At 40.8% G+C, this 72,089-nt stretch overlaps 1 protein-coding gene and 1 long non-coding RNA gene across 4 annotated transcripts in view; one reads left to right on the forward strand and one right to left on the reverse strand.

Annotated features, from left to right (window-relative positions):
* LOC128601322 (uncharacterized) overlaps window positions 1-2,065 on the reverse strand; it is a 5,929-nt gene extending 3,864 nt beyond the window's left edge. The window contains exons 1-4 of one of the 2 annotated variants that reach the window (XR_008384692.1): window positions 1,969-2,058; window positions 1,828-1,884; window positions 871-1,052; window positions 1-477 (exon numbers count right to left, since the gene is read on the reverse strand). The exon at window positions 1-477 is cut by the window's left edge and continues 3,864 nt beyond it. This is a non-coding gene — a long non-coding RNA (uncharacterized LOC128601322). Of the gene's footprint in view, window positions 1,053-1,827; window positions 1,885-1,968 lie in introns of both variants that reach the window. The other variant, XR_008384691.1, reaches the window with a different exon arrangement.
* An 11,947-nt stretch (window positions 2,066-14,012) lies between these two features.
* Window positions 14,013-46,857, forward strand: slc5a6a (solute carrier family 5 member 6a). Of its 2 annotated transcripts, none has more exons than XM_053613992.1 (16): window positions 14,013-14,212; window positions 22,605-23,036; window positions 24,026-24,091; window positions 24,439-24,490; window positions 24,729-24,796; window positions 31,814-31,968; window positions 32,268-32,408; window positions 32,604-32,733; window positions 33,346-33,434; window positions 33,538-33,650; window positions 35,886-35,953; window positions 37,282-37,368; window positions 37,815-37,993; window positions 38,279-38,382; window positions 39,622-39,743; window positions 41,129-46,857. In XM_053613992.1, the coding sequence occupies exons 2-16, from the start codon at window positions 22,689-22,691 to the stop codon at window positions 41,279-41,281; spliced, it is 1,875 nt and encodes a 624-aa protein (XP_053469967.1). In that variant the 5' UTR covers window positions 14,013-14,212; window positions 22,605-22,688; the 3' UTR covers window positions 41,282-46,857. The 2 variants fall into 2 exon arrangements, with proteins under 2 accessions (XP_053469967.1, XP_053469968.1); XM_053613993.1 differs by lacking the exon at window positions 14,013-14,212 and adding an exon at window positions 18,442-18,526.
* The last annotated feature ends 25,232 nt before the right edge of the window (window positions 46,858-72,089 follow it).

Consider the following 72,089-nt stretch of genomic DNA (forward strand, 5'->3'; position numbering starts at 1 on the left):
CATGACTGGTTCAGACATTTGTGAATTGTCAGTCTGACTAATGTTGGATGTGGGTGTGTGCGTATATTTCTGTTCTTTGTGAGCTAACTGAAAGTTTGAGTGTCTGATGTCACCTCTTCTGTTCCCAGGTGCCTCACCCTTCCCTTAACTCCGCCCGTCAGTTCGCTTCTGCTCTGGACAGTCTCTTGCAAAATATCCAACTTTTCCGCAGTTGTAACAGTTTAATCCTGGTCCATAGCCGTGGCGGCCGGGTCTTCCTCGCCCACGGCCCTTTGGCTTTCCTCTGTATGGCGCACCTCTTCCTCTGCCTCCGGGTTGTTGTGTCCGCTGGGGCTGCACGCTAACAGCTTGTAACATGGTTAGTGTGGCTGTGTGTAGGTCTTTTCTCCTCTTCTCTGTCTTTCTGTCCTTTGCGTCTCGTAGGAGCTTCTGCGCATGGTTTGCATACCTCTCCACTTGTGTGAGGTTTAAGGTGTCCTGGGAGATACATTTGTAACCCTTATTACGAAGTAGTAAGAATGTACATAGGTGTAGTAGTCTAAAGAAGTCTTAGAGGTTATCAGTAATATGAGTTTGGACCAGAATCAGAAGATGCTAAATTGTTAAGAGCCTGAGAATTGAAGGTCAATAAAAAGAATACCACACCAGAATGACAGTTTGCATAAAATGTATTACATACACAGGGCTGGTACATACATATACAAAAAGTTATGAAAAAATAACAAACTAAAATAATAAAGTGCGCACGTAAATAAATCCCCTTTTAAATTCCCTTGAGCTCAGTTCGTCCTCAGTTTCACTTGCCTTTGTTGACAAGAGTTCAGTTACCAACGTTGGGCCCTTTTTAGTTCGTATTAGTGTTTGTCCTACCACCATGAAGATGAAGATGATGATCCTGGCAACCCGTCTAAAGTCAGTCACAAACACGTTTGGCTCGCCACCCAGACTGGGAATCTACGAATCTCTGGAAGAACGCCTGGAACGTGGGGATCTGTATCATTCCGTGGAAAGGATCTCCGCGCGATGTTTCCAACTCTTTACCAAAACCTGACCTATAAATAAGGCCAGATCATTTCTCTCAATTACCATTTAGTGAATAAATGGACTGCTACAGGTTACTATAAAATAAAATGAGATAATACTTCAGTACACCTATAATGCAATGTCAAAATCTCTCTCTCGTTGTACAACAACTCTTATGTTTCTTCTCAGGTATCAAAACTATATGGATTTCTCTCCAGTATCCAAAGTACATTTACATCACAAATTACATCCTTCATAAAAACACACATTTCTAACTAAAGTTGTATGAAACCTTAGTAACGTTAGCAGTATGAAGAATAAAACTGCATGAATTTCATGTAAACATCGATCAACTTGTATTACTTTAAATTGGAGGCATTAAGGTGTTAGCGTGCTTATTTATCCCCCTCTGCGCCGGTAACAGTGGAAAGAATGCACTAAAAATTGTACCTCTTTAACCTCCAGTAACACAATTAAATCCACAACTTTTAACATAATTATTTAACTAACTAACCATTTAGCAACAGTAGGGAAAAGGCAGTGTTTTCAAAGGCATTAAACAGTAGTCCGCTAGCCTATTGTGGCTAATTACCATATTAGCATTTGAATACAGCAGGCTCACATTAGCTTTCCACCATTAGCACCTTTGCATTGCTTACCCATAAGCGCCAATTAGCATAAATGCTAGCGAACTCATAGTAAACTCAGCAGGTTAGGTTAAATACCAATGGGCATCAAAAACCTGAGGCCTGTTAGCATGGATGCTAGCGAACTCAGAGGCCTAGCGCCAGGTAAACAACTCACCATTTTAGCAGAATTCTCTGCCTTTAGCTCCGTGACAGTGGATTCACGCACAGCTCTCTATATTACAACAATGTATAGTCAGTATAAGCAATAATGAGAACAGAACTTGCTTAATTCACTCCATGTCGTTTCTCGTCTTACCAAGTGGATAACGCAGCCTCCTATACTCAGGTGCAAGTGTCAAAAGAACGTGCAGAGACACTAACCTAGAGGTGTAACTGTAACAGAGCCTAGCTGGCAGCTGATTGGTCAGCTCACTGCCTCATAGAGTTCACCCATTTGCTCACTTACAAATCCATCAAAGATAACAAGAAAATCAAAGTTAACCCTTTTGTGACTTGGTTAGACAGCTAAATAGTGTTTCTCATTATTAAGCCTGGGCTACACATTGTTGTTTGATTATAGCGGCAATTTCTGCTTTCATGCATAAAGCTGTTTCTGAGATGTGCCTCCAATGCTGTGACGGCCGCCTGCACATCTGCCAGATCGTCGGGTTTCTCCAAGCCTGAGTTTGCATCATGGATCTCAGTGAGCCTGGACATGTACTGTGATACAGTCTCTGAGTCTTGTTGTTTACACATCGCTATTTTTGTCATGTCCATTCCCACAGGAAAGATTTTCGTCAGCCTCTGCTGGAGCGCCGCGATTTGTGCTCTGTACCTTGCGTTGACTTCATCATCCCACTGTGGGTTGATCAGGCGGACATCGTTCTCTGGGAATTCAGGTGAAACCTTAACCCAGTCAGTGCTAAGTTTCGCCATGAGCAGTCGTCTTAGTTCATGAGTGGTGGGTCTGAATTCTCTGCAAAATATCTGAAGTTCATCCCCAAACTTTCATCCGCCTACTTCACGGAGAGCCGGCAGATGCGTCATGCTGCTCCTGATGTCTTCCAATGTCCAAGGTCTGTGAACTAGCATAGGGCCTCCTTCTCCGGCCACTTCTAGCATTGGGGCATCTAACACGGCGTGCACTGTACCTTCTCTGTCCGATTTTCTTGGTCTGAAGCCCTCAGGCAGCAACGTTTTTGGTCCCTTCACATGGAATCTCATGTGTAACGTGAGCATAGTTTGGTGGGGGTTGGTGGCTCAGTTCTGACAGGTTCTGATAGAGTGGCATAGGCTGGGCCGCCTCATTGTGAAGAGGTGCCTCTGAAACTGCAGGTTCCTCCCTCCCTCCTGGCTGTGGGTGTTGAGGTGGGGCAGAGTCCAGTTCGGGATCGGCTTTCTGCAATTTAGCACACTGAGAAACAGGTGAGGGCCCTGCCTGACATTTTTTCTCTCTTTTATGTGCCTTGCTCTGCCATTCAGCAAATGCCTTCCAGTCAGCCAAAAACTGCACTTCGATCTTTGTTTTAGGGGTCTCTCTCTCCTTTGACTCTAAATTAATTAAGTTAACATGCTATGAAAATCAAGTGAATATGCATTCTCGTGCACAGACAGAAAAGGTACAAAATATGTGCCAAATCTCTAGACATTTAATTAATCATATAACTTATAGGTTCAGTAGAGCACACCTTAAGAATGTAACAGCTTACTCCTTTATATATATATATATATATATATATATATATATATATATATATATATATATATATATATATATATATATATACACACACAGTATCTCACAAAAGTGAATACACCCCTCACATTTTTGTAAATATTTGATTATATCTTTTCATGTGACAACACTGAAGAAATGACACATTGCTACAATGTAAAGTAGTGAGTGTACAGCTTGTATAACAGTGTAAATTTGCTGTCCCCTCAAATAATTCAACACACAGTCATTAATGTCTAAAACGCTGGCAACAAAAGTGAATACATCCCTTAGTGAAAATGTCCAAATTGGGCCCAATTAGCCATTTTCCCACCCTGGTGTCATGTGACTTGTTAGTGTTACAAGGTCTCAGGTGTGAATGGGGAGCAGGTGTCTTAAATTTGGTGTCATCGCTCTCACACTCCCTCATACTGGTCACTGGAAGTTCAACATGGCACTTCATGGCAAAGAACTCTCTGAGGATCTGACAAAAAGAATTGTTGCTCTACATAAAGATGGCCTAGACTATAAGAAGATTGCCAAGACCCTGACACTGAGCTGCAGCACGGTGGCCAAGACCATATAGCGGTTTAACAGGACAGGTTCCACTCAGAACAGGCCTCGCCATGGTTGACCAAAGAAGTTGAGTGCACCTGCTCAGTGTCATATCCAGGGGTTGTCTTTGGGAAATAGACATATGAGTGCTGCCAGCATTGCTGCAGAGGTTGAAGGGGTGGGGGAGAGCCTGTCAGTGCTCAGACCATATGCCACACACTGCATCAAATTGGTCTGCATGGCTGTCGTCCCAGAAGGAAGCCTCTTCTAAAGATGATGCACAAGAAAGCCTGTAAACAGTTTGCTGAAGACAAGCAGACTAAGGACATGGATTACTGGAACCATGTCCTGTGGTCTGATGAGACCAAGATAAACTTATTTGGTTCAGATGGTGTCAAGCGTGTGTGGTGGCAACCAGGTGAGGAGTACAAAGACAAGTGTGTCTTGCCTACAGTCATGCATGGTGGTGGGAGTGTCATGGTCTGGGGCTGCATTTCCCAATTGGGACATTTTCAGTTAGTGGTGTACTCACTTTTGTTGCCAGCGGTTAGACACTAATAGTTGTGTGTTGAGTTATTTTTAGGGGACAGCAAATTTACACTGTTATACAAGCTGTACACTCACTACTTTACATTGTAGCAAAGTGTCATTTCTTCACTGTTGTCACATGAAAAGATGTAATCAAATATTTATAAAAATGTAGGTGTGTACTCACTTTTGTGAGATACTGTATAACAGTGTAAGTGACATTATAGAGAGTATAAGTGACAAGTGCACACTCGGAACAGCAGACTGGGGAAAATTTCAGGAAGAAAGTAATAGATATCCAAGTCAAATTAATTTTTAAATGGATGTTGAAACATTAGAGTACAAAATAAAGCAAGGTATAATATTGGCAGCAACAGAGGCCATTCCAAAGAGTAAATGGAAAAATAAAAAGAAAGTAATGCCATGGTGAGATGATAAATGCAAGGAAGGACACATAATTTCAGCACATGGTTCAGTATAAACAAGCTCAGGCCGAAGTAATGAGGACAGTAAGACAAGCAAAAAGGACATTTTGGAGAACATATTGTGATTCAATTGGAAACACAACTCCGACAGAAGGGGGGGGGGGGGTCGGCAGAAGAGAATGGAATTATCCAGTTATGATCATAATCATAACAGTTATTTCAGAAATGAAACTGCAGAAACTAACACAGAATAGGTAGAACTGATGGCAAAAGCTTTTGTTAAAAAATAAATAGTTCCAATAATTTAACAGAGGAGGGAAAAGAGGTAGAAAAAGAATAAAGGAAGAGAACATGAATGCATTATGCAGGAAAAATAGTGGAGATGGAGAACAAGATGCATCTTTTAGCACGGGAGGGCTGCAAAGGACATTGAATAGGACAGAGAACACTGCACCAGGGAAAAACAAAGTATGTTACAATATGCTAAAACATGTCCAGAAAGTCAGGAGAAATTATTGATATTATATAACAGAGTGTGGGAGGAGGGTAGATTACCAAAAAGTTGGAAAGAGGCAGTAATTATCCCAATAAGGAAGCCTGGAAAGATCCAAGTAGACTGGGGAATTATAGGCCAATTGCATTAAAGTTACATATATGTAAATTAATGGATCCCATGATAAATGAAAGAGTTATGTATTTTTTGGAGAATAAATATATAATGGGTAGATGTCAAAGCGGATTCAGAAAAATAAGAAATACAATGGATCCTGTAATAAATTTGGAGGATGAGATAAGAAAAGCCCAAGTAAACGAAGAGATAGCGGGAGCAGTGTTTTTGATGTGGAGAAGTCATATGACATGATGTGGAGGGAGGAACTTTTAATTAAATTGGATCTAATGGGAATTGGAGGGAAAATGTTTAATTGGATCATGGATTTCTTAGATGGAAGGACTATACAGGTAAAGATAGGGCTAGTCTTACCAAATCAATATAATGTAGAAAACGGGACACCGCAAGGGAGTGTAATCAGCCCAAATTTATTTTCCATTATGATTAATGATCTATACTCAGAGCTCCCAGTGGATATGGGGAGGTCCCTATTTGCGGATGATGGCGCTATACAGAAGAGATGAAGAAATGGTGAATTTATAAATAAGAAATTACAAGAGTGAATTGATCAAGTTGAAAAGTGGGGAACAAGTGGGGATTTAAGTTCTCAGTAGAAAAAACAAAAGCAATAACCTTTACAAATAAGAAGAAGGGTACGGAATAGAGATGCACCAATGTATCGGCCAATTCGGTATCTGCCCTTATGAATATAAATTCTGGTGTAACTAGAAGCAATCAGGAATTACTTTATGAGATTTTATTTACAAACTTAAGAATAAGCAGGAAAGGGAGACGCATCACATTTATCTGGGTACCAGCACATGTGGGCATCCAGGGACACGAGAAAGTAGACAGATTGGCAAAAGAAGCAACAAAAAAAAAAGAACATGTTGAGGTCCAAATTAAATGATTAAAAGCAGAAGGGAACAGTCTAGTAAGGAAGAAGATAATGGAAAAATGGCAGCAGCAGAAGGATAATGAAATCAAAGGGAGACATCTGTACATGATACAAAATATAATATATAGATAGGTATGGAAAGTAAGAAGGGAAATAAAAAGAAGGAACACATCATAATAAGTAGACTGAGGATTGGTCATTGCAAGTTAAACAAAACTCTTCATGTTGTAGGAAAACACCAGACAGGACTATGTGATGAATGCCAGGAGGAGGAGACAATTAAGCGCATGTTTATGTCATGTAAGAAATTTATACAAGAAAGGCAAGAGTTGAAGCATCATCTATGGGAAATAGGTATAGTAGAGTATAATGTAAAAACTATAGTAGAAAAGTGAAAATAATGACCAAGGACGGAGATATCTGTTTAATTTCCTAAGGAGGACAGGACTGGAAGGATGACTTTAATTAAGAAATAGTAAGTTACAGTGAGACAGCAGGTGGCAGTAATTATGGATTATGGACATTATTGATGCCAACTGCCGTAAAACACCAAAGAAGAAGTAGAAGAAGAAGATAAAAGAGGGTATGCACATGACCTCACGGTAGCCGGAACTCGCCGCGGTCACACCCACTGAGTGGCAAAAAGACTGAGCGGCAGCATTAGTGTGCAGCTTGAATTACGTAAAAACACATGATCATGTGCTATTCTGGAAAGCACAACCAGGAATGGACTACACTTAAAGCAACTGATAGGCCAATAGCCCCGGACAGCTTGCCTCTGTGGCCAAGAAAGAGGCTGCAGAGTCTGGGCATCTTAGCTGACTTTGGAGCTCAATTTCTGGTTATTTCTCAGGTGCTGCCACAAAGCTCATTATCTTTCAATTGATCAAGTCCATAGTTTGTAAGTAATTGGACAGTGACACAATTTAGGTAATTTTGAATCTGTATACCACCACAGTGGATTTGAAATAAAGCTATCAAGATTTGATTAAAATGTGGACTTTAATTCAAGGGGTTTAACAAAAATATTGCATTAATTGTTTACAAATTATAGCCATTTTTAAAAAATGAAAACAAAGTCCCTCCATTTTCACAGGCTAAAAAGTAATTGGAAAAACTAACGATCATAAATATAAGGATTATTTGGATGTAAATCCTTTGCACTCAATGACTGCCTGAAATCTGGAACCCATGGACATGACGAAATGCTGAGTTTCCTCCCTTGAGATGCTCTGCCAGGCCTTTAATGCAGCTGCCGTCAGTTACTACCTGTTTGTGGGTCTTTCTGCCTTCAGTTTTGTCTTCAGTAAATAAAAAGCAGCTCAGTTGGGTTGAGGTCAGGTGACTCTTCTTTGCCAAGAAGCCCTTGGGTTGTTTTTGCAGTATGTATTGTGTCGTTAACCATCTGTACTGTGAAATGCCATCCTATCAGTTTTGCAGCACTGGACTGAATCTGAGCATTATAGCTCTCTATATAAATTCATATATGAATTCATCATGCTCCTTCTATCAGCAGTCATATCATCAATAAATACCAGTTTGTTTATTATAAACATGTCCATGCCATAATACTTCCTCCACATGTTTGCATGTGCATCAAAATTACCGCAGATGTAGGTCAAGATGCGTCATGTGACATAATCACAGTGTGCATTATGCCAAAGCCCTCTTCAGTGCAGCTGAGTGCAGCAGTACAAAATGAGTGCAACTAAAAAGCCGCAACAATCACAAAACAACTCTGTGAAATCCTGTATGGACTGATTCCTCCACTTTAGTTGTCTTCCGTTGTCTTCTAGGCCTTTTGGTGTTGCTGAGCTCGCCAGTGCATTCCTTCTTTTTAAAAATGTACCAAATTGTTGGTACATGCCTAAGGTTTCTGCCATCGACACCTCTCTGGACTATTAAGAGTTCCCATGAACAGCTACCAAATGCAAACTAGATGCTTGGAATAAACTCCAGACCTTTTATCTCCTTAATTTGTCATGAAGTAATGAGGGAACAGGCCACACCTGGCCAAGAAACTGCTCATCAGTCAGTTGTCTAATTTCTTTTGAGCCTGTGAAAATGAATGTAAAATGGCAATATTTAATGCAATAGTTAATGCAATACTTTTGTTAAACCCCTTGAGTTAAAACTGAAAATCTACACTTCAATTACATCTTGATTGCTTAATTTCAAATCCATTGTGGTGCTGTACAGAGACAAAATTACAAAAATTGTGTCACTGTCCAAATACTTATGGACCGAACTATATATAACCCGACTACCGTGGCTGACCAAGCGTGGTGGTGTGCTTGCCCTCTCACCGTACGCCCTCACTGTAAGCAAATGCTCATGGACCAGTACTCAGCAGTATGTACCATTACACACAGGGCCAAAAAACATGCATACACAATTTTTATATAGTGTGTGCACAGCCATCTGTCTAATTTCTGCATGCTGGCTTATTGTTTCTCAGCATTAATTGTATAATATTTTGTCACATGATGTCAAAAATGTGTCTACTTTGCTATCCATCATTTTGATTCCCTACAAAAATGGCCACACCTCTGATATAAGATGTAGCAATGCACATTGTAGCATTGTATTGTGTGCAAATGCACCTCACAGTGCTTAAAACTGACAAACAGTAGCCTTTTTTTCCTATTGGAGGTACAGTGCTGTGAAAAAGTATTTGCTGATTTATTCTGTTTTTGTGTATATCTCATACTAAGTAGTTTTAGATCTTTAAACGAAAGGCAACCTGAGTAAACACACAATACAGTTTTCATTTTTTCATTGAAGCAAAAAAAAGTTCATCCAACACTCATGTATCACCAATGTGACAAACTAATTTTCCCGTTAAACTTGACATCTGGTTGTGGCACCTTTAGCAGAAATAACTGCAACCAAACACTTCTGATAACTGGAGATCAGTCTTACTTCTATGTAGGCCTGCACGATTAGACCAAAATGATAATCACTATTATGATGACGTTTAATATCCCCAACAACGTCTGTAGTCCCATTTAGCAACTTGTTAGCAACCACCTTTTTCAATACACGTAAAAGCTTTTAAAAAATCATGAGTGGGGTTTTACTGGTGTATTTTATGTTGTAGAATTAAACGTGAAAATATTTTGAGCTTGTGTTCACCACAGACCATATTTCAGGGTTTTAGCCAAAATCCCATTCAAAAAACCCATTGACTTTGGGACGATGAAACCGGAAGGGCTAAAATGCTAACTCTTTTAAGGGTTTTGGCATTACAAAATGACATCATTCCTGCGCCACTCTATGGTGACTGGCTGTAAGTTTGGGAAGCGCTTGATTTGATATGCAGCAGTGTTTTAGATGAGCGGAGGACGAACTTTAAACGTCGATATCCCAGTCGATCATGTTCATGTAATCGTGGGCAGTCAAAATCGTAATCGACATCAATATTCAATTAATTGTGCAGCCCTACTTCTAGGAATTCTAGGAGATCACTTATTTCTAGGACTAGGACTTACTTATGCTTTGGATCATTGTCTCTTGCTGCATAATCTAGTTGCACTTGAGTTCGAATTTACGCATTCTCCTTTAGGATTTTCTGGTAGAAAATCCGTACTTCCCTCACTTATTGCAAGTTGCCCAGTCCCTGAAACAGCAAAGCATCCCCACACCATCACACTTCCACCACCATGCTTGACTGTAGGTATGATGTTCTTTTTGTGGAATTCGGTGTTTGGTTTACGCCAGATGTAATGGGACCCCTGTTTCCAAACAGTTCCACTTTCGACTCATCAGTCCACAGAACATTCTCCCAAAAGTTTTGAGGATCATCAAGGTGTGTTTTGGCAAAATTCAGACGAGCCTTAATGTTCTTCTGAGTTAACAGTGGTTTTCACCTCACCACTCTTCAAGGGATACCATTTTTGCCCAGTGTCTTTCTGATAGTGGAGTCATGAACAGTAACCTTTATTGATGCAAGAGAGGCCTGTAGTTCCGTTGATGTTGTCCTTGGCTCTTTTGTGACTTCCTGGATGAGTATCATTTAATCACGTAAAATCGTTTAAAAACTGTATTTCGTGTTTACTCATGTTGCCTTTGTTTTATCTTAATATTATCTTAATTTCTGAAACAATTTACAACCCCAATTTCTGCAAAAAAAAAAAAAGTTGGGACCCTGTGTAAAATGTAAATAAATGTAAATAAAAACAGAATGCAATGATTTGCAAATCTCATAAACCCATATGTTATTCACAATAGAACATAGAAAACATATCAAATGTTTAAACTGAGGAAGTGTATCATTTTAAGGGTTAGGGGTTATAAGGTCATTTTTGATTTGATGGTCGCAACATGTCTTAAAAAAGTTGGGATGGGGCAACAAAAGGCTGGAAAAGTAAGTGTTACTTAAAAAAAACACTGGAAGAACATTTTACTAATTTAGGAACATTAATTAATTAGGTTAATTGGCAACAGGTCAGCAAACTGCGTTCACAGACAATGAGTTCTGGAGGTGTTTCTGAGCCCATGCAGTACAGTTTCCATTACAGAAACATGCCTGTTTTTAATGCAGTGCCGCCTGAGGGCCCGAAGATCACGGGCACGCAATATTGATTTTCACCCTCGTCCCTTGCGCACAGAGATTTCTCCAGATTCTTTTGATGATATTATGTACTGTAGATGATGAGAGATTCATAGTCTTCACAATTTTACGTTGATGAACATTATTCTGAAACTGTTCCACAAATTGTAGATGCAGCAGGGCTCTATGGTAACAATTTCTTTTAGGAGCACTTGTGCTCCTAATTACAAAAATTTAGGAGCACAGTCAAAAATTTAGGCGCGTGGTTGAAGTTTATTATTTTTTTTTATAGAGTAACGTTAATGTGTCACAATATAACACACAAGTAGGCATGAGAAAACTTGAGCTTGTAAATTATGACAGAATTTAGGAACATAGTGTGAGCCATGACACATTAAATTACCTTCTGATAAACTAAATGTAATATTTTCAGGTAATTTTACAGACTGTATGCAAAAAACAACAACCGTTAACCTGTTCCACCTTGTAAACAAATACAATAAACCTCAGCGTTCAGTCTTTGACATCTGCTCCTCTTAAATATATTTAAAGCTACACTATTAGCCATTTTCCACTGTCATTGTTCTGGGCTGGAGTCAGTTCTTGAACCGCTCTGTGTATATTGTGTATATATCTGAATAATCTCATATAGGATGTGATTGGGTGAGTTCATTTACCCATCATATGCCAAGCACTTTAGTTTAATGGTGTTCATTACTGATTATCTGATCAGGATTTTTACAGCAGATACCGATTTCTTGTCCTCTTGATCGACCGAAACCGATCCAGATATTAATCTTTTTTTGTTTAAGTTTTAATCAGGAGGTCTGTCATAAACAGTTAAATGTAAGCTCTCTGCTCATGGTCATGGTTAATTGAATTAAAATAATATCAATGAGAAATACTGTTGGTTAATTGGTAGATAAACAACCATAAAATATTCATCTTTAAATATCTTAAACAATAGAGTCCTAATTAAAATTAGACTAACACAAAAATTATACATATTAGGAAAAAGAAGGCTAATAGCCTTCTAAAGAAATAGCCTACTAAGCTTAATGTCAAATTGATATTAAATGCAACCCATAGTAATGAAACATTAATTCACTTCTCATTTTATTTATATTTTATGAATTTATTATAATGTCTATTTTTATATTAAATAATTTGTTTATAACTAAGCATATTTTCTGTCCTTACATTTTATTCATTTTTTTGTTTGTTTGTTTATCAGTTGTTCCTTTTAGATAATTTCCCAGTACAGTGTTGCCATGTCTGCTGTAATATTGTGGTTTTTTGGGGGTAAATCAAAACATGGAAACTGGAGTTGACTTCCATCCATCCATGCATCTTCTACCGCTTACTCCTTCTTCAGGGTTGCGGGGGAACCTGGAGCCAATCCCAGGGAGCATCGGGCAAAAGGCGGTGTACCTGCACCCTGTCCAGGTACACCCTGGACAGGGTGCCGGTACTGGAGTTGACTTTTCCAGTGATATCTGGCAACCTTGACCGATTTACTTAAATTGGACTTAAATGAAGTGAATGCACTGTCTATTAGAGTTGATGTAGAGAGTGAAGAGAGAGTGGCAGTGTACTGTATGTTTACGGACTGAACAGTTGCTAATTTTGATTATGATTGCTGAGGAATTATTTAATAAAGACGTTTGAATTAAACCCACCTGTAGCATTAGCATTATTATTAATTTACTCCATCCAACGCCGCTGTGTCTACATGAGCAGGTCACAGTCGCAGGTTCAGGTCATTTTATGTGATCAATAAAAGATGGCGGTTTGTGATATCGGGAAGTTGAGAGAAGCAGATGAAGTACAGTGTTATTTTATATCATAATGGCTTCTCTGCAGTATTTACACACTTGTTCGGTAGACTGAGGAGATGAAAAGCAGTGTGAAAGTAACTGTAGCACGGTGTAGATGCATTTTGGACTTCCTGTATTTTTTATTCCAATTGTATTTTACAACTCCGAACAGGTCACTCGCACCGGTGCAAATAAATATTTTTTCACAGTTGCACAAAGTACTTTTCACTTGATGCGCAGTTTTTCGCAGATTGGTGAACCTCTGCCCATCTTTACTTCTGAAAGACTCCGCCTCTCTAAGATACTCTTTTTATACCTAATCATGTTACTGATCTGTTGCCAATTAACCGCTTAAAATCTATGGGAGACAAGGCTTTTTCTGTTTACGCTCCTTCCCTTTGGAACTCTTTTCTGCTTGAACTTAGGGAAGCTCAGACCTTTGGCATTTTTAAAGCTCAACTCAAGACACACTTTTTTAAACTTGCATTTGACTGTTGATGTCTACTTTTATTATTATTACTATTATTATTATCATTATTGTTGTTGTTGTTATTAACTTTTATTAAAAAATTCTTCTGTACTGTTTATTTTGTGTACAGCGCTTTGAGAAGCTGCTTTTAAAGGCGCTTTATAAAATAAAGTTTATTATTATTATTATTATTATTATTATTATTATTATTATTCACCCTATAGTCCCAGCCTGGTACCCTGCCTCCTGGAAGTCTTATCTTTTGACACTGATTTGCAAGCTTAAAGGGCTTTGGTTGGAAACCCAGTTCTGGTGAGTGTCTAATTGCTATTTTATTGCTATGGAGTAAAGCTGCTTTAGACAAAACAGAAGGTTCTTAATTTACACACTTAGAATGTCACTTGTTAGAAAGTGTTTTATAGTTTTAGATTTTATGCCTGCTGTGCAGAAAGGTACGGGCTGGCACAGAAAAACAATTGGGCCTACTGTTCAGTAAGACACATAATTCATCTAACTCAATACACACTTAGAATATAACTTGATTAACATATAAAATATAAGATATAAGAATATAACAATTAACTTGGATTAACAATATAACTTGATTATCAATATAACTTGATTTAGATAATGCTTTTAACTAATAATTCTAACTGTTCGTTATACATATTAGATTATACTTTATTAACATATCCAAATATTAGTAAACTTTGTAGTTACACATATTGAATACACTTTATATTCTATACAGTATTTACTATCACTTACGTGGTATACAAACTCTGTCTTAGCCAATTGTAACGCAGGAGGCAGTGTACTACTAGCCAATCCCAGCATTGGAGGCGGGACTTGTCGAAATACGAGTGGGAAACAAAATCCGGTTATTAGAAGAACCGGTATTGATGTGGAGAGTAGGCGGTCTCTCAGGATCTCGTTCCTTCATTCAATTACAGCAGTCACGCTGCATGGCGCACGAGTCTTCCTGCATTAAGGTGAGAATATTTCATTATTAGCGAATGTTGTCGATTAAATTCGTTCACGGTGATAGTGTATAGTAGCTACAGCAAAGATAAGTCATCACTTGAATGTTCTTGTCGCTTCACCATGTAAACTCGTAGCGGCATGTTCTGATGCAATTGTTGTTTTTTTTTTCAAGTAATCGATCGGTAATTTAGCTATAATATAAATAGTTTCCCTCTGACGTGTTTAACGTCCGCGACTATAGCGCGAGGCATCGCTGCTCGCTAACTTTCACAAAAAATAACGATTTAAACACCGCTGTTACTTTCCTAGTCTATAAAGGCACCTTTGGCATCTTAGTTCAGTATACAATAGGATTTTGGATGTGCATATATAACATTTTCCGGCCCGGAATAAAATGTGACCTCAGAACGCACCTGGCGCGTGACAATCTGACCCTGCGGCAGTAACACAGCGCGCAAGCTGCTCGCTACTTTTCATAAATACACCTTTTGTGAAGCTCGTTCATACCATCTACTCCAGAATATTTGCGCGTGTGCATTACGGTTTACGGTAGCCTGTTTATGAGCGTGCGTAGAAAATACAGTTCGCTCTTTCAGATTCATGAAGCACATCATACCCCCAAAATCGGTCGAACTATAGGAAAGTCTTAAACATAATCGAAAGGGATAACTGCTTATTGAACAGAAAAGCCCATAATATTCTGGTCAATTGTCCTATATCCTGAATTTATATATTCTGTAAAGCTGCTTTGGGGCAATGCCCATTGTTAAAAGTGCTATACATATAATTGAATTGAAATTAAAAATTTCATATTAAATGTTCATTAAATAAAATTTTAAAGATTTAAATTTATTTATGAAGAGAACTTCAGGTACTTCATGGTTTTACTTCATACAGGCCCTTCTGTAAGTATTTTGTAGGCTTGTATCAGCTTGTTTCAGTTGTTAGATCATCAGTCTGTGAACACACAAAGTGTGTTTTGTGGCCACCTGTGTTATCAGTTTGTCTTCTGTATAAAACTCTTATTTTCGGAACAAAACACTACTTTCCTAGTTTTTTAAAAAACATATACCTACAGTCATGTGCAAAAAATAATTACACCCCATGAAAATTGTTGGCTTTTTTTTGACATATATGGACAAGCAAACATTTGGTCATCTTTGAAACAGTGCCTATTAATAAAGTTGATATAATTGAACAGAACCACAAGGAAAAGTAGTTTTTCTATCATTTATTCAACAGAAATATCAATACATGTGATATTCTTCTGTGGCAAAAGTAAGTACACCCTTGGCCTCAGAAGCTAGTATTGCCCCCTTTAGCAGAAATAACGTCTTGTAGGTGTTTTGCATAATTGTCCACCAGGCTTGCTGGAGTTTTTGACCACTCTTCCATGTGATTTTCTTTCAGTTGCAAGGTATTTGAGGGTTTTCTTGCATGTTCTGTCCATTTCACATCCCCCTACAACATTTAAATGGGCTTCAAATCTGGGCTTTGACTCAATGAATGCAAGATGTTAAGTCCCTGAAGCAGCGAAGCAACCCCAAACCATTATGTTTCCACCACCGTGGAAATAGGGCTGCACAATTAATTGAATATTGATCTCGATTATGATTTCGACTGCCTATGATTACATGAACATGATCGACTGCGATATTGACGGTTAAAGTTTGTCCTCTTCTCATAGAAAACGCTGCTGCATATGAAATCAAGCACTTCCCAAACTTACAGCCAGTCACTATAGAGTGGCGCAGGGATGATGTCATTTTGTAATGCCAAAACCTGGAAGTGAGTTAGCATTTTAGCTCTTCCGGTTCCATCGTCCTGAAGTCAGTGGGGTTTTGGTTAAAACCCTGAAATAAGGTCTGGGTGAACACAAGCTCAAAATATTTTCACGTTTAATTCTACGACATAAAATATGCCAGTAATACCCCACTCATGACTTTTTAAAGCTTGAAAAAGGCGGTTGCTAAGAAGTTGATAAATGGGACTACAGATGTTGTTTAATGTCCCTGACGTCATCACGCCGAACAGGAAAAAACTTTGCAGATAAACTGCTTCAGGTATGCAGTCTACAATTACCAAAAAAACGTGGAAGAAGATTCATCCTCAGAGTAAATCCGTATTATGGAAAATGTTTTAAATAAAGTTTGGGAAAGTTGTCGGAAGCTTGGTGATGGTGACATTGAAGTCGAGCGACCGTGGTGTAGTTCGTTTATAGCATCCAGTTAGGTTTTTATTTCTGGCGATTGTATTTAGGCTCCAAAATTCATAAGTTGTGTTCATTCGTTTGAAATCTGTGCCACTTGTAGATGATTTTTCATACAGTGGAATGATGTATTTCAAATAATTTGGAGATCCTCTTAAATGCCTTGCTTTTCAGAATGCTAGATTTTGCCTTCTTGCACCTTTTTAACCAGTATGAGTTTCTAGTTAAATTCTAGCCCTTGCCAGGTCTGAACCACTTGGCATCCAGTGTTTGGGCTGAAGTATCTTGGTACTTAGCAGAATTCATGATGCTCTCAATCTTTACAAGAGTCCCTGAACCCCTGAATTCAGATGCTACATGTAGTATTTCTTCTTTTTCGCAACACTTGCAACACAAATCACTAGATGTTATTATAGTACAATGTGACATCTAAACTCTAAACCTCTATAAACATCTAAAGACACTTGTTATTTCAGAGCTTGCAGCAGGTTCAGATATGTGGTGTTTTGGTAACTCTACATGCAAAATATCTCCTTTCTTTCTCATATATCTTAGCAGTAACAGAATACAACAATATTTTTACTAGAGTTCTGTGTCTAGTCAAGGTTGAGGCTTGCTTAGGCTGCAAGAAACAGTGAAGCAGAAGTTTGGTAAGTAAAATGACTTTGCAGATTAAGAAGTTCCACACTTATTTTTCCTGGTGTAACCAGTCGTCAGTAGGAAACACTTAAAGACAGAGGAATGTTAATGTTTCTTTCCCATGTTTCTTGTTCATTATTTTACCATAAACATTGAATAAGAGAAATCACCGAACTCTCAGAATTTTATATATATATATATATATATATATATATATATATATATATATATATATATATATATAAAATATAAAACATAAAACAACAATAATGAAGAAATTTAATGACAAAATAAATAAGAAATCAAATGGAAATTGTGTGTCATGAAAGTTTTATAATGAGGTACTAAAATCTAGTCCAGAACAAAATACAAAGTTATTACTGTTCGAGTGTAAAGTGACAGGGTCTCATCTTGGGATATTTATTAATATTAAGTGTCTGCAATAGTAGTTTTGTGTGTTTATATTAGCACGATTCTGTGTGCCATGTTTACCCATGACCCCCCCCCCCCCCATGTGTCTGTGTGCCATGTATACCCATGACCCCCTTCTGTGTGCCATATTTACCCATGATCCCCCTCTCTTTGTCTCTGTGTGCCATGTTTACCCATGATTCCCCTCTGTGTCTCTGTGTGCCATGTATACCCATGACCCCCTTCTCTGTATGCCTTTTTCACCTATGATCCCCATGTAAATGCACTTTAAAACAAAGATTACGTTATAGCCCATGTGTATATGAAACGGCTACTTTTTTATCTACATAATGTCTTACTCTTAATTAGGTTATTTAATATCATTATTAAATAAGTTTTTTTTTTAAACCTTTAAGTTTAAAGGTTTAAGGTTATTTTTTGTTAAGAAATAGTAATACTACATATACTACAAGTATTTTTGATCAGGAAAACCATGCATTATTTAAAAAAAAAAAAACATTTTGTATATGTTATAAATAATACGGTAATTGTTGGAAATTTAGTTTTCAAGAAGAAGTCAAATATACACTGATCAGCCATAACATTAAAACCTAATATTGTGTAGGCCCACTTTGTGTCACCAAAACAGCTCTGAGCCATCAAGGCATGGACTCCAAGACCTCTGAAGTGTGCTGTGGCATCTGGCACCAAGACGTTAGTAGCAGATCCTTTAAGTCCTGTAAGGTGTGAGGTGGGGCCTCCATGGATCGGACTTGTTTGTCCAGCACATCCCACAGGCGCTTGATCAGACTGAAATCTGGGGAATTTGGAGGCCAAGTCAACATCCTCAACTCTTTCTCATATTCCTCAAACCATTCCTGAACAATTTTTGCAGTGTGGCAGAGCGCATTATCCTGCTGAAAGAGGACACCGATATTAGGGAATACTGTTGTACTGTGTACTTGGTCTCTAACAATGTTTCCAAGGTTTCCCAGCAGAACATTGCTGAAAGCATCACACTGGCTTCTTCCCATAGTGCATCTTGGTGCCATCTCTTCCCCAGGTAAGCACTGCACATGGACCTGGCCATCCACATGCTGTAAAAGAAAACATGATCCATCAGAACAGGCCACTCTGACCGGGCTGCAGCTTTGCAGACCCATACACAGCAAACTGTGATGTCCTGTGTGTTCTGACACCTTTCTATGATAGACAGCATGAACTTTTTCAGTAATTTGTGTTACAGTAGCTCTTCCGTGGGATAGCCTTCACTCCCTACACACATGAATGTGCCTTGGGTGGCCATGACCCTGTCACCAGTTGTCCTTACACTTTTTGTAAGTACTAGCCACTGCACACCGGGGGAAATTAAAATTATTTTGTTTTAAAATAAAATCCACAAACTGAGTGTTACAAATATAAAGTTCAGACTAAAACTTTACACAACTGTTTGTCCAAAACAGAAAAGAACCCAACACATACAAGAATATATATTATTAATTTAGGACTGTAGTTTAATTCTGTGCTTTTTGTGAATCCATAAAAAAATGCAAAAGTACATAATATAAACTAACTAAATAAGATATATATAATTATACATACAGTATCTCACAAAAGTGAGTACACCCCTCACATTTTTGTAAATATTTGATTATATCTTTTCATGTGACAACACTGAAGAAATGACACATTGCTACAATGTAAAGTAGTGAGTGTACAGCTTGTATAACAGTGTAAATTTGCTGTCCCCTCAAATAATTCAACACACAGCCATTAATGTCTAAAACGCTGGCAACAAAAGTGAATACATCCCTTAGTGAAAATGTCCAAATTGGGCCTAAAGTGTCAATATTTTGTGTGGCCACCATTATTTTCCAGCACTGCCTTAACCCTCTTGGGCATGGAGTTCACCAGAGCGTCACAGGTTGCCACTGGAGTCCTCTTCCACTCCTCCATGACGACATCACGGAGCTGGTGGATGTTAGAGACCTTGTGCTCCTTCACCTTCTGTTTGAGGATGCCCCACAGATGCTCAATAGGGTTTAGGTCTGGAGACATGCTTGGCCAGTCCATCACCTTCACCCTCGGCTTCTTTAGCAAAGCAGTGGTCGTTATCATGCTGGAATACTGCCCTGTGGCCCAGTCTCCGAAGGGAGGGGATGATGCTCTGCTTCAGTATGTCACAGTACATGTTGGCATTCATGGTTCCCTCAATGAACTGTATCTCCAGTGCCAGCAGCACTCATGCAGCCCCAGACCATGACACTCCCACCACCATGCTTGATTGTAGTTAAGACACACTTGTCTTTGTACTCCTCACCTGGTTACTGCCACACACGCTTGACACCATCTGAACCAAATAAGTTTATTTTGGTCTCATCAGACCACAGGACATGGTTCCAGTAATCCATGTCCTTAGTCTGCTTGTCTTCAGCAAACTGTTTGCGGGCTTTCTTGTGCATCATCTTTAGAAGAGGCTTCCTTCTGGGACGACAGCCATGCAGACCAATTTGATGCAGTGTGCGGCGTATGGTCTGAGCACTGACAGGCTGACCCCCCCCCCTCCCCCCCCTTCAACCTCTGCAGCAATGTTGGCAGCACTCGTACGTTTATTTCCCAAAGACAACCTCTGGATATGACACTGAGCACATGCACTCAACTTCTTTGGTCGACCATGGCGAGGCCTGTTCTGAGTGGAACCTGTCCTGTTAAACCGCTGTATGGTCTTGGCCACCATGCTGCAGCTCAGTGTCAGGGTCTTGGTAATCTTATAGTCTAGGCCATCTTTAAGTAGAGCAACAATTCTTTTTTTCAGATCCTCAGAGAGTTCTTTGCCATGAGGTGCCATGTTGAACTTCCAGTGACCAGTATGAGGGAGTGTGAGAGTGATGACACCAAATTTAACACACCTGCTCCCCATTCACACCTGAGACCTTGTAACACTAACAAGTCACATGACACCGGGGAGGGAAAATGGCTAATTGGGCCCAATTTGGACATTTTCACTTAGGGGTTTACTCACTTTTGTTGCCAGCGGTTTTAGACATTAATGGCTGTGTGTTGAATTATTTGAGGGGACAGCAAATTTACACTGTTACACAAGCTGTACGCTCACTACTTTACATTGTAGCAAAGTGTCATTTCTTCAGTGTTGTCACATGAAAAGATGTAATCAAATATTTACAAAAATGTGAGGGGTGTACTCACTTTTGTGAGATATTGTATTTCCCCCTATGTGTGTATAATATATATGTATATGACACACACACACACACACACACACAGTCATGTGAAAAAAAATAAGTACACCCCATGGATGTTATTGGCTTTTTTTTTTTTTTTTAACATATTTGGACAAGCAAACATTTGATCCTCTTTGAAACAGTGCCTATTAATAAAAGTGAAATAAATGTACGTTTTGTAGTAATTTTCACAATTTAAATTGAGGAAAAACAACAGATCAGTCACATGGAAAAAGTAAGTAAACACATTGATCATACGTATGATCTTTTTGTGAATTCGATGTAATGGAAAATTGCCAGCACTTATATAGCATTTTTTCATTTAGTTTTTTTTAATTAACCTTTGCGGTTCTACAAATCAAGGTGTGTGCATTACACGGTTTATCATTCACCCATTCTCACGCACACACCAATGACAGCAGAGCTGCATGCAAGACGCTAGCTTGCCATTAGGAGTCAGGCTGGGACGCGAACCCTGCGATTAGTGGACAACCCGCTCTACCACCTGAGCCACAGCCACCCTGTCTTCCAAACTGTTCCACTTTCGACTCATCAGTCCACAGAACATTCTCCCAAAAGTTTTGAGGATCATCCAGGTGTGTTTTGGCAAAATTCAGATGAGTCTTAATGTTGTTCTGGGTTATCAGTGGTTTTTACCTCACCACTCTTCCATGGATGCCATTTTTGCCAAGTGTCTTTCTGATAGTGGAGACATGAACAGTGATCTTTATTGATGCAAGAGAGGCTTGTGGTTCGTTTGATATTGTTCTTGGCTCTTTTGTGACTTCCTGGATGAGTCGTTGCTGTGCTCTTGGAGGAATTTTGGAAGGTCTGACGCTTCTGGGAAGGTTCACTACTGTGCCAAGTTTTTCCATTTGGAGATAACGCCTCTCACTGTGGTTCTTTGGAGTCCCAGAGCCTTTGAAATATCTTTGTAACCCTTCCCAGACTGATGTGTTTCAATCACCTTCCTCATCATTTCTGGAATTTCTTTCAATTTTGGCATAGGGTGTTACTGGGTAAGACCATTTAACCAATTTCACACTTTTGAGAAAGTTCTATTTAAGTGTTGATTTGATTGAACAGTGTTTGCAGTAACCAGGCCTGGCTACATCTAGTCCAGCTGAACCCCATCATGAATGCAGTTTCATAGGGTTGGGGAATTAGTAACTACGGGGGCAAATACGTTTTCACACAGTTATCCTGGTATTGGATAACTTTTGCTTCAATAAATAACTATCATTTAAAAACTGTATTTTGTGTTTACTCAGGTTGCCTTTGTTTTATCTTAGATTTTGTTTTCATTTCTGAAACAATTTAATATGAGATATCCAAAAACAGAATAAATCAAAAGCAAAGCAAATACTTTTTCACAGCACTGTATGAAATTTTTTACAATCTGGGTAATTATATATATAATATTTGTTTTTTTCTGTTTTGAGTCTGCTGTTATCATTTTTGGTTAATCCTTGTCACTTAGAAATATAATCTTTAAAAAGACTTCTTTTAATGAACATATTCTTGTATCAAAACAATTCTAAACTGCTAGCAGGAACACTGTGTAAAGGTCATCTTGGTGTTTGTTAGTTATGTGTGCATTATTTGCATGGTTCCTAGTTAAACCTTGTTGATGTTTAAACTCTATTGGTGATCATTGAGTTTTGTTAAGCCTCCACTCACTGGAAAGCCTCAAACAGCACAGCATTTATTGGAGGTTTAGTCACCAAAATGTCTGCAGAGCACCAATCTAACCAAGGTTTTGACTTGGCAGCCTGAATTGCTGTTGTATTTTAACCTATTATATAATTCTATATTTGTTTATGGCATTATCGTGGTGATGCTATTGTAAGATATTTTAAGGTGAATCATTTACCACACTGTGCTTTTACTTCTCCATAGAGGCACTAGTGAAGATTCTATGGCCAGCCACACACTGTTGCTGTACTAGTCAACTTGTCGTGGCCATACCACTCCAGGTACATCATGGGTGACGCAGACCAGATGCACTTCACTGCAGTGGACTATGCTATCTTCGTACTACTCCTCGTAGCTTCAGCGGGCATTGGCCTGTTCCATGCATTTTCAGGGGGCAGACAGAGAAGCACACGTGAGTTCCTGCTGGCTGACCGCAGCATGAGCTGCCTACCTGTGTCACTGTCCCTACTTGCCACTTTCCAGTCGGCTGTAGCCATCTTGGGTGCGCCGGCTGAAATCTACGCTTATGGCACGCAGTACTGGTTCCTGGGCTGCTCCTACTTCCTGGGCCTGCTCATTCCGGCACACATCTTCATTCCTGTTTTCTACCGTCTGCGTCTTTCCAGCGCCTACCAGGTAGCCTGTGTTCTAAAATATTCTAATGGGGAAGGGTTTTTCAGGCAGAACTAGTATTATAATGTTCCATTGCTTTATTTAAATAATATTTTAATAATCTGTGCTTTGCTTTCAAATGACTATCTATAGTTCCCATTCATTTACAAATTCCAGCTTTACCTAGGAAGGGTTGCACTGTACTTTACTTTTATATTTTCGATTTATTATAATTGTCAAAGTCCGCAGCATTTTTAAAAACCTGTTTCTTTCCTTTTGGAAAGAAAGCCTATAACTAACTCCACTGCTCTCAGCTTGATTATATGGTTCTGACACTTTTTGCTCGGGGGGGAAGCTCAGTTTTTTAAGACCCCCCCCCCCCCCCCAAATATTTGAATTTTCTAAATTCCAAAGACTATTCTACTGAAACAAAAATCCAGAAAAAATTACCAAAATAAATTTTATGAGGGCTTCAGTAATGTTAATAGAGCTTCAAGCTAACAGTATACGGATATATAATGGCTTAATAAGAAATTCAATTGTTATGGTTAGCTTATTGTCCACATGCTTGAAGGCAAAATAAAATTGTGTTTTGTGGGTGGTTATTATTGGCTGTTATAATGTTGGAGTAGACTTTCTGAATCAGTTGGAGATTCACATATTAAGCACTGTATGTATATACAATATTGTACTGTTTTCAGTATTTTATTGGACAGCTGGTTAGAAATGGAAATTATACCCATTCAGTATTTGATCAGAGAACATCTACATATATTTAGGTATCTCCCTCAGCCTTTTTGGGAAAGAATAGACTGATTTAAAGAACTGTCAAAATGCCCACCTCTAAAACAAGTCAGAATTTCCGGGGTGAGAGAAGCATGTTTATATTTATATCATTTACATATAATGTGTGAGGTAGAATGTGAGTTAAGTCTTCTTTTAATAATGAATGTTGTGGCAGTATCTAATCTTGTTTCTTGTTTATCTAATCTTTTTATTAACTGCTCTTTCAGTATCTAGAGCTTCGCTTCAATAAAACTGTACAGATCTGTGGCACTGTGACCTTCATCTTTCAGATGGTGAGTTTGGTTTGGTCTGTGTGCAGCTCTGGAGTCAGGATGTGGAGCTCTCTGTTATGAGTTGTGTAACTAGAGATTATTTTGCAAGCTTGTGTTCTCAAGCACTTTTTTTTCCTTTTCTTTGATTTAGTTTGCTTTTTGGAAACCTTATACCAGCTTTCTGAACAGTGTGTTGGGGGGAAAAAGTTGAGAAAAATTTATCCTTTGTGTAAGGATTTACGTAAGGATTTAAGTATTTTATGAATGTGATTTTAGGGTCTCACTATTTAATCTTTAAAATGTTAACACTTGTTTTCAGTGGAATTAACCAAAAGAATGAACTCTTTCTCTATTTTGTGTCCCTGTAGGTAATCTACATGGGAGTGGTGCTGTATGCTCCTGCACTTGCACTGAATGCAGGTACATATGGCTGCGGTTAGAAAAAATGCTAAAAGATTACTTTTAGTAAAGATGCTAACAATGAGTAAATTCATTACTAAGAAATGTAGTTTTTCCCCCCCATAATAAGTACATCCAGTGAATAAAAATAATAGATTTTTGAAAAGTCAATAGGTAGCAAAATGCACAAGAGTGAAGGCAATGAGCTGTTTGACAGTGAATCTACCAATAAGTTGTTTTATTTCCTGGTGTATTTCAGTAACTGGTTTTGACCTCTGGGGGGCTGTTCTAGCAATGGGGCTTGTGTGCACACTCTATACAACGCTGGTAAGCCTGACCATTGTCTCCCATCTCAAGAACCACAGACATAGTAATTCATTTATTTGTTGCTCTTTTTTTTGTAATTAATCTCTTGTAATTCATTCTAAACACATTTTACTCATGTGATACCTGTTGATGTATATAATTTCTCTTTGCACAGGAGGTAAATCACTTTGAGCTGATTCTTAAATGTATGATAAGTTATTACTTAACATCATACATTATTATAATAATAATATTATCTCTTTTGGCTGGCTAGCTTAGTCGGTAGAGCATTAGACTTCTAATCAAAATACAAGGAAGACTCTGTACTGGCACCCAGGTGGTGGAAACTTCCCCTGGCTCTGCAAAGTTCCTGGCTGTGTTCAAACAAAAACTGAAGATAGACCACAGTTTAAAAAATGAACTCTACTCTCAAATAAAAAATACTCTAACTCCACTCCATCAAGGTTTTAGTTTAATGTTGTTCTTAGACTCTGCTCTATTTATAATAGTGTAAGGACGTGTTTACTAGGGATGTCACGATACCAAAAATCTAGTAGTCGGTACTGATACCACCAAAAGTACACGATACTTGATACCAAAGTCGATACCACGGTGTGGTTTTAAAAAAATAAATAACATTAAATTAAAAACTCCTGGAGGACATCCTTCTCTGGCTGATACTGGCAAAGAGAGAGGGGGATATTTTAGTTATCAAACACTATCTGACAATGACTAATAAAACAGTGCTAAGTGCTAATAACAAGTGCTAAGGTGCACTCCTAAATGCGCACGCGCACACACACCCCCCTTTACTCTGAATGCAAGCATTAGTTTAAATTCACTGATATGGTGGCAGGCCACAAAGATTTATTAAAAGCATGAACATATGAATAATTATTTGTGACATTAGGCCACATTTAGCTGACAGGACACGGGCTGAATGGCGAGGCATGGTGGCCCATTAGGAGGGAGTTTATAACATCGCAATGCGTTAGTGTCGTTAACAAATAACTGGCTATCGCAAACAGGCGTGCTTGTAGGCGTTCTTCTTCTTCTTTACCACTTGTGGACCAACTAAAACACTTGCGTGAATTTGCTGCCCCCATCAGTTCTGGAAGAACTGCAACCTCGATACTTTCATTACCAATGGTACCTACACTACTGCAGAAAAACAAGTGCCGTCACGTTTTAAGAATGTTTGTACCGAAGTATCAGTTCTCATGACATCCCTAATGTTTACACTGGAGACTACAAAGCTCTTACAGTCCCTTCTGAAACTATTGGAATGGGAAATGCAGTTCATTTCTTTTTGCTGTTGACTGAAGACATTTGGGTTTGAGATCAAAAGATGAATATGAGAAGAGAGTTTAGAATTTCAGCTTTTATTTCCTGGTACATATATGTAGATGTGTTAAACAACATAGAATGTAGCACATTCTGTATCAGACCACCCAAATTGTAGGTGAGCAAAAATATTTGAACATGTGACTGGCAAGTGTTTCTTGTTACCCAGGTGTGTCCTGTTAGATTGATTTGTTAAAATATTAAATAGCTCTGAACATCTACTCTTGGTTTTAGCTTTCAATTTCACATGTGAAAACTCCATTTGTTGTTAAAAAAGATAAGCCAACATGAAGATCAGAGAGCTGTCTATGAGGGGAAAAGCGGTGTCATTTTGAAGAGGGGAAAATCAATCATAGGCATTGCACAAACATTGGGCATAGCCAATTCAACTATTTGGAAAAAGAAAGAAACCACTGGTGTACTGAGTAACAGACATTGAATGGGTCGGCCAAGGAAAACAACAGCTGATGACAAACATTGTGAGAGCTGTGAAGAAAAACCCAAAAGCAACACCCAGTGACATCATCAACAACCTCCACATGTCAGGAGTGACGGTATCACAATCCACAGTTTGAAGAAGACTTGTGGTATGGCCTCTATATTTCTGCTTCAAAGATACACCACTCGTCAGCAGTAAGAGACAGAAAGCCAGATTGGAATTCACAAAGAAATACAGAGATGAGCCACAAAAGTTCTTGAACCAAGATGAACCTCTACCAAAGTGATGCAAAGACTAAAGTGTGGAGAAAGAAAGGATCTGCTCATGATACAATACATACAAGCTCATCTGTGAAACATGGTGGAGGTAGTGTCATGGCTTGGGTTTGTATGGCTGCTTCTGGAGCAGGCTCACTAATCTTTATTGATGATGGAACTCATGATGGTAGCAGCAGAATGAATTCAGGAACTGGAACATTTTGTCTGCCAGTTTAGAGAGAACTCAGGAGGAACTTCATCATGCAGCAAGACAATGATCCAAAACACACTGCCAACTGAACAATGGACTTCATCGTGGGGAAAAAGTGGAAGGTTTTATACTGGACAAGTCAATCACCAGACCTTAACCCAATTGAGCAGCATTTCACCTCCTGAAGAGGAGACTGAAGGGAGAAACCCCCTGAAACAAAGAACTGAAAGAGGCTGCAGTAAAAACTTGAGAAAAGCAACACAAAAGAAGAAACCAACAGTTTGGTGTCAGTCAGTGCGTTTAAATGGACAACAATAATCCACTATTAACCCGATTAAGACAATACTCTGATTAAGAAACTACCATGTAAACAGCAATTTTTAATTACCTTAATCAGATTAAAGTCATAATCGAAGTAAACACAAATCGAATTAAGATGTGGGGGTACTCCTGTTTTAGTCGCATTATCGACGTGTATTACAGACATGTAAACACCTTAATCACATTATTAACATCGTGTGAGAGTTTTCAACACATTTTGCGACAGGACACGATCACACGGCAGTGCTCAACTGTTTTACGCCAAACAAGAGAGCATGGCTGCGTCCCAAACCACGTACTTGCCTACTGTAGGCCTGTAGTAGGAGAAATACATGCATCTTGGCTACTATATAGATGGTAAGTATGTGGTTTGGGATGCAGCCCACGGCTTCAAGCAGTTGTCAATTTGCATGTACAGCATGACAAATAATTAACCGCACTTGAAGCGTTTGTAAAAAATTGAATAAAAATACCCAAAACTTTATATGGTACCATAAGTAAGACTTATGTTGATAAGTGAAATTCTGGAGGGACGTCGGACAGCGTGGCGCGGTGACGTAATGATGTGTGCTGTTAATCGAACTATGTTCTAGAACATGTAAAATGGGAACATGAAAGGAGTATACTAAAAGCGACTCATGTAAATACCTTAATCACAATATTGTCTTACTCAGAGTAAGGTCAATAATTAGATTACTGCTGTCCATGTAAACGTAGACAGTGAGTCGCAGGCTTGATGCAGTTATTGCAAACAAGGGACATGTAACCAAATATTAAGTGTTATTTACTTAAAGACTGATCTGTTCGTATACTTTTTGCTTGCCTAAAATTGGGTTGTCTGTTCCAAAAGGTGCTAAGTTTTATGTTGTTTAACACATCTAGATGTAAATACCATAAGATAAAAGCTGAAATCCTAAACTCTCGTCTCACATCCATCTTTGAATTGCAAACCCAGATGTCTTTGGTGTACAGCACAAACAAGTGAATTGGCCTTGCCGTTCCAATGGTTTTGGAGGGGACTGTATATAGAGCATTCGGGATAAGAACACATGTCAGATGTATATGTGTGTGTGTGTGTGTGTGTGTGTGTATATATATATATATAATATATATATATATATATATATATATATATATATATATATATATATATATTACACACACACACACACACACACAAGTAAATACCTATAATAATTATTAAGACATATCAGTTTAAACATTGCAAACATTTCTGCATAAATATGACTTAAACCATCATCAGATTTTCTCACAAGTCCTAAAAGTAGATAGAGAGCCCAGTTAAACAAATGATACAAAAATATTATACATGGTCAATTATTTATTGAGGAAAGTGATCCAATATGACATCTGTGAGTGGCAAAAGTATGTGAACCTTTGATTTCAGTATGTGGTGGGACCCCCTTGTGCAGCAATAACTGCAACTAAACGTTTAGGGGTAACTGGTGATCAGTCCTACACATCGGCTTGGAGGAATTTTAGCCCGTTCCTCAGTACAGAACAGCTTCAACTCTGGGATGCTGGTGGGTTTCCTCACATGAACTGCTTACTCCAGGTCCTTCCACAACATTTCTATTTGATTAAGGTCAGGACTTTGACTTGGCCATTCCAAAACATTAACTTTATTCTCCTTTAACCATTCTTTGGTAGGATGACTTGTGTGTTTGTTACGTATCGGGACTGGAGGTGGATGCAGGTGCAGGTCAAAGTCTTAATTAACAGTAGACAAACAAACACAGGAAACGCAGTCTTCACCAGGAAAACGAGAAACTGGTATCGTGGCTTGAAACTAGTGCAGGGCATGAGAGCAGGGCATGAAACCAGACTGCTTAGCATGCTAACGCATTCACTATCGTAATCAAACATAAACGGGAAACACATCAGACGTTTGGCACAAATTATACCAACTATAATACTGCGCGAAGTGCGCAGTCACACGAGGGGTTTAAATAGCAAACCTAATCAAACCAAATCATGGACACCTGGGGCAAGTCAGAGACATGATCAAACTTAATTCAATGTCCAAGCGGGAGGCAAACGAAAACAAAAGAGTCACGTGACCAGTCAGAAGCCGTGCCGCAGTGCCATCTGCTGGCCGTGGCGTAACAGAACCCCCCTCCAAAGGCGCCTCTCCCGGAGCGCCAAAAAAAACCCCTCCAACTGGGGTCCTGGGCCCCGGTGTAAACTGTCTGATGCTGTGTTGGAAAACAAGGCGGCCTCCGCCAGGCAGCAGACTGGCGGAGCCCCACCCCCACCAGGATTGAAAGTCGGGGCACTGCCCCCGGCGGCACTGGAACGCTGGGTGCCGCGCCCGGCAGCGTGAGAACGCTGGGCGCCGCCCCAGGCGCCGCTGGAAGGCTGGGCGGAGTCCCCAGCGGGGCTAGAACTTGGAGGGACTGGAACTGGACTGGAACTTGGAGGGACTGGAACTGGACTGGAACTTGGAGGGACTGGAACTGGACTGGAACTGGACTGGAACTTGAAGGGACTGGAACTGGACTGGAACTTGAAGGTACTGGAACTGGACTGGAGCTCAGGACAGCCTCCTCGGCCGGACATGGCAGCGGGACGGCCTCCTCAGCTGGGCTGGACAGCAGGACGGCCTGCTCGGCTGTGCAGGGCAGCGGGACGGTCTCCTCGGCTGGGCTGGACAGCAGGATGGCCTCCTCGGCTGTGCAGGGCAGCGGGACGGCCTCTTCAGCTGGGCTGGACAACAGGACGGCCTCCTCGGCTGTGCAGGGCAGCGGGACGGCCTCCTCATCTGGGCTGGACAGCAGGACGGCTTCCTCAGCTGTGCAGGGCAGCGGGATGGCCTCCTCATCTGGGCTTTACAGCAGGACAGCTTCCTCAGCTGGGCGGGGCAGCGGGATGGCTTCTTCGGCGTGCAGGAGCTCCACAGCCGAGACCTCGCCGTAGGCCTCAGGCTGGAGCTCCGCTGTCCCCATTGCCCCCCCCAAAAAAAAAGCTCTGGGCTAGTTCTCGGTTCCAGGCTGGGCAGCATGGTGCAATTCCCCTGCAGTGGGAAGCTCCAGGAGTTCGGGCAGCTTTGCTGGCTGCATGGCGTTGTATAATTCCCCTGCAGTCGGAAGCTCCAGGAGTTCGAGTAGCTTTGCTGGCTGCGTAGCGTGGCGTAGCTCTCCGGCAGTGGGGGCATGGGAACTTGCGCGGGTGGCGACGTGGCGCATGGGCCGGCTTTCTGCAGCAGCTCTCGTTGCGTTATAAGGCGATCGAGCCGAGCAAGTTCTTCGGTGAGCTGTTTGCTCTGTTCCCAGAACGAACGACGCCACGCCTCAAACTCGGCCGCTTCGGCAGAGCTCATGATGACCTGCTGCTTCCGCATTATGGGCGCAGTATTCTGTTACGTATCGGGACTGGAGGCGGATGCAAGTGCAGGTCAAAGTCTTTATTAACAGTAGACAAACAAACACAGGAAACGCAGTCTTCACCAGGAAAACGAGAAACTGGTATCGTGGCTTGAAACTAGAGCAGGGCATGAAACCAGACCACTTAGCATGCTAACACATTCACTATCGTAATCAAACATAAACGGGAAACACATCAGACGTTTGGTACAAACCATACAAACTATACCAACTATAATACTGCGGGAAGTGCGCAGTCACACGAGGGGTTTAAATAGCAAACCTAATCAAACCAAAACATGGACACCTGGGGCAAATCAGAGACATGATCAAACTTAATTCAATGTCTAAGCGGGAAGCGAACAAACAAAAGAGTCACGTGACCAGTCAGAAGCCGTGCCGCTGTGCCATCTGCTGGCCGTGGCGTAACAGTTTAGGGTCGTTGTCTTCTTGCATTACCCACTTTCTCTTGAGATTCAGTTCATGAACAGATGTTCTGACATTTTCCTTTAGAATTTGCAGGTATAATTCAGAATTCATCGTTCCATCGATTTTATTCTAAATGATGAAGCCATCAATGATGGCAAGTCGTCCTGGCCCAAATGCACCAAAACAGGCCCAGACATTTCTAGCCTGGTGAGCATCCACAACTCTCTTTCTGAGGGCCTCAGAAATCTCCTTTGCTCATGCCATGATACACTTCCACAAACATGTGTTGTGAAGATCAGACTTTGATAGATCCCTGTAATTTAAATAAAACAGAGAGCTCACTCACACCTGGTTGTCATCCCATTCATAGAAATCACCTGACTCCAATTTAACCTTAAATTAACTACTATTCTTAGACGTGCACATACTTTTGCCACTCACACGTGTAATATTGGATCATATTCCACAATAAATAAATGACCAAGTATAATATTTTTCTCATTTATTTAATTGGGTTCTCTTTATCTACTTGTAGGACTTGTGTGAAAATCTGATGATGTTTTAGGTCATATTTATGCAGATATAGAAAATTCACAAGGGTTCCCAAACTTTCAAGCACCACTGTAAGTATCTCGCTCATTCTTCTGTGTACAGGGTGGCCTGAAAGCAGTCATTTGGACAGATGTGTTCCAGACAATTGTTATGTTTGCTGGGCAGCTGGCTGTAATCGTGGTGGGCACCCACCAGGCAGGTGGCATAGCCGAGGTGTGGAAGAAAGCCCAGAACAGCAGCCGCATCTCAGGCATTGAGTGAGTGTGATTTTTACCGTAAGCACACACAGTACAGAAAAAATCAGAAATAGATTGATTGGCTAAGTAAAAGATAACTTTCACTTGAGAGTTTGTCGCAATGTTACAAGCATAATTCAATAAGAGTTAAATGAATTTGAATGAATAGTGTAAGTATTAAACATTATATAGTAGATAGGAGTTTGTTAGTCCAGTAGATACAGAATGTACAGGCTGAATGTAAGCTGTAAGTCTGGTTACATTCCTGTTTTGCATTGTATATTCTCCTTTCTCTGTCACTCTTGTGTCTGACCCTTCAGGCTGAACCCTGACCCTCTGGAGAGGCACACATTTTGGACATTGTCTGTTGGGGGCATCTTCCTCATGCTGGCACTCTATGGAGTGAACCAGGCTCAGGTCCAGAGATACCTCAGCTCCCGCTCTGAAAGAGAGGCCATCATGTCAGTAATACCCACCTCATATTAGCCTGGTTATATAGAAATGAATGTGTCTCTGTGTCTGTCTCTGTATCTGTCTGTTATTCATTTGGGTAATTTATGCACATTCCAGAACATCATAGTGTTTTTAATTATAACTTTTCTGGTTTTCTGCAAAAAACGACTGGCATACACTCTTGTGTCTGTCCCCTGTCATAGGTCCTGCTATGTGGTGTTTCCATGCCAGCAGATAGTCCTGGCACTGGGTTGTCTCATGGGGCTGGTAATGTTTGCCCGCTATGGTGAAGACAGTCCTTTGGACAAGGGCTATGTCCAGACCAATGACCAGGTCAGACTCTCACTGGCTTCGTTTTTAATTTTCCTGTCGTGCTTTTATGGGATGTGTTTCATGCAGCTGTGCTCATGGTCTTTTCATATCTTTTCATAATGTACAGTATCTCACAATAAAATAACTTGACGGCAAATTTACACTGTTACAAATTACGGCAAATTTACACTGTTACACAAGCTGTACACTCACTACTTTACATTGTAGCAAAGTGTCATTTCTTCAGTGTTGTCACATGAAAATATATAATCAAATATTTACAAAAATGTGAGGGGTGTACTCACTTTTGTGAGATACTGTATAAGGAGCTTTCAGAACGATGCTTGTTTGAATCTTCCTGACTGCGTATAAGCAGTTTCACTTTGTGATTTTATCCATGACCCTTAAGCTGCTTTTCTATGTTTTTAAAATGCTATTTAAATGAGATTAAATAGGCAAAAAATAAAACATTAAAATGACGTGGTGTAAATTTTTTTTTTTTTAATAATATTTTGTCTTCTCTTATAATGAAGCTCTTTAATGAGTACATTGACTTGCTACTACTAGATATTGTTTATCATAAGGTGCTCAAAAAAAATCCTCTCTTTTTTCCCTTCAATTCTCTTTCTGTAGATGGTGTTGTATTTTGTTATGGATGTGCTCAGAGACCTTCCTGGTTTGCCTGGACTGTTTGTTGCTTGTCTTTTCAGTGGAGCTCTCAGGTAAAGGCCTCACATTAATGAATTCCTCAAAAAAGCACATAATTGGTGCTCAGCTGTGATCATTTAATATATATATATATATATATATATATTCTTACTGTAGCACAATTTCATCTGCCTTCAACTCCCTGGCGACGGTTACCATGGAAGATCTGATTAAGCCCTTTTATCCCGGCATGACCGAAGCCCGTGCCACGCTGCTATCCAAAGGCCTTGGTGAGCAGTGGTTTAACTCTCCCACTCTGGAGAGGGCAGTATTCATAGATCTCAAACTGTATTTTAAATGGATTAAATAAAATACAATGGGTTACTTGCACAAACACTTCTGGTTTCATTCACCCTGGCTTCTGGTTTTCCAGTATGTTCACTACAGTTGTAACAGGTATTTTACAGCCAGTGTCTGCAAAAGGTCCCTTGACGTTCATGGAATATCTAAGAACACTCACATATTCCTTGCATAAAGCTCAAGTGGGTCCAATGCAGTTTGGTCAACTGTTCAAAATTTTCCAATTTTTTTCCAGAGTGAGTAATTCAATTCAGTTTTATTTGAATTGAATGGACATTGTCTCAAAGCAGCTTTACAGAAACATATAAACACAGGATACAGATTTTAAGTGTGTGAATTTATTCCTATTGCGTAAGCCGGTGGCGACAGTGGTGAGGAAAAACTCCCTAAGATGATATGAGGAAGAAACCTTGAGAGTGATTACCTCTTAAAAGCAGTAAGTGACCTCTGAGCTGTAGTCACTTCTTTTATCACAGATAAAATACCATCTCAGCTGTTTGACTCTGTTCCTTTGTAAAACACCCTCACAATTTTTATAGCAGAACGTAAAAACTTACTTATGAAATATGAAAATTTCAGGTTCGTATCTGGTCCCCCCACCAGAGTTTTTCAATATGAAAGCGAAATAAAAATAATAAATGTTAAAAAGCAATTTATCACCCCAATTAAAAAAAAAAAGAGAAGTCTCAAACATGAAATGTTCTGCATGTACACTATACTTATCTAGACTCAAACCCTTCCCGTTATAAACTGACTCTCAAAGTGGAACTGTGAGCAATCTACAGCATCACATTTGGATTTAAGTTCTAAGTCTAAGGAACACTAATGTGCAAAATGATTATGTATGTACCTTGTAATGCGCTCTAGAGATCAGGGTTTGTTCCAAGGAGCTAGGACCGTCCTGAGCTGAGAGATTGAGGTTTCTGTAAACAGCTGTATAATCAAACTTCTTGTGTGCCATGACACAAAGATAGCAGTCATAGTTAAACCAGGTAAAATAAAATAAAAAAAAATTATGGTGATTTTTGCAATGACAATACATGGAGGTAATCACACAAAAAAATGTGAAAAATTAAAATTGGTCAAGTAATTACAATTATTGGACCACTTGAGATGGAATGACCCAACCCGAACACCTGAACTAACATTAGCCCTGCAGTACTACAAAGTAGCTTGTGCTGTTGCTAACAGGGTGTCTTCAGTTGAAACTGGATATCACCCATGATATTAGTTTCTAGACAAGTTTGTTAAATTTGTGATCTGTCTATCTATCTATCTATCTATCTAAAACCCTGATGACTCGTATGCCATAAAGGTAAATATTGCTAGTGTGTGTTAATGTGTGGCTAATACCAAGTTAATAATACTACTTTAATAATAAATATAGCTGCAAGCAGCAGTTACAGGGCCAAGCACAACAGAGACAAAGTAAATAAATTTAATACCTTTCCTATTAACGGTTCTATAGGCTGCTATCGACTCTGAAGTGGAAGCAGAATAATAACACTAACAATTAAAACAATAATTAATAATAATTCTATTATTATTATAATAATTGGGTCATTTTTCATCTTGTGTGGTGTTATCCATTGGCTTTCACTTCCACACACTGGGCCATGGTGTAACTGTTCCATTCAAAGAGAAATGGCACTGTGCTTTTTTTGATGGTCTTCTCTGACCCCCTGTGGTTTTAATTATCTGATCTGGCATGAACTGTCTGCTTCAGACCTTCGTATGGGTGGAAATGGTGAAATGGTCATGATATAGGTTTTCTATCTGGGATCACTTAAAGCTGTTAAAGTTTGAAGACATTGTGCAGAGAGGGACACAGTATTGCTCATTGTATTCCTTCATTTAGCTTTTTAAATATTCTGCCTTAAATACCTTATGGGAGACATTCATTTTGCTCTTGTTACAAAGGAAAAAAATGTAAATGTGCTACCAGAAACTTGATAACCACACAACTTCAAAACAGAAATGCGTTTTAAGCCTGAGTGCAAGTATCTTGTTGTGATTCATTGTAGTTCATGTGCAATCTAGCAGCAGATATGTGGTTTATCAATATTAGTGGTGTAATATGTTTGTTAGTACACAAAATAACATTAGCATGATAAGGATTTTTTTTAAATCAAGGTTGTGAAGAATCTTTGCTCTGTTTGTCTCAGCTCTTGGATATGGATTGGTGTGTCTAGCTATGGCTTACATCGCTTCTCTAATGGGCTCTGTGTTACAGGTATGGACTAGTCTGTTTATTTATAATGGTTAGCATGCAAATACTGTAATACAGCAATAATCATATAATTTTATGTTATGGCACACATTTTTTTGACTATCCCTATTAGATGGTATTTTGGGCAGTTTTTGTACCTACTGAAACTTGAAGGCAGCATAAATAGCTCTCTCTATTTCCCTGAAATCATAGCTCTGTTCTCCTGGAACAAGAGTCCCATGAGAATTCGAAAACCATGGCAGAAAGTGACAGTCTGAATAAGTCCATTTACAAATAAAGTTAACTCTAGAATATTTAGTAGTAGAATAACACAATTCCCAGCATCACTTGCTTTATTTGCATGAATAGACTCTAACAGACAAATATTCATTTTTGGTCTGACCGTTGCTTTAATCAGCTTGCGCTTTATTAATTGTGCTTTGTTTTCTGGTTTACTGCCTTTTGTACAGAAAATTTCATTTTTATAACTCAAATGTTATATTATGAATTATACCACAGCATGGCCGAATACTCTAATCTGTTTGGTCAGAGAGTGTGGATTATTTCTGTGTAACAGTATGGCTCAGACAGTATTTCCAGCTGTATCATGAACAATAGGTTTATGTTAATGGACTTGTTGTAATACGTTATTGTTTCTGTGGTAACTGCTCGTACACAGGGACTTGTATGGTCGATGCTCCACATAATCTAACACTAATAATAAACAGATGTTTGTGTTAAACAATGTAAATGTATAATCATTGATGTGGTGATGTTTTTTTGTTAGGAGACGTATTGAATGAATGATCTCTCGCCTGTTAGCACTTTGTAACAGTTACAGTGCTTTGTGTTTGTTTTTTTGAGAGAGAGGCTGGTAAGGAAACACCTGTTTATCACTGCTATAATGTAAGTGAGAACATGAGCTAATTTGTCTCTTGGATGTTCCACAACGTTAAATCTAACTATAAGCCACTAAATGCACTACTTTCATACATTAATAAATTAAACATTGTAATCATTGGCAAATTGCTGTGGTATAAGCAGAATACCACACTCCAGACCATGCTGTTATACAAAAATAATGCACTCTGCTTGTGCATTGTACACCTAGCACCGCTCCACAACACCCCCTTCCCACCCAGCCACAAGTATGGTCTGGAGTGTGTTGTTCTTAACATTCTTGATTCAGTTCATCGCTAATGGTATAGTATGTTTTAATACAGTCTTGCAAAAATGGAAATAATGATAAAAGTTTAAGTGATAAAAATCATACAAGTGTGCAAAACCAACTCTGTCTATGTTCCTGCATACTTTTATTTGTCTAATTTCTTACTTTTATGTGATCCTTTCAGGCAGCACTCAGTATTTTTGGGATGATTGGTGGGCCTCTGCTTGGCTTATTCTGTCTAGGCATGTTCTTTCCCTGTGCCAACTCTGTTGTAAGTGCATTGCTGCTCTCTAACAGTAGAAACATTTGTCTCAAAGAAGCATTAATATAATTAAGCAGTATTGCACAGTCAAGAGTACTGTTGTACTGAATATCAGCATGACTGTAAGCGTAAGGCTGCATGTAATCAGCTATGCTGATATTCAGTACAACAGCATGATTGCAAGTGTGATGTTGCAACATTAATTTTATACAACAGTTTAATAAACAAGAAATTAATATGGAGTAACTGACACAATAAGGTCAAATTGGCCGGGCTGGATAGCTAAATGTACCAGTGTTATACCAAATATTAGCACTCTTTGAACACCGCTTGTCCAGTCACATTAGTGGACCAGAACTGTTGGATAAATAAAGTAGCAGAGCTCATTACAACATTTGTTTTATGATGGAAATGCAGAATCCAGGCATACAGTTTGTGTTCGTGTGCATTTCCAGGGAGCAGTGACTGGCTTGGTGGCAGGACTGATTATGGCTTTCTGGATCGGCATTGGCAGCTTTGTCTCCCGTATGAAAGCACCTGGAACACCCATCTTTAATGCCACGATCGTTCATGACACAGGCAACACAACTGCCATCATGGCTACTGTCATCACCTCTATTACAGCAAAACCCAGGTAAATCTGTTGAAGCTCACGGGTACAATGTTTCCTTAAGTCTTTTTGTTGTTTTGCTTAGTATGTGACTTTTATTTTTTTTAAATCTGTGTTTTAACTAGGGGTGTAATAATCATTAAATTGCACAGTGAATTTAAAGGTAGCAGACAATTGTTAAATTACACCTTGTTGTCCAGTAAAAAAACAAAAAAACAAAAACAAAGAGGCCCTTCAAATAAACTGAACTGAGAGAATTTTCCTATGAGTTGGAGAATTATAAAATAACCCAGTACTGTGTCTCCGTAGGCCCACTGGACTCCAGGCTCTCTATTCGTTGTCCTACATGTGGTACAGTGCTCACAACTCAACCACAGTTGTAGTGGTAGGACTGTTGGTCAGCCTTCTCACCGGTATGTGAAGCTGTTTACACTGTATGACAGGGTAAAATATAGGGTAACTGTCAGGATTTCATGTTGTTTTCCAACACCTATCAGAACTATAGTACTATCAGAACTATATACTTTATCCTATTCAGAAACCCAGCTCAAAAAACATGTATATATTTTTTTTAATAAACAGTGGCTCTGACTTTTTGCACTCGACTTTCTTTGCCTTTAATCTACACACACATAATGACAAAGTGAAAACTTGTTTTAGAATTTCTTATCTTTTGCAAATTTATTATAAATCAAAAACTGTAATCTCTCATTTAGCTGATTATTCAGACACTTGGCTAAGGCACAGTAGTATATGGTGGTTGCTTTGATTATCTTCAGATTTCTCGAGAACTTCACTAGAGTACACCTGTGGCAAATTCAATTGATTGAACATGATTTAGAAAGGCACACACCTGTGGGTATAATGTCCCACAATTCACAGTGCAAAAACTAAGCCATGAAGTCCAAGGAGCTCTCCTCATACCTTTTGTAGATCTGGACAAGGATATAAAACCCATTTCTAAAGTGTTGAATGTTCTCAGGAGCACACTGGGTTTAATCAGTGTGAAATAAAGAAGTTTGGAACCACTTTGACCAACCAGCCAAAGTCAGTAACCGGGCTAGAAGGAACATGACCAAGAATCCAATGGCCACCCTAATAGTGCTTCAGAAGTCCTCTGCAGAGATGGGGGAACCTGCTGGAAGGACAACCATCTCAGAAATACTCCATCAATCAGGCCTTTATAGTAGAGTGGCTAGACAGAAGCCAGTAAAAACTCCTGAGTAAAAGATATATGGCAGGCACTTAAAGGAGTCTCATGGTCTAATGCGACATACATTGCCCTCTCTGCACTGAACTCCAAGTGCTACTGTACATCTGGCAAAAACCTGGCACTGCTCATCAATTGGCACACCAGGTGTGAAAAGCATGTATAGACTCACCCAAGAAGAATCGAAGCTATAATTACTGCCAAACGTGCTTTCATAAAGTACTGAATAAAGGCTCTGAAAATGTATCTGAATAAGATGTTTTAGCTTTTTGTTTTTAATAAATTTGCGAGAATTTCTAAAAACATTTTTGACTTTGGCATTATGGTGTATAGATTAATGGCAAATGGGCAATGTAATCCTTTTGAAATGAAATCTATAGAACAATAAAGTGTGTATTTTCTGGAGCCACTGCTTTACACTTACTCTGGTGCATATGATCAGGACCCTGGAAGGAGAAGGATTTGACCCCGGGTACTGTTTACCCCGTGTTGGGAATGCTGCTTTTCTTTCTACCTGAGCGCTATAAAGAGAAGCTGTGCTGTGTTACTCCTCTGGACCACAAGGTAATATTACCAGTACAGTCCTTGCATGCAAACGTAAACAGATCGAAACTGATAGAAACGTTATCATACCAAAGGACAAGTCCACCCTGAAAGATTTGCATATTAATCTTTATAAGTAACATGTGATCTTCAGCCGTGTCCAAGATTTATTATCTAATGAAATTCTGAGTTTATTTTTTTTTTGTTTAAGATTTCTTTCAACATGTTGATCTGTTTTTACTTTGGTTATCCTACATTTCCCACAAAGCCATTAAATTACCTGCCGGCTTTAGCCCTTCTACACTCTGCTCAAACCGATCAACTTCCAAACTTTAACTCCCATACTTTCAACTGCTGCCAACACCATTATGCTTCTTATCTCGTAGATCACTAACTGGCCAAGCTGAGTCTCTCAGAACTGTCTTGTATGTCATAAAAGTGAACTCAAAGCTCCAGAATGCAATTCTATTTCTACATTGCGTTGTCATTAATATGACATTGAAAAGAAGCTCTTGCTCTTTTGTTTTTAAAAACTTACAGCAAAACTTGTTGAATGCTTTTCTCCTAATCATCACAGACCTGAATACCTGCCTACCTTTGTGCCTAAAAAATGTATTAAAATATATTTATTATTGATACTGCTGAAGATTTTCAACTGAAAATTGTCAGAAATGACAGTCGGTTGAAAGACAAAGTACGTGAAAAAAGCTTCATTAAGCCTTAAATGAAGTGTAAAATATAACATATTACAAATCACTTTAATGGTAATGATAATTAGAAAGTGATTAAAAACGCTGCCTGCTCTCTTGTGCAGGTTACCGCAGCCGCATTTAAACTTATATGTATTCTAGTAACCAGCAGTCAAGTGGCAGCCCCTGTGGTTACTGTAAAATGCTGTAAAGCGAACTACAATTTCTGCCTTGTGATTTGTGACTATATTGAAACTGTATTGTTTTTACACCCCAAACCAACACCTCTCGTCCCCCAACCCTGCATTGTTCCTCTTCAGGGCTGTATTTACTACTGTGACTGTGCTAGCAACGTGATCTCTGAGTATCAGGAACTTCTCACAGGAATAACGGCACCAACCAATATGTTCGCAACAGAATATGCACGAACACCAAACACATCACAAATATTTGAATATGAATGTTAAATGTGTTTCAGGGTGGATTTTTCCTTTAACATAGACATTATTGAAACTGTTTTTATCCAAAGTAACCTACAACTAAAACAGTATGCTATACAAGCATGTAGATGTTTGAACCATACAAATGACCAGAAACAATTGTGTGATAGTTACATGATAGTAAACATTAGTTATACGAAGTGCTTGTATACAGAAAGTGATGGAAAAATTACTGTATTTACTGACTGTCAAGTTCCCATTCATCTTGCATGTGCAGTCCGAGGCTCTGGACAGGCAGCCATATAAAAATGGAAAGAAAGAGAACGGCATTGTCCAAATTCAAGATGAAGACAAGAATGAACGGGAGGAGTCCAAAAACTCACAGGTTTCTTGCAAGCTGGTGAATGTTGAGCAGGAGACGGCTTTGTGATTTTCTCTAAATCCATTACATAACATGTTCAAGGCCATATTTATTGTATTATAAACCAAGAGGGGAAATGACTGATGATGTCAAAAAAGGTCCGTTTCTATAGATGTTCACTGTTCAGATCATACTTTTGCACAATCTGCTGTTATGTTATAATGATAAGGCAGTGTTGACAAATATAGCACTAAATTCATGAACGGAGATGTGTGAAATGTACAATTCAATTTCTATATACTGTACTGTGCAAAAGTCTTAAGCACATGCAAAGAAATGCTCTAGAGCAAAGATAACTTCAAAAATAATGAAATTAAATGTTTCTCTATTTTAAAAAAATACTATAAAGAGCAGGAAACAGTAATAAATGAAATGAAGGCAATGTTTGGTGTGATGACCCTTTGCTTAAAAAAAAAAATTAGTCTCTGGTAGAATTTGTACAGTTTTAAGAAATGAGGAATAAGGAAATGAGCTGTAAGTTTTTTTTGAGCATCTTGCAGAACCAGCCACAGTCCTTCTGGAGACTTTTGAGTGTCGCACTTGATTCGCACTTGATTAAGCAGCCGTCATTGTGTTTTTCTGTTTTTTTTTTTTTTTGTCTGAAAAGTGTCTCTTACCACTTAATATGCTGGTCTCTTTACTGACTAAAATGTTTTTGTACTGACCCGATAATGTTGAAGTCATAAAATAAAAATCTATAACAAAGTTTGTATTAAAAAATAGGGTGCCTAAGACGTTTGCACAGTACTGTACTTAAATGTGTCATGAGAATTGACCAATTAAGCAAACAGCCTCAGCAATTGTGCATTTAATAGAAAATGAAGACCTATGTCTAAGTGACTAGAAGCAAAAGAAAATGTACTTAGTCATAGGCTCAGCATTTGCACGTTGCATAGAAAACGACCTGTTTGCTTAATTGGTCAATAGAATAAAACCACATACTTGGAGCATTTTATTACCTGTTTTCAATACAGTTCGGTCAATTTTTCTACTTAACCAGGTTTGTTTGAAATATTTTCCCCTGAAAAAAATCAGTAGTTTGTGTCATTTATTATCTTATTATCCACCTAAATAACTGCACACTTCAGCTAAAGCTCCCTATTTCTGGTGTCTCCATGATGTATTGTACATGAAGCACAAAAGGCAACCTCTGAGTCTGGCCAATGACTGACAAATCCAGTTTTATGCTAAGTTACGTTCATCCAGCCTGTTAACATTGAACAGTAAGGCACTATTATTGGTGAATGTGATGTGTTTGTCTGGGGAACATAAATTTATCTGTACTGCTAAGTTTAGTTACCATTAGCCTTTTTACATTACCACCGAACCTCTTGGTGTCTGAGTTACTTGAGCAAACTTCAGGCTTAATAATCTTTAGTGGCTTAGTGGTTAGCACGTTTGCCTCACACCTCCGGGGTTCGAGTCCCGCCGGGGCCATGTGTGTGCGGAGTTTGCATGTTCTCCCCATGCTGTGGGGGTTTCCTCCGGGTACTCCGGTTTCCTCCCCCAGTCCAAAGACATGCATGGTAGGCTGATTGCCGTGTCTAAAGTGTCCGTAGTGTACGAATGGGTGTGAGAGTGTGTATGTGATTGTGCCCTGCGATGGACTGGCACCCTGTCCAGGGTGTACCCCGCCTTGTGCTCGATGCTTCCTGGGATAGGCTCCAGGTTCCCCGTGATCCTGAAAAGGAGTAAGCGGTAGAAGATGGATGGATGGATGGATGTCAGGGACTCCATAAAAGACCTATTGGAGATTGAGGATGCTGCTACAGGGGGACTTCTCCATTCATTGCTCCATTCAATTGTTCCTCATGTCCAAACATCATAATTTATTCTAAACATCTCGTGGAAATGTATTATGTTTGTACTGCGATAATGTTTTTTAGTGTTTGGAAAAGTTTTGTTGGCAGTGGGAATGCTCTGATTATAAACTTTTCCAGCCACCATAATTGTCTTATGGTTTATGAGATGTTAAAAATTACTATATTACCAAACACTTTTTGCAGATTGATCACTACTTACAATAAATATAAAACATCTACACACCCCTGTTAAAATGGCAGGTTTTTGCGACGTAAAAAACAAAGATAAATCATCTTTTCTCACCAATAATGTGAAATTGCAAGGTATACACAAAGTGAAAAACAATCAACTTTTTTAGCGGGGGGAAAAAAAAAAAAAAAACTTAGTTGCATAAGTGTGTGCACCCCTAAACTAATACTTTGTTGAAGCAGATTTTGATTTTATTACACCTCTGTCTTTTTGGGTAAGAGTTTATCAGCATGGCACATCTTGACTTGGCAATATTTCCCGACTCTTTCTTATAAAATCTTTCTAGATCTATCAAATTGTGAGGACATCTCCTGTGCACTGCCCGCTGAAAGGTGAAATTCCTTTTCATCTTCAGCTTACTAAGGTTTTGCAATAAATTTAACTGGTATTTGTAACTATTCATGATTCCCTCCACCTTGATAAAAACCCCAGTTCTAGCTAAAGAAAAGCAGCCCTAAAGCATGATATTGCAACCACCATGCTTCACCATGGGTATGGTGTTCATTTGGTGGTGTGGGTGTTTGTTTGTTTGTTTGTTTTTTTGTGTACCAGACGTGCCTTTTGGAATTATTATACCTTTTTGGAGTTGGTCTCATCAAACCATAAAACATTTTCCCACATGGTTTGGGGTAATTTGGTTGAGCTTGGATGGGTTTTTTTTTTTAGCCACCCTACCCAATATCCCAGACAGTAATCAGTACTTGTCCAATATTCCTGCAGCTCCTTTAATGTTGCCGTAGGTCTCTTGGCAGCCTCCCTGGTAAGTTTTTGTCTTGTCCTTTTGTAAATTTTGGAAAAATGTACAAAACAAATGACAAAAGCCACCACCATTTTCTCCACGGTGGTGCTTCTAACAGTGTTCCATGGTACATCTGATGTTTTGGATATTTGTTATACCCCTCTCCTGATTGATTCCTTTTGACAGTGAGACCCTGTACAGGCTTTTTCAGTTCTTTGTGGACCATGACTTCAGCAGTCAGATGAAACCAAGATGTGAAGAAAATCCTACAGAAACAGCTGATCTTTATTTTGGGTTAATTGGAATAATTTCATTGATAACAGCTGTATGATGATTACTTTTGAACGTGAGCGTGAATGTGATTGGGTCATTCTGAACACAGCAATATCCACAATTATAAAAGGGTGTGCACACTTATGCAACCAGTTTATTGTAACTTTTTTTTTTTTTAATCCTTTAAAATGTTTTTGTTTTTCGTAAAATTTTTAGGTTATAATTTCACATTGAGGCTGGAAAAAGTTCTGACATGATTTATCTTGTCAATTTTTTTGATTAAACCATTTTAAGAGGGGTGTGTAGGCTTTTTATATCCACTGTAGGTTAGTTCAATTAGGGTTTTTATGGAGCTCTCATTTGGTGAACAGAATTACAGGATTGCTACTGAGAAGGATATTTGCAGTGCTGCCATCACGTTGGATAAAATGTGATGCCATATACTGCCTTTCAGATGGAAAGCACAGGCTGTGACCGTTTATGTGGCTTTGTCTGTGTTGAATATTGTGATCTATGGTAGAACTTATTATGCTTAGTTATTTATTTATTTTTTAAAATTCTTCATCAAAATACTTGAAAGGATTTCCATGTGGTCAGCAACATGAGCATCTTATACTGGAAGAGTCCACCCATCTGTGTCCTCAAAGAGAATCTAAATATGTGATGGAGGTTTTCCATAACATACTGTGGGTCAATGAGGAAGCATTTTTTTTTTTTTAAATCTTTGATAAACACATGGTGTGTGTTAAAATATTTAAATACAGGCATCCCGTACATTGAATACTTAAACCTGGCCGGTTTTTGATCTAGTTTTCAGTATAATTTTTTTTTGCATTTTGTCATCAGTGACTTGTTTTAGCAGCCAAAATCATAGCACACTTAATTTTGTGCACCTTGGTTTTTAAATCCTTCATATTTTCTCCAACATAAGTCCTGAAAGCCATCCCATGTGACATTTTATGTCAAGCTTCTTGTGATTCTGTGAAGGCTTAGTGTTTCTGTGAGTATGAGATTTGTTTCCCACTGTGAAGCAGCATTTGTGATGTATCTTGTTTTTCTCATGCCTTTTAGATTTATTTGTAGTGTTTACAAAATGGACCTTGAATTCGTTTATTTCCAAAGATATATAGATAAGATGTTTGCTGGACATTATTTTTTGTCTCTGCCTGCATATCGCTGCAAGTGGTATGTTGTTGCGATTAGACACATTTTGGTCATTCTGAAATCCCTGATGACATTCAAGGACCTAGTAAATATTTATTTACTTTCAGAAATTAGTATTGATGGACATGAAGAGTGCTTGCATTGCCTAAAGCAGTGTTTCCCAATTCTTGTTCTAGGGCATTATCGATTATCCTACAGTATCTGCACAATGGTGCATTCAGTCTGTTACTACAAAAAACATGATTTAAATGGATACTTGCTGTTGTTTTTTCTTGGGATCAGAACTTTAAGAACCCTCTTAACTGCACTGAAATAAATTGGGTTTAGTTTAGACTGTAGTGTCACTGCCAGAGAGTCATCTTGCCAGCTTCTAGCATGTAACACTGACATGAAGTTATTTGTCCTGTTGTCTTCTGACGGGTAGAAGTGAATTAACTTTTCATAAACGTTTGTAGTCCTAGAAGCTGCATGCTGTCTGTCCATCATATAATTCATACCTGACATTACTTGAAAAGTGTGTACTAATGCTTTCTTTCAGCATCTCACTTTCACGGTCACGTTATTACTAATATTTTCCCCTGTAACAAATGCACATTATTGTATGAGGTCAAACTTAATTTTATTCTCACAAAAAATTTTTTACAACTATATTTCAATAATTGTTTTTAGAAGATTAAATCTTACCCTTAATTAGCTAAATCTTTACATTGCAAGGTGTAAGGTATTTTTTTTTTTTTTTTTAATTTATGTATCGCCTGTTAAGTCCAGAAAGCACTGTGATGGTCACTGCTCCCTCAATGCTTTAATTTTCTGTAAGTTTTGATTTATTTATTTGTTTTTTTAAAAAACACTTTTTATTTTACTGTATGTAGTAAGAAAGCATAACACTCAAGTTATTACAATCCAGATGCATATTATTTGTATAATATTATGAAAATATTTTTTATAGATATTTTCATTTACAGGTGGTTTCCCATTTTATAGTCATTGTGTGCATTCCAAAAAAAACACTCATAATATTTATATATATTTATTTGTGTGTGTGTGTATGAATATGCAATGGAGTCAGACCAGCTTCATTGCGTTTGGCTGTGCCTTCACTCTCTTTCTTTGATTGGTTGTTGAAGTTTCAGAGAACCTTCAGGAAGCACTCTGAAGAGGCATGTGTTATTCGATAGGGAACAATGATAGCGATGACACTTTACACACTTACTTGAGCAATGATAGCGATGACACTTTACACACTTACTTGAGCAATGATAGCGATGAAATATACTTTGTGCTCTTGGAAGCCAATCAAAACAATAAGATAATGAAGAATATTGTATACTTTAAAAAAATAAATAAATGAAATGTCTACTTGGAATTTGTACTGTTTATTTCTATTCAGCTTCTTCACCCTTTGACCTATAATCATTTGTTCTATTATTTTTTTTTTTTTTTAAATTGTGAAATAAAGATGAATATGAACATAGTACAAGTATGACTGTCATTCTATAACAAGAGAGATGCACGCTTAGGATATATGGGACAGAATATTACTGCTGCTGTTTTGTATGGGCTGGTTTTATATATTTGTCCTAAGTAAAGATGTCCATTAGTCCTTTTTGATTAAGAAAGTTATTGTTAATGGTACCAGTCACTTGTTTATGGTACCAGTCACTTCACAAGGACCAGCTAAAAGGCCCAATCCAAACTTTTTGTAGACACCAAAACTCACATTTGAAAGTGTAGAACATTCAGAATTCATACATAGTAAGCTAAAAAAAACCCGGATCAGGCAGGTCTGGAGAGCAGAAAGGATCAGGATCTCTCGTAAAAAAGTCTACAAAAAAATTTAATTTAACTTAATTCAACTTAACCAACAATTTAACTTAATTTAATTTCAGCTGATATATTTTACAGGCAAGGGGTGGTCCTACCCAATACTGATTTAATTTTATTTTGTCTTTAAAAAAAAATTCATTTCACTACTCTGAAAGCACCTTCACTTCACTGTATCGGCTACATTGACACTTCTCATTCTGCACTGTGCTTAGTAGAAATAAATTTACTGTCTAGATTAGTAGCAATTAAAGGGGAAAAAAGTGATTGTTAACAAAAGTGTTCCTTCATTTTGTCCCCTCCATAATCTTGACAAATTTCTGGATATCTTGGGCCAATAACTCTAATTCTTCCATGGCAGCAAAATGACCACCTCCGGGCATCAGAGTGTAGCTCACAAGCTTTTGGTACTTCTGCCTGGCCCACAGTTCTGGAGTGTGCACCAGCTCATTGGGGAAAACAGCCAAACCTGATGGAACAACAATTGGGATTCTAAAGATAATATAGCACAATTTACACAGCAAAATCACCAGTGTTGATTTAACATTGGACTCAAATAAACACTCTGGGTGTTAATTCAACACTAAGGATTTTACTGTGTCGCAAAGAAAAACAAGCATTTAGGAATAGTGTGGGAACAAAAATTAAAATAGCACAGTAATTCATATAGAATCATCTCTTCGCGTACTTGGAATGTGGCTGAGTAAGACCTTTGCCAAAGTTCTCCTTGTATAAACGCATGGAGGGGATGATTGAACTGGTAGTCCAGTAGATCATCACATTAGTCAGCAGTTCATCCAGAGAAAACTTCCTGTAACGGAATTAAAAAGTGATAATATACAATGGATTTAAAAAGTCTACACACCTGTTAAAATGGCAGGTGTTTGTGTTGAAAAAAATTAAACCAAGATAAATCTTAAAAGGAAAAGCTTTTTTCCACCCTCAATGTGAAATTACAACATATTAAATTTAAGTGAAAAACAATCAAATATTTTAGGGAAAAGTAAAAACATTACAATAAACTGGCTACATTAGTGTGCACACCCTTTTATAACTGGGGACGTGGCTGTGTTCAGAATGAAGCAATCACATTCAGTCTCATGTTCAAAAGCAATTATCATACAGCTGTCTTCACTTAATTTATTCTAATTAACCCCAAAGATCAGCTGTTTCTGTAAGATTTTCTTCACATCTCTTTAGTTTCATCTGACTGCTGAAGCCATGGTCAACAAAGAGCTTACAAAGAATGCATCTCACTTGTTGAAAGGTACTGATTAGGAGAGGGGTAGGAAAGAATTTCCAAAACATTAAATTTACCATGGAACACTGTGAAGGCCGCTATCAACAAGTGGAGAAAATGGAGCAACACAGTGACATCAAGAACAGGATGTCTCTCCAAAACGTATAAAAGGACAAGACACTCACCAAAAACTCACCAAAGAGGCTTCCAAGAGGGAACGTAGGCCTTCAGGAGAGAGTTGAGGTAGGAGGGTGCTGTTCCTGACAAGGTCTTGTAGGTGAGCATCAAGGCCTTGAACCTGATGCGGGCAGCTACAGGAAGCCAGTGGAGGGAGATGAAGAGGGGTGTGTCATGGGTTCTCTTGGACTGGTTGAAGACGAGGCGCTCTGCAGCATTCTGAATCATCTCAAGGGGTTTGATGGAGCTGGCTGGGAGGCCTGAAAGCAGTGAGTTGCAGTAGTCCAGTTTAGAGATAACAAGAGCCTGGACTAGAATCTGTGTAGCCTGTTTGGTGATGTAGGGTCGGATTTTCTTGATGTTGTAAAGGATGAACCTACAGGACCTTGCAGTTGCTGAGATATGGTCTGTAAAGGTCAAGCCGTCATCAAGAATCACCCCAAGGTTCCTGGCCGTCCTGGTTGGCATGAGTGTGAGTGAGCCGAGCTGTACAGTGAGGTTGTGGTTGATTGAGGGACAGGCTGGGATCACGAGAAGCTCAGATTTTGCCAGGTTAAGTTTAAGATGGTTTTCCTTCATCCAGACCGAGATGTCCGAAAGGCAAGCAGAGATGCGTGCAGAGACGGATGGATCGTCAGGCTGGAAGGACAAATGGAGCTGGGTGTCATCAGCATAGCAATGATATGAGAAGCCATGAGACTCAATCACCTGCCCTAGAGATGTAGTGTAGATAGAAAAGAGGAGTGGACCCAGAACTGACCCCTGTGGAACGCCAGTTGTGAGTTGCTGAGTTTCAGAAATACCTCCCCTCCATGATACCTTGAAGGATCTGTCAGAAAGATAGGATTCCACCCAGCGCAGAATTGTTCCAGTGATGCCCAGATTGGAGAGAGTTGACAGGAGGATCTGATGGTTCACAGTGTCGAAAGCAGCAGAGAGGTCAAGTAGGATGAGGACAGATGACTAGCTAGTCGTAAGGCGTAAGATGTATCCTGTCTCCTTCACTGTATTAACAACTAATTTCTTCACAAAGGGAAAAATTTGCTTTACATCATGATGAGTGACGTTTCTTGTAGCCATGCGGCTGTCTTAAGTCCTTGATGGACAACCAGACCCTATCGCTGGGCTGGTACCGTGGATGCTCGCTGCGGCGGCAGTCAGCCTTGCGCTTGCAAGTGTGTGCCATCTGTACCAGGCGCCGGTGTGTGCTGGCCCAAACCTGTTCGCTCCTCTGGAACCACTGATCAACTGCTGGTGATTCTGTGGGGTTTGCATTCCAGGGGAACAGTGGGGGCTGGTATTTTAGCACACATTGGAACAGTGTGAGTCCTGTGGCTGAGTGACGCAGCAAATTCTGTGCATCTGTGCAGGGGAGGAATCTGCTCCAGTTCTTGGGGCTTGAGGCACAAAATGTTCTAAGGAACCGGCTTATCTCTTGGTTCACTCGTTCCACTTGGCCATTGGCTTGTGAGATTGTGAGATTGGCTTGGCCAGATGTGAGGTTGACAGTGATCCCCAACTTCTCCATGAAACTGGACCATACCCTGGATGTGAATTGAGGTCCCCGATCACTGACTACTTCCCCCAGGATGCCGAAGTACCTGAACACCCTCTCCATATTAGGCCATATTAGGCCACCAGTACTTTGCCCGCAACAGATGGTAGGTGCGGTGTGCACCTGGGTGACCCGTGGCAACTGCCGTGTGGGCCCAGACAATGACTTCCTGTCGGTGCTGCTCAGGTACAAATTGTCTTCCCAAGGGGCATGTTGCTGGAACCTGTGATTGGGGAAAGTTTGTGAAGGTTTGATCTAGCTCCCATTCCAGGACACTGATGATACGGGGAGGGGGGCGGGGGGGGGGAATGATGAACTCCTCATGGTTCCTCCTAACCTCAGTGCTGTCCAGACAAGACAGGGCATCAGCTTTAGTGCTCTTGGACCTGGGTCTGTACGACAGGGTGAATTGGAACCTTGCGAAGAATAGTGACCAGCGGGCTTGACGAGGTGATAACCGTTTGGCGGTACGTAGGTACTCTAGGTTCTTGTGATCGGTGAATATGATGAAAGGGGTGTGTTGCCCCCTCCAGCCAGTGTCACCATTCCTCCAGGGCTAGCTTTAAGGCCAAGTGTTCTCTATTGCCCACGTCATAGTTTTGTTCTGCTGGTGATAGTTTTCGGGAATAGAAGGCCACAGGATGGAGTTTGGCCTCTCCCTGAAACGTTGAGAGGATAGATCCTACCCCATTCTCAGACGTGTCGACCTCCACAACGACTGGCCGGGACGGGTCTGGGTGTTTGTTGATGGGGGCAGTTGTGAAGGCCTTCTTGAGTTGCTCTAGTGCTGCTTGGGCAGCTGGATTCCAGGGCAGGCGTTTGGGCTTTCCTCTCAGCAAGGACATCAATGGTTGTGCTATGGAGTTGAAGTCTCTGATGAACAGCCTGTAGAAGTTTGCAAAACCCAGGAATCTCTGTAGCTCCTTCACGGTTACTGGCGTGGGCCATTCTACCATTGCTTGCACTTTACCTTGGTCCATGGTAACCCCCTCAGGGCTGATGATGTACCCCAGAGATGAAATGGTGTCCTTATGGAACTCATATTTTTTGGCTTTGACATAAAGCTGGTGCTGGAGTAGTCTTTGTAGGACCTTCCGGACATGGTGGACATGCTCCTCCTGGGAACTGGAATAGATCAAGATGTCGTTGATGTACATGATCACGGTACGTCCCAGCATGTCCCTTAGGACGTTGTTTATTAGGCACTGAAAGACTGAGGGGGCGCTAGAGAACCCATATGGCATTACCAGGTATTCATAGTGGCCTGAGGTGGTACTGAACCCCGTCTTCCACCCATCTCCCTCTCTGATCCGGACCAGGTTGTATGCACTGCGGAGGTCCAGTTTAGTGAAGATCATGGCAGCACGGAGTTGTTCTAGGGCGACCGTTACTAACGGGAGAGGGTAGCGATACTTGATACAACACTGATTAAGACCCCTGTAGTCGATGCATGGCCTGAGTCCTCCTCCCTTCTTGTCCACAAAGAAAAATTCTGCGGAGGCGGGGGACATAGAAGGTCTTATGTAACCCTGCTGCAGTGCCTCCTGAATGTACTCCTCCATAGCTCTCTGCTCAGTCTGTGACAATGGATACACCCTTCCTCAGGGTGGCGTAGTTCCTGGAAGCAGAACTATGGCACAGTCGTAGGGCCGATGAGGTGGTAATCCACTAGCCCTTTCCTTGCTAAATGCCTCGCTGAGGTCCTGGTATTCGGGTGGAATGTGGACTGTAGCGGTTTTATCCGGGCTCTTGATGGAGGTGGTCGCTAGTGTGATCACTGGTGTCTGTAGGCAATGTGTTATGCAGTGGGTGGACCAGTGCGTGATCTCTCCTGTGTTCCCCTCCTGAGTCAATCAGCGCTTCTAAAGTACAAGACAGTCCTGAGTATTCCACTATGACAGATAGCAAAAATGCAGATTGAGATACGATCTGGTTTGAAGGACCCAAACTCACCCCTGGCTGATGTGGTTTGGCCGTTCTGCTATCCCCTAGGTCGCGGTGCTGCTTGAGAGGGCATTTTCTGATGAGGTGCCTCTCCTCACCGCAGTAGAAGCAACGAAACTTGTGACGCCGTCTCTCTCTCTCCTCCGCATTGACCCACACACGCCCCAGCTGCATGGGTTCAGCGGGGAGACCTTGCACCGCAACAGCAGCCTCGCTGCGTACTGGGCGGAGGCTCTGTAGCAGGCGATCTAGGCGAATAGCCAGGTTAATGAGTGAATCGAGGGTGAGTTGGTCATCGCACCAGGCCAACTCTGTCACTATATCCGGATTCAATCCCTGGCGAAACATAGTCTTAAGAGAGGGTTGGTTCCATCCACTCCTGGCAGCGACAGTGCGAAATTCTAAGGCATAATCCACAACGCAGCGTGCACCTTGCTTTAGGGTAAGCAGTTCCTCCCTTGTCTCCTCGTTATCTGGTGAGTGATCAAAGACCACCCAAAAGCGATCAGCTGTTCCAGGAAGGTGATGGTGCTGCTTCCCTGCTCCCATTCAGCCTTGGCCCAGCGTAAAGCTCTCCCGGTCAACAGCTCCATGAAGTGGGTAATTCTCCGACTCTCCGGCATCCCTGGGTAGCTCGAGAAAAACAGGGAGCACTGGAGGAGAAAACCCTGACAGCGTGCCACATCCCTGGCATATTTCTCCAGCGCCGGTATAGGAAGAAACTGCGCAGGCATCGGTGTAGCGACCGGCGCGTTTTGAACTAGCCTAGCCACCTGTGCAGTCAGGTTGGCTAGCTGCTGGTTCTGGTCGCCAATCATTCTACAATGGCCTTCAATAGCTTGACGCCACAGCGGATCACCCGCTGCTTCCATAGGAAGGCGAAGTAATCTGTCACGTACCGTGGGTGGAGACGGAAGCGGATGTAGGTGACAGAATCAGGCAGAATAATCCAAGGGGAAAAGACAAAGTTCGTGGTTGACAAACAGGCGAGGGTCAGGCGATCAGACAAACAAACAAAAGGGGGCTAGGCAGAAATCGAGGTCGGGGACGGAAACACTGGTCAAAGGTAATTTAGTAGACGCACGAGAAAAGGGCTTAGAGAATGGCTGAGAAACAAGTCAACAGAACATTACTTCGCAAAGTCTCTACGTTTCCAAAGTCTCTCTTATGCTGTGGTGTGAGTGTGTTTAAATGGGATGCAGGTGTGTGTGATTAGAACTCTGGAGAAGGCGAGCGCATACGTGTGTGGGAAGCGTAGTCCTCAGCGGCCATGTTTGTAGTTAGCGGTGCCTCCTGGGAAACCGAGTCATGGCTGGGCTGAGATATGACACTTTGGGTATGCTTTTCATCCTTAGAATCTAGACCTCAATTCAATTTTATTTGTATAGCGCTTTTTACAATGGACATTGTCTCAAAGCAGCTTTACAGAAAAATATAAACATACATAAAAATACAGATTTTAAATGTGTGAATTTATCCCAAGTAAGCCGGTGGCGAGGAAAAACTCCCCAAGATGTTAAGAGGAAGAAACCTTGAGAGGAACCAGACTCAGAAGGGAACCCATCCTCATCTGGGTAACAATGGACACTGTGAAAGTAAAGGAAAGTTCATTATGGTTTCATATGAAGTCTGTTTGGCCTTAGAAGCAACCGTAGTCCCAGCAATCTGGAATTGGAGTAGATGAGAGCTCCAGCCAGAGGTAGGGAATCCGAACGGATCATGCAGGTCCAGAGAGCAGAAAGGAAAATCATGTGTTGCTCGACAGAAGGAGAGAGGAAGAGAAGAGATTGTTAGGACTGTGCTTTGCATAACAGAAAGTCTACTCATGGTAGGCTTGAGTAAACAAATACGTTTTAAGCCTAGACTTAAACACTGAGACTGTGTCCGAGTCCTGAACACTAATTGGAAGGCTATTTCATAACTGTGGGGCTCCATAAGAGAAAGCTCTTCTCCCTGCTGTAGCCTTCGCTATTCAAGGTACCGTCAAATAGCCTGCACCTTTTGATCTAAGTAGGCGTGGCGGTTCATAGAAAACCAAAAGTTCACGTAGATACTGTGGCGTGAGACCGTTTAGTGCTTTATAAGTTAATAATAGTATTTTATAATTAATGCATGATTTCACTGGGAGCCAATGCAGTGTTTATAAGATCGGGGTGATGTGGTCATATCTTCTGGTTCTAGTTAGGACTCTAGCAGCTGCATTCTGGACTAACTGGAGTTTAGCTGGACCTCAAGCATGAGTAACCTGTGAACAGATATTATGTCCTGTTTTTTACAGTAAAATCAGACACAGGAGATGTTACTTGTGATAGCTCAGCAGGCTGTTCTCTGTCTGAGGAGCAGAAGCATCGAGCAGCCCTACTAGCACTCACATAAGTGAACACTCTAATCAAGCAATTGCACCCTTGAAAATACTACTCAAATCCATTGCAAAAATACATTCAAATCGCTCCTTTTATACAGGCCAATACACAAAACAACTTCACAATTGTGACAGTACATTTGTAGGCATCACATTTGTTTATGCTCCCGCTGGAACATCCAGACAGTAAGCCATTACAATAATCTAGTCTAGAGGTGATGAAAGCATGAACTACATCTGCATCATGTAGTGACGATATATTTCTTATTTTACAAATATTTCTTAGATGAAAGAAGGCTATCCTAGTAATATTATCTACATGAGCATCAAATGATAGACTGGAGTCAATAATCACTCCAAGGTCTTTTACTGCTGCACATCATGAAACAGAAAGTCCATCCAGAATTACTATGAGATCAGAAAGCTTACTTCTAGCTACACGTGGTCCTAGTACAAGCACTTCTGTCTTATCAGAATTAAGTAAGAGGAAGTTAATAAGCATCCACCATCTAATGTCCTTTACACATTCCTCAACTTTATTAAGTTGCTGTCTGTCGCCTGGCTTTGCTGAAACATACAACTGTGTATCATCAGCATAACAGTGGAAGCTAATGCCATGTTTACAAATAATTTGACCTAGAGATAGCATATATAAAGTAAAAAGAAGTGGGCCTAAAATAGAACCAAATTTAACCTCGGTATGCGTGGAGAAGTCACCATTTACATCTATTAACTGATAATGATCAGTCAAATAAGACCTGTGCCAGGAGAGGACCGTTCCCTTAATGCCAACAACATTTTCTAATCCATCAAGGAGAATAGTATGATCTATAGTATCAAAAGCTGCACTAAGGTCAAGTAACATAAGCAACAAGACACAACCCTGATCAGAGGCCAGTAGTAGGTCATTTACTACTTTAACCAACGCTGTCTCTGTGCTATGATGAGGTCTAAATCCTGACTGATACATTTCATGAATGTTATTCCTATGTAAGTGCAAGCATAGATGCTGTGCACCAACCTTTTCTAATATCTTGGAGATAAAGGGGAGATTTGATATTGGTCTATAGCTGGACAGTTGAGAGGGGTCAAGGTCAGGTTTTTTAATCGGGGTATAATAACTGCTAGTTTAAATGATTTTGGTACATAGCCAGTGCTAAGTGAAGAATTGATTATATTTAGAAGTGGCTCAATTACTCCAGGAAAAATCTGTTTAAAAGAAACATGTAGGTACAGGATCAAGTATATAAGTTGATGATTTTGCTGAAGAGAATAATGAAGCTAGTTCAGTCTCTCTAAGGGGAGTAAAACATCCTAATCATTTATCAGATATTGCTATATTATCATCTACAGGGTTAGTTATAAAACTGTCTGGTTTTAAATTAATAGCCTGAATTTCACATCTAATATTTTCAACTTTACCAATGAAAAAATTCATGAAATCTTCGCTGCTATGTAATGATTGTGTGTTTCATTTTGCAGTGGTTTTATTCTTGGTTAGTTTTGCTACCATGTTGAATAAAAATCTCAAATTGTTTTTGTTATCTCCTACTACAGTGGAGAGATAGACTTTTCTAGCATCACTAAGAGATTTTCTATAGTTCAGGAGGCTCTCCTTCCATGCCAAATACTACCAATTTGGTTTGACGCCATTTACGTTCTAATTGTAGAGTGGTCTGTTTTAAGGTGTGTGTGATTGTTATTTTTTTGTAGCTTTTTCTCTCTAATTATTTTTCTTTTGAGTGGAGCCACTCTATCTAGCGTGTAGTGGAGTGTTGACTCTAAGCAGCCTGATCAAGTTCTATGGGATCAGACAGTGATTCAAATCTAACTGATGTCTCTGGGAGGTTATTGATGAAGCTTGGTGCAGCAGCTGACATGAAAGTATGTTTTACACGGTAGCGATGCGAGGTGCAAATATTATGATCAATACTTATTATGAACGAGATAAGATAATAGTCTGAGACAACTTCAGACTGTTGAAAAATTACAATATTTTCTATATTTAATTTGTATGTTAGTATCAGGTCAAGAGTGTGACCACCATTATGAATAGCTCCTATTACATTCTGATTAACCCCTACTGAATCTAAGATGGATATCACGTTGTTCTACACTTCTTGTCAAAATTTAAGAAATATCGGAGGTTGGGAGGAACTTCAGGACTGGCCCCAAACTCAAGGCCAAAGCAAAACAGGATAAAGGTGAATATACTACAGTGGCCAAGTCAAAGCCCAGATCTGAATCTCATTGAGAATCTAGGCACTATTTGAAAATTGCAGTAAAAAACAAAAAAACAACAACATCCAAACAACCTGAAGAACCTGGAGCAAATTTACCAGGAAGAAAGGATGGCAATCACCCCTAAAAAATGTGCAGAGTTGTTGGGAAATTCACTGACCGCAACAAACTTACAGCTGTTATTGCAGCAAAAGCTGGTTCTACCAAGTAACAGTCAGAAGGGGGTATATACTTACTCAAGTAGCAAGTTTCTTTTTTAAAACTCTGCTGAGAAATGTTGACTTTGAAAATATAATTTAAGAGCATTTTGGTTTGCAAGAAAATACTGTCTGGAACAATCTGTGTAAGTGTCATTTGTAATCCAGACGAATCTGATGACTTGAGGGGGTTTCAATACTTCTGCAATTCACTGTATATGGTTACAATTATGTATTTTATTGTCACCTTAAAAGGTTGCATTTAATAATACATTTGCAGAACATCAATACTTTCCAGAAATGGCCTTGCCATTTTCTAGCTAGAACCCAACCATCAAACCCATACATGTTGTTGAACATCTCATTCCAGATTTATTCCCCTTTGCTTTTATAATAAGCTCCACTCTTCTGGGAAGGATTTCCACTAGATTTTGGAGCGTGGCTATGGGGATTTGTATTCATTCAGCCACAAGAGCATTACTGAGGTCAGGCACTGGTGTTGGGCAAGGAAATCTGGGGTGCAGTCGGTGTTCCAGTTCATCCCAAAGGGGGTCAGTGGGGTTGAGGTCAGGGTTCTGTGCTGGAACAGGTTTCTTAGTTCCAAAGAAGGGAAACTGTAATGCTAAAAAGTCATTCTATAGTGTGCTTCCAACTTTGTGGCAAAAGTTTGGAGAAAGCGTGTGATGGCCAAGTGTCCACAAATGTTTGGCCACATAATATATATACACACCTTCTATTTTGGTTTTAAAATGGGGATATTGATTCAGTTTGTCCACTTGTCTCCTCCAGTCAAAGTCATTCCTCCAGTATGAAACAACCTTCTTCAGGTAACTGCAGTTGAAGCCATAGTGAAACTGGCTGTTTTCTAAAGAAGGGACAGGCCGTGTCTGATCAATACGATGATGCAGGTCCTAGAGATGACAGACCAAAGAATAATTATATAACTTATATAAAAACAATTCAAGGACATAGTCTTGTGAAAAAATAAGTACACTCCATGGAAATTGTTGGCTTTTTTTCTGACATATTTGGACAAGCAAACATTTGATTATCTTTGAAACAGTGCCTATTAATAAAGTTGATATACTTGAACAAAACCACAACCAAATTATCTTTTTTAGTAATTTATTCAACAGAAATATCAACAAATGTGATATTCTTCTGTGGAAAAAATAAGTACACCCTTGGCCTCAGAAACTAGTATTGGCCCCTTTAGCAGTAATAACGTCTTGTAGGCATTTTGCATAATTGTCCACCAGGCTTGCTGGAATTTTTGACCATTCTATCATGCAATTATCTTTGAGTTGCAAGATGTTTGAGGGTTTTCTAGCATGTACTGTCCGTTTGAAATCCCCCACAACATTTCAATGGGATTCAAATCCAGGCTTTGACTTCGCCATTTTATAATCCTCCATTTCTTCTTCTTCAAGCCATACCTTGATGGATTTGCTAATGTGCTTAGGATCATTATCCTGTTGAAAGGTCCACTTTCAGTTCAACAGTTCAACTTTTGGACAGAGTCTTTGATGTGATGCAGAATTCATAGTTGAATCAATTAATGCAAGCTGTCCAGTCCCTGAGGCAGTGAAGCAACCCCAAACCATTACATTCCACCACCGTGCTTCACAGTTGGTATGAGGTGCTTCTCCTGAAAAGCTGTTTTTGGTTTCTGCACCAAACATGTCTGCTGTTACTGTGGCCAAACAACTCTACCTTTGATTCATCTGTCCAGAACACATTATTCCAAAAGGCCTGGTCTTTGCCTATATGCTCATTGGCAAACTGTAGTCTTGCAAAGGCTTTTTCCTGACATGACTCATATGCAATCTCTTTCTGATTGTAGAAACATGCACTTTGACACCAACAGTTGCATAATTTACTAGCAGATCCTGTGATGAAATTTTGGGGTTCTTAGAGACTTCTGTTTGAATCAGGCGGGTCTGCTTTTGGGCTGAATTTGCTGGGATGGCCAATTGTAGATGATTTTCCTTACAGTGGAATGATGCATTTGGAGATCTTTTTAAATCCCTTGCCAGACTCATAGGCACCCACAACCTTTTTTCTGAAGGCCTTACAGCAGTGGTTTTCAAAGTGGCAGCTGCGGCCCCCTTGGGGGCCGCCAGGGGGCGCCCGGGGGGCCTTAACAATTTGGTGTGAAAAATAAATAAATACATGATTTTTTCTTTCTCACTCTCAGACAACCACACACACACACAATCAATTCCAATTGTCATGTAATGTAAAGATGTAAGATGTAATTATTAATAAAAAAAAGGGGGATATATTCCGAAGTCTGTATTTTTAATGTGTTTTAAAGGTATCTTGCAAAAGGGGGGCCTCGGTCAAATGTTAATGCCATTTGGGGGGCCTTGCCCTGGAAAAGTTTGGGAACCACTGCCTTACAGAACTCTTTAGATCTTTGCATGATGACACCACACACTCCAATAGCAACAGGATGTAGAAAAATTAGTTCATGCTTTCATCACCTCTAGGCTGGATTATTGTAATGCCTTACTGACTTGATGTTCCAGTAGGATCATAAACAAGCTCCAGTTAGTCTAGAATGCAGCTGCAAGAGTCCTTACTAGAACCAGAAGTTACGACCACATCACCCCAATCTTATCCACACTGCACTGGCTCCGAGTGAAATTTCAGACTGATTATAAAATACTACTACTGACCTATAAAGCACTGAATGGTCTCGCGCCACAGTACCTGAGTGAACTTTTGGTCTTTTATGATCTGCCACGTCTACTTCCATCATAAGGTGCAGGCTATTTGTTGGTACCTCAAATAGTGAAGGCCACAGCAGGGGGGAAGAGCTTTCTCTTACAAAGCCCCACAGTTATGGAATAGCCTTCCAATTAGTGTTCGGGACTCAGACACAGTGTTTAAGTGTTTAAGTCCAGGCTGAAAACATAGTCAAGCATTTTGTGAATTTTTTTTCCTTAGGTAAAGGTACAGATCAAGAGGCGCACAGGCATGGAGTGCTGTGGTGAACTGGGATCTTCAGGTTTGTTGATGGCCACCTTATATCCCAGGGAGCCCTCTGTGCTACCTTCATAGCTAGTCTTGCCGGAGTCCCTGCTTGCACTCAAAGTACATGGTCCTTAACCATTACGGGGCAATAAGCATACCTAATAATCTCACCCTCTCTTTCCCTCTCTCTCGAGCTACATGTGATATTCTGAGATACCAGTGATCCTGATGCCCTACTGGAGTTCTCATTAATTGGGAGTCACATGCTTCTGCGGATGGTGCAGCTAAGGTTGGTGCATGGTGGTGCATGGTGCATTGAGATTGCTGAGAATGGTTCCACTTGCCTCTCCAGGAACCATCACCTTACCATGGTGGAGAGGTTTGTGTGTCCCTACGAACCTGAGGGCTGTGTTGTCTGGAGCCTTGTGCTCCTGGTAGGGTCTCTGAAGTCTCTGAAGACCTCTGAAGGGTCCCCCTCAGGGGAGGGGCCAGACTAAGAAGGGTTCAAAAACATCCTCATGAAGAAATCAAAGGGAGGAGGAGTTACTCTGCTATATATATATATTTATACTCACAAATCCCCGTTTGAGCGCCGTTACGTTGGACAAGAGGGTTGCCTTCTTACGCCTATGGGCTGTGGGGGGGAAAACTCTGACTGTTGTCTGTGCATATGCACCAAACACCAGTTCAGAGTACTTGGCCTTCTTGGAGACCCTGCACGGAATCCTGTATGGGGCACCAGTAGGGGACTCCATAGTTCTGATTGGGAGGAAGGGCCTCCCTGATCTAAACCTGAGCAGGCGTTTGTTGTTGGACTTCTGTGCTAGTCATAGATTGTCCATAACGAATACCATGTTTGAACATAAGGAGGCTCATAAGTGTATGTGGTACCAGAGCACCCTAGGCCGAAGGTCGATGATCGATTTTGTAATCGTATCATCTGATCTGAGGCCGCATGTTCTGGACACTCGAGTGAAGAGAGGGATAGAGCTGTCAACTGATCACCATCTGGTGGTGAGTTGGGTCAAGGGGTGGGGGAAGATTCTGGACAGACCTGGAAAGCCTAAATGGGTAGTGCGGGTGAACTGGGAATGTCTGGAGGAGGCCCCCTGTCCGCGAGATCTTCAACTCACACCTCTGGCAGAGTTTTTCTGGCATCCCTGTGGAGGTTGGGGGCATTGAACCTGAGTGGGCAATGTTCAAAGCCTCCATCGCTGAAGCTGCGGCAGAGAGCTGTGGTCTCAAGGTCTTAGGTGCCTCAAGGGACGGTAATCCTCGAACATCATGATGGACACCGGTGGTCAGGGAAGCTGTATGACTTAAGAAGGAGGCCTTCCAGGATGTGTTATCCTGGAGGACTCCGGAGGCAGTTGCAAGGTATCGACAGGCCCAAAGGGCTGCAGCCTGTGCCGTGAAAGAGGCAAAGCAGCGTGTGTGGGAGAAGTTCGGAGAGGACCTGGAGAAGGACTTTCGGTCGGCACCAAGGTGTTTCTGGAAAACCATCCGCCACCTCAGGAGGGGGAAATGTGGAACCATCCAAGCTGTGTACACTAAGGATGGGATGCTATTGACCTCAACTGAGGAAGTAATTGCATGGTGGAAGGAACACTTTGAGGAACTCCTGAATCCGATTAACACACCCTCTATGGTAGAGGCAGAGGTGGAGGATGATGGGGGATCATCGTCAATTTCCCTGGTGGAGGTCACTGAGGTAGTCAAACAACTACACAGTGGCAAAGCCCCAGGGATTGATGAGATCTGTCCAGAAATGCTGAAAGCTCTGGGTGTGGAGGGGATGTCTTGGATGACATGCCTCTTTAACATTGCGTGGAAGTCGGGGACAGTGCCCAAGGAGTGGCAGACCGGGTTGGTGGTTCCCCTCTTCAAAAAGGGGGACCAGAGAATGTGCGCCAACTATAGGGGTATCACACTTCTCAGCCTCCCTGGTAAAGTCTACTCCAGGGTTCTGGAACGGAGGGTTCGGCCAATAGTCGAACCTTGTATTGAAGAGGAACAATGCGGATTCCATCCTGGTCATGGAACAACGGACCAGCTCTTTACTCTCGCAAGGATCTTGGAGGGGGCCTGAGGGTATGCCCATCCTACATGTGTTTTGTGGATTTGGAGAAGGCATATGACCGGGTCCCCAGGGGTTTACTGTGGGAGGTGCTGAGGGAGTATGGGGTGAGGAGTTCCCTTCTTAGGCCTATCCAATCGCTGTACTCCCAAAACGAGTGCTGTGTCCGGATGCTCGGCAAAAAGTCTGACTCGTTCCAGGTGGGGGTTGGTCTCCGCCAGGGCTGCACTTTTTCATCAATCCTGTTTTTGATATTCATGGACAGGATATCGAGGCGTAGTCATGGTGGGGAGGGGTTACGGTTTGGTGACCTGATGATCTCATCGCTGCTTTTTTCAGATGATGTGGTCCTGATGGCATCATCGGTCCGTGACCTCCAGCACTCACTGGATCGGTTCACAGCTGATTGTGAAGTGGCTGAGATGAGGATTAGCACCTCTAAATCTGAGGCCATGGTTCTCAGCAGGAAACCGATGGAGTGCCTACTCCGGGTGGGGAATGAGTACTTAACCCAAGTGAAGGAGTTCAAGTACCTCGGGGTCTTGTTCACGAGTGAGGGGACATGCGAGCGGGAGATTGGCCGGAGAATCGGAGCAGCAGGAGCAGTGTTGCAATCGCTTTACCGCACTGTTGTGACGAAAAGAGAGCTGAGCCGGAAGGCAAAGCTCTCGATCTACCGGGCAATCTTCATTCCTACCCTCACCTATGGTCATGAAGGCTGGGTAGTGACCAAAAGAACTAGATCGCGGGTACAAGCGGCCGAAATGGGTTTTCTCAGGAGGGTGGCTGGCCTCTCCCTTAGAGATAGGGTGAGAAGCTCGGTTATCCGAGAGGAACTCAGGGTAGAGCCGCTGCTCCTTTGCATTGAAAGGAGCCAGTTGAGGTGGTTCGGGCACCTGGTAAGGATGCCCCCTGGGTGCCTCCCTAGGGAGGTGTTCCAGGCATGTCCAGCTGGGAGGAGACCTCGGCGAAGACCCAGGACCAGGTGGAGAGATTATATGTCCACACTGGCCTGGGAACACCTTGGGATCCCCCAGTCAGAGCTGGTTAATGTGGCTCGGGAAAGGGAAGCTTGGGGTCCCCTGCTGGAGCTGCTGCCCCTGTGACCCGATAACGGATAAGCGGTTGAGGATGGATGGATGGATGGATGGTACCACTTACATTTACATTTTTAAGGTATTTGGCAAATGCCCTTATACAGAGCGACTTACATTTATTTCATTCATACAGCTGAGCAATTGAGGGTTAAGGGCCCAACAGCTTGGCGGTGGGAACTAACGACCTTCTGAGCAGTAGACCAACGACTTAACTACTGCCCTACCACTTAAAACAAAAACAACAACAAAAAAAAAACAACATAAAGATGGCTTTGGTCGTCAATTCATGTGAACAGTTATGCTGTGATGGCTAGGACTACAATTACCACACACAGTTTTGCACTTAAGTCTCAGAACAGATAAGTTCAACAAAACAGACTCCATGTAAAAACTGTAATGAATTTCCTGCACTATTTGACCATGTAGTATTAACACATTTATAGAAGGGATTTATTTATAATTGCACTATCCGTTGTTACCCAGCTGAGGATGGGTTCCATTTTGAGTCTGGTTCCTCTCAAGGTTTCTTCCTCATATCATCTCAGGGAGTTTTTCCTCACCACTGTTGCCTCTTTCTGCTCATTAGGGACAAATTGATACATGTATATATTATTCTGAATTTATATATTCTGTAAAGCTGCTTTGGGAAAACGTCCATTGTTAAAAGTGGTATACAAATAAAACTCAATTGAACTGAATTGAATTTTCACTATTAATTATTTTAATAATTGATTATTTGACCATTTCCTTCGATTAATAATCGAATAGATGATAATCATATTGACTTAAGTAAGTAGACTTATCAAATTGCATCTTAAAACCTACTTGTACAGACCACTGTTAACATTAGGGTTTTAGCCTACTATGTGCTATATAAATACAGTTTGTTTTATCCTTAAATTCTGATTTTTAATGATACATAAATTTCCAACAATTACTGTACATTTCATAATATATATGCAAAATGTTATTTTTTATAATACATACTTTCCTGAACAAAAATACTTCAGTATCTGTAACGTTACTGTTTCTTATAAGAGGGACATGGAAGAGAAATTTAAAAAAAAAAAAAACACAGAGAGGAGGATCATGGGTAAACATGGCACAAAGAGATGCAGAGAGGAGGATCATGGATAAACATGGCACACAGAGATGTGCTAGTGTGCAGTATTCCCATGAGTTACCTACACGAGCATATCTTCAGTGCAATGCATCAGGCAAGAGCTGATTGGGAAGGCGTGGCTACGCTTTTCCATGGGTTTTCAGTGCATCTGGAAAGTATTCACAGCGCTTCACTTTTTCCACATTTTGTTATGTTACAGCCTTATTCCAAAATGGATTAAATTCAATATTTTCCTCAAACTTCTACAAACAATACCCCATAATGACAATGTGAAAGAAGTTTGTTTGAAATCTTTGCAAATTTTTTAAAAATCAAAAAAAGCACATGCACATAAGTATTCACAGCCTTTGCTCAGTACTTTGTTAAAGCACGTTTGGCACTAATTACAGCCTCAAGTCTTTTTGAGTATGATGCTACAAGCTTGGCACACCTATTTTTGGTCAGTTTCTCCCATTCTTCTTTGCAGGACCTCTCAAGCTCCATCAGGCTGGATGGGGAGTGTCTGTGCACAGCCATTTTCAGATCTCTCCAGAGATGTTCAGATGATCGCACATGCATGAGCAAGGTGCGCGAGCGCCTGCTCTTCGAATGTTGACAACTGTGACATTGTTTACCACGGCCACTTGCATTTTTTTTGGTTTTGTTCTGTCTCCTCCCTGCTCTGTTGTTGGTTATTGTTCGGGGTGTGGCTTTATTCTTTTCAGCTGCCAGCACTTAATGATGATTATGTTTGCTTATATACCGCGCACCTCCCAGTACACAGCGCATTAGATTAGATTAGATATAGTAGATTAGATACATCAGATTAGTTACAGTCCTTGATAGATATAGTTATATAGTTAGTTTCACGTTAGATTAGTTCATTTAGTCCACACTGGTTTTTCCGCTCCCAGTTCCTAGTCATAGTTCATGTTTCTTGTTTTGTGTCTTGACCATGTTTTCTGTGACCGTGACTTTGATTCCTGCTTTACCCTGTTTGCCTCAGCCTGTTTGCCGATCGCCCGACCCTTTGCCTGTCTTGACTACGTTTTGGATTACGATTTGGATTTATCTGCCTTTGTCTCTTTTAATAAATGTCTCTTTTCCTGCACCTGCTTCCGCTTCCATCTTTGAATCATGACAGAATACTCCACCTAAACATGGATGCAGCAGGAAGACGGGGGAGACATCACGCTACAAAAACCATGGAAGTAGCAGGAGAGCGCCTTGTTGGGAAACGCTCAGATTACTGGCCACGTTTCCTGTCCGTACAGTTCCCTCAAAGGTATGCCGCCGAACTCCCACCGGAGACAGTGGGATTGGGGAGCTACCCACTGGAGTTCCTCTGGCACTGCCAAATATATTAAATTCAATTCAATTCAATTTTATTTGTACAGCACTTTTTACAATAGACATTGTCTCAAAGCAGCTTTACAGAAATATCAACACGGTATACAGATATTAAAGGTGCAAATTTATCCCAACTGAGCAAGCCACTGAGTGGCGACGGTGGCAAGGAAAAACTCCCTAAGATGTTTTAAGAGGAAGAAACCTTGAGAGGAACCAGACTCAGAAGGGAAACCATCCTCATCTGGGTAACAACAGATATTATGAAAAAGTTCATTATTGACTTATATGAAGTCTGTACGGCCTTAGAAGCAGCCGTAATCCCAGCAGTCTGGAATTGGAGAAGATTTGAGCTCCATCCAGAGGCAGAAAGGATCTGGATCTCTAGTATCTCCATAAAATCGTGTGTGGCTTGGCAGAAGGAGAGAGGGAGAGAAAAGATTATTAGACTGGGAATTAGTATAATAGAAAGTCTAGTCAGGGTAGGCTTGAGTAAACAAATACGTTTTAAGCCTAGACTTAAACACTGAGACTGTGTCTGAGTCCCAAACACTAATAAGAAGACTGTTCCATAACAGTGGGGCTCTATAAGCGAAAGCTCTCCCCCCTGCTGTAGCCTTCACTATTCGAGGTACCGTCAAATAGCCTGCATCTTTTGATCTAAGTAGGCGTGGCGGATCATAGAAAACCAAAAGGTCGCTTAGATATTGTGGTGCGAGACCGTTTAGTGCTTTATAGGCTAATAAAAGTATTTTATAGTTAATGCGGGATTCCACTGGGAGCCAGTGCAGTATTGATAATATTGGTGTGATCTGGTTGTATCTTCTAGTTCTAGTTGGACTCTAGCAGCTGCATTCTGGACTAACTGGAGTTTGTTTATATTCCTACTGGAACATCCAGACAGTATGGCATTACAATAATCTAATCTAGAGGTGACGAATGCATGAACTAGTATTTCTGCATCATGTAGTGACAATATATTTCTTATCTTAGAAATATTTCTGAGATGAAAGAAGGCTATCCTAGTAATATTATCTACATGAGCATCAAATGATAGCCTGGAGTCAATAATCACTCCAAGGTCTTTAACTGCTGTACATGTTGAAACAGAAAGTCCATCCAGAGTGACCATGTGATCAGAAAGATTATTTCTAGCGACACGTGATCCTAATAATAGTATTTCTGTTTTATCAGAATTAAGTAAAAGGAAGTTAGTTAACATCCAACATCTAATGTCCTTTACACAATCCTCAACCTTACTAAGCTTCTGTCTGTCCTCTGGCTTCGCTGAAACATACAACTGTGTATCATCAGCATAACAGTGGAAGCTAATTCCATGCTGACGAATAATTTGTCCTAGGGGTAGCATATATAAAGTAAAAAGCAGTGGGCCTAAAACAGAACCCTGTGGAACTCCAAAGGTAACCTCAGTATGCGTGGAGAAGTCTTCATTTACATCTACGAACTGATAACGATCGGTCAGATAAGACCTGAGCCAGGAGAGGACTGTTCCCTTAATGCCAACAACATTTTCTAAACTATCAAGGAGAATAGTATGATCTATAGTATGAAAAGCTGCACTAAGGTCGAGTAACAGAAGCAGCGAGACACAACCCTGATCAGAGGCCAGTAGTAGGTCATTTACTACTTTAACTAACGCTGTGTCTGTGCTATGATGAAGTCTAAATCCTGACTGATACATTTCATGAATGTTATTCCTATCTAAGTACGAGCATAACTGCTTTGCTACAACCTTTTCTAAAATCTTAGAGAGGAAGGGGAGATTTGATATAGGTCTACAGCTGGACAGTTGAGAGGGGTCAAGGTCAGGTTTTTTAATCAAGGGTTTAATAACTGCTAATTTAAGTGATTTAGGTACATAGCCAGTGCTAAGGGAAGAACTGATTATATTTAAAAGTGGTTCAATTACTCCTGGACAAATCTGTTTAAAGAAACATGTAGGTACAGGATCTAGTATGCAAGTTGATGAATTGGCTGAAGAGATTAATGTAGCGAGTTCGGTCTCTCTAAGCGGAGCAAAACACTCTAAACATTGATCTGATATTGCTACATTATCATCTAATGGGTTTGTTACAGTACTGTCCGATTTTAATTTAATGGCCTGTATTTCACGTCTAATATTTTCAACCTTATCAATGAAAAATTTCATGAAATCTTCACTGCTATGTAATGATTGAGTGTTTCTCTCTGTAGTGGTTTTATTCCTAGTTAATTTTGCTACCGTGTTGAATAGGAATCTAGAATTGTTTTTGTTATCTCCTATTAAGGTGGAGAAATAGATTTTTCTAGCATCACCAAGAGATTTTCTATATTTCAGTAGGCTCTCCTTCCATGCTGTTTGAAATATCACCAGTTTGGTTTGACGCCATTTACGTTCTAATTGTCGAGTTGTCTGTTTTAAGGTACGCGTTTGATCAGGATGCTAATTTTTTCTCTGTAATTATTTTTCTTTTGAGTGGAGCCACTCTATCTAGCGTGTAGCGGAGTGTTGACTCCAAGCTTTCAGTCACCTGATAGAGTTCTAACGGATCTGATGGTGATCCAAATATAATTGATGTTTCTTCTAGGTTATTTATGAAGCTCGGTGCAGTAGCTGATGTGTAGGTATGTTTTACGCGGTAGCGAAGCGAGGTGGAAATATTATGATCAGTATGTATTATGAATGAGATAAGATAATGGTCTGAGACAACTTCAGACTGTGGAAAAATTACAATATTTTCTATACTTAATCCGTATGTTAGTATCAGGTCAAGAGTGTGACCACCATTATGAGTAGGTCCGATTACGTTCTGATTAATCCCTACTGAGTCTAAGATGGACACAACCGCTATTCTTAGAGGGTCTTCCAGGTTATCAAAATGAATATTAAAATCTCAGACGATTAATGCTTTATCTACAGACACAACCAGGTTTGAGACAAAGTATGCAAATTCACTAAGAAATTCAGTATATGGCCCTGGGGGTCTGTAAATAATAATTAGAGGAATTGACTTATTTTTTGTGGCTACATAACTTATACCGGTATAAAGAATTTCAAACGAATTAAATTTATAACTAGGTTTTTGTGTGACAACTAGATTTTTACTATGGATGAGACCAACACCTCCTCCTCTACCAGTTGAACGAGGCTGATGTACATAACTGTATCCAGGAGGACTGGCGTCATTTAATGCTATGTACTCGTTTGGTTTAATCCAAGTTTCCATTAAACACATTAAATTACATTCCTGATCAGTAATGATTTCATTAACAATAAGAGCCTTAGACGCAAAAGATCTAATGTTTAATAGTCCTAGCTTCAGATTACAAGTGCTGGCTGTGCATTCAATATGATTTAATTTTATGTTAATTAGGTTACGAAGACAGACTTTCCGAGATTTTCTCTGTATTTTTATAGCTCGGGGAACAGACACAGTCTCTATAGTATGTATTACAGGTGCTGGACTATTAATTGAACATTGATTATAATTAACGTTGTTATTGTCGGAAGATGTACTTACGTTAGGCAGTCACTTGGAGCGTAGCACCTTGGAGATGTTGTCAGACAGCAGTTCCGCTCCGAGGCTGCTGGGGTGCAGGCCATCAGGACGAAACAACCTAGGCGCTCCCAGAACAGATTCCAGTTATTGACAAACACCAGATTCTGCTCATTACACCAAGAAACTAACCAATCATTTAAAGCTAGAAGTCTATTGAACTTTTCGGCTCCACGTCTGTATGTGGGAAGAGGTCCAGAGACGATGATCTTCGCGGTGGGTGATCTGTCTCGTACCGTCTCGATCAGGCTGGAGAAGTCCCTCTGCAGAACCTCCGTCTGCCGCAGCCTGATGTCGTTTGTCTCCACGTGCAGCACAACTGCTCCAATGCGCTCGTCCTTCTTCAGGATCCCGGATACCTGCGCAGCGACATCAAGGACACGAGCACCAGAAAAACAGTGTGTGTGCACCTTACCGTTAGATGAAGCTACACGGAAGTTCCGCACAATGGAGTCCCCAACGATCACAGCGTTAGGTCTGGTCTAACTGAGAGGGGCGAAGAGGTTCCTGGGTGGAACCTCGAACACCGGAGGTGGAGAGGTCCTGTTTTATCCAAAGTAGTGTCAGTTATATTTGCATAATGTAAGGTAAATAATTTTATACTTTTTTAAAAATATACTTCTGTAGCCTGGCATATCCCAAGCCTGACAAGAAACAGTGGCTTGGATTCTTAGTGTCCCGGTTTTGCGGCCCGGCCTGTGACTGGGTGGAGCAGCTGGTAATTACAGGGTCCACCATCCTCAATGATGTCACTCAGTTTGTGGAACTTTTTATGGAGGAGTTCACGCAGCCAGGGCAGCTACACGGTCTGGATTTACTGGGGTGGAGAGTCAATGGAATGCCCCAGGCTGACCTGCCATTCCACACCTATTATGAGGGGATTGACAGGGTAGCCTCCACAGCTCTGAGGGCTTAACTGAGGGCATAACTGAGGGTTGCGGGAAAGACACTCAGCTACAATGTCCCACATGCAAGAAGCTAGGTCTCCAGGAAGCATTTTTCTGCTGTAAGGAATGCTTCAAGAGCAGCTGGCGTCAGCACAAGCATCTACACAGGAAAGCCCCTGCGGAACTACAGCCAGAGGTCAACATGATGATCTCAGAACCAGAGCTCGAACCTGAGACACAAGAGGTGGTCTCACCTGCCGAGCCCCAGCCAGAGGTCAATGTGGCGACCTCAGAGCCCCAGCTTGAGACTCACAAAGAGGTCTCACCGACAGAGCTCCTGCTAGAGGCCAATGTGGTGACCTCACAACCAGAGCTTGAACCTGAGACCCATCAGGTCGTCTCACCTGCTGAGCTCCAGCCAGAGGTCAACATGGTGACCTCAACCCCAGGGTTGTAGTCTGAGACCCATGAGGAGGTCACACCTGTCAAGCTCCAACCAGAGGTCAATGTGGTGACCTCAGAGCTCCACCTTGAGACCCACAAGGAGGTCTCACCAGCAGAACTCCTGCTAGAGGTCAAGGTGGTGACCTCAGAGCTCCAGCTTGAGACCCACGAGGAGGTCTCAGCACCTGAGCTCCAGCCAGAGGTCAACATGGTGACCTCAGAACCAGAGCTCGAACTTGAGACCCATGAGGTGGTCTCACCTGCCGAGCTTCGGCCAGAGGTCAACATGGCGACCTCAGAGCTCCAGCTTGAGACTCACAAGGAGGTCTCACCGACAGAGCTCCTGCTAGAGGTCAACATGGTGACCTCAACCCCAGAGTTACAACCTGAGACCCATGAGGAGGTCTCCGCTTCAGAGCTTCAGCCAGAGGTCAACATGGTGACCTCAGCCCCAGAGTTTCAGCCTGAGACCCATGAGGGGGTCTCAGCTTCAGAGGTCCACTGTAATGCCAAGTTACTGTCCCAGGTCGAGGAGATGACCAACCCAAGCTCTGCTCATGCCAAGTTCCTGTCCCAGGTCGAAGAGACTGCCTCCCAAGACACTTTACTGTCCCAGGTCGAGGAGACGGCAAACTCAAGCTCTGCTCTCGCCAAGTTCCTGACCCAGCTCGAAGAGACAGAAAACCCAGGCCCTGCTCACGCCAAGTTCCTGTCCCAAGTCGGTGCCGAAGTCAGTACTGACCAGGTTCTGCTCATGCCTGAAGTTGTAGTCATGAACAATAAAGCTCTGATCACACTGGATGATACAGACAACCAGGTTTTGCTCACGCTTGACACCGACGACATGGATGACCAAGTTCCCCTCACGTCCAAGTCTGCTGACATGACCAACCAAGTTATGCTCACGCCAGAGTCTGTAGATACGACCAACCAAGTCCTGCTCATGCCCGAATAGCCAACCAAGTTCAGCCTGCAGAGTCCACTGAGAACATTGCTCTGCTTACCTGTTCCGCTGAGAACATCGCTCTGCTTTCCTGTTCTGATGAGGACGTCGCTCTGCTTTCCTGTTCCGAGGAGGACGTCGCTCTGCTTTCCTGTTCCGCTGAGGATGTCGCTCTGCTTACCTGTTCCGCTGAGGACACCACCATGCTTTCCTGTTTCACTGAGAACGTTGCTCTGCTTTTCTGTTCTGCTGAGGACGTCGCTCTGCTTACCTGTTCCGCTGAGGACGCCACCATGCTTTCTTGTTTCGCTGAAGACATCACTCTGCTTTTTTGTTCCTCTGAGGACGCCACACAGTCTCCTGGTTCAGCTGGGGACATTTTGCCCAGGGGGCTGGGACCGCCAATGGAGATGGTTGTTTCATGTTTCATTTCCCCTTTAGGCAGCGCGCTGGAGAGCATGAGGGCGCGCGTGTGCACAAGCAAAGTGCGCGAGCGCCCACTCTTCGAATGTTGACAACCGTGACATTGTTTACCATGGACACGTGTGTTTGTTTTTGGTTTTGTTCTGTCTTCTCCCTGCTCTGTTGTTGGTTATTGTTTGGGGTGTGGCTTTAT

Source organism: Ictalurus furcatus, chromosome 25 (genome assembly GCF_023375685.1).
Source record: "Ictalurus furcatus strain D&B chromosome 25, Billie_1.0, whole genome shotgun sequence".
Classification (NCBI taxonomy): domain Eukaryota; kingdom Metazoa; phylum Chordata; class Actinopteri; order Siluriformes; family Ictaluridae; genus Ictalurus; species Ictalurus furcatus.

Coding starts and splice junctions, on each gene's coding strand:
- slc5a6a (XM_053613992.1), top strand. CDS start 22,689: ATGGGTGACGCAGACCAGATGCACTTCACTGCAGTGGACTATGCTATC. Junction 24,797..31,813: donor GCACACTCTATACAACGCTG/GTAAGCCTGACC, acceptor TTCTGTGTACAG/GGTGGCCTGAAAGCAGTCAT. Junction 37,369..37,814: donor TTCCCTGTGCCAACTCTGTT/GTAAGTGCATTG, acceptor GTGCATTTCCAG/GGAGCAGTGACTGGCTTGGT.